At 45.7% G+C, this 61,025-nt stretch overlaps 9 protein-coding genes across 9 annotated transcripts; 5 read left to right on the top strand and 4 right to left on the bottom strand.

Annotated features, from left to right (window-relative positions):
* Window positions 1-5,713: 5,713 nt before the first annotated feature.
* CCR75_006143 (uncharacterized protein) lies at window positions 5,714-6,412 on the bottom strand (the record flags this gene model as incomplete). Its single annotated transcript, XM_067964214.1, has 1 exon — window positions 5,714-6,412. The coding sequence occupies one exon, from the start codon at window positions 6,410-6,412 to the stop codon at window positions 5,714-5,716; it is 699 nt and encodes a 232-aa protein (XP_067815253.1).
* Window positions 6,413-29,956: 23,544 nt separating this feature from the next.
* Window positions 29,957-34,270, top strand: CCR75_006141 (uncharacterized protein; the record flags this gene model as incomplete). The annotated part of the gene is made up of 1 exon (XM_067964213.1): window positions 29,957-34,270. One exon carries the CDS (start codon window positions 29,957-29,959, stop codon window positions 34,268-34,270), a length of 4,314 nt encoding a protein of 1,437 aa, XP_067815252.1.
* A 163-nt stretch (window positions 34,271-34,433) lies between these two features.
* Window positions 34,434-36,980, bottom strand: CCR75_006140 (uncharacterized protein; the record flags this gene model as incomplete). Its single annotated transcript, XM_067964212.1, has 4 exons — window positions 36,321-36,980; window positions 36,147-36,263; window positions 35,896-36,079; window positions 34,434-35,714 (listed from the first exon to the last, which is right to left on the bottom strand). The coding sequence occupies exons 1-4, from the start codon at window positions 36,656-36,658 to the stop codon at window positions 34,434-34,436; spliced, it is 1,920 nt and encodes a 639-aa protein (XP_067815251.1). The 5' UTR covers window positions 36,659-36,980.
* Window positions 36,981-43,178: 6,198 nt separating this feature from the next.
* Window positions 43,179-43,607, top strand: CCR75_006139 (uncharacterized protein; the record flags this gene model as incomplete). The annotated part of the gene is made up of 2 exons (XM_067964211.1): window positions 43,179-43,396; window positions 43,505-43,607. 2 exons carry the CDS (start codon window positions 43,179-43,181, stop codon window positions 43,605-43,607), a joined length of 321 nt encoding a protein of 106 aa, XP_067814967.1.
* A 110-nt stretch (window positions 43,608-43,717) lies between these two features.
* CCR75_006138 (uncharacterized protein) lies at window positions 43,718-44,194 on the top strand (the record flags this gene model as incomplete). Its single annotated transcript, XM_067964210.1, has 1 exon — window positions 43,718-44,194. The coding sequence occupies one exon, from the start codon at window positions 43,718-43,720 to the stop codon at window positions 44,192-44,194; it is 477 nt and encodes a 158-aa protein (XP_067814968.1).
* Window positions 44,195-53,074: 8,880 nt separating this feature from the next.
* On the top strand, window positions 53,075-53,931 carry CCR75_006137 (uncharacterized protein; the record flags this gene model as incomplete). Its single annotated transcript, XM_067964209.1, has 2 exons — window positions 53,075-53,888; window positions 53,921-53,931. 2 exons carry the CDS (start codon window positions 53,075-53,077, stop codon window positions 53,929-53,931), a joined length of 825 nt encoding a protein of 274 aa, XP_067814971.1.
* Window positions 53,932-54,913: 982 nt separating this feature from the next.
* On the top strand, window positions 54,914-55,108 carry CCR75_006136 (uncharacterized protein; the record flags this gene model as incomplete). The annotated part of the gene is made up of 1 exon (XM_067964208.1): window positions 54,914-55,108. One exon carries the CDS (start codon window positions 54,914-54,916, stop codon window positions 55,106-55,108), a length of 195 nt encoding a protein of 64 aa, XP_067814972.1.
* A 510-nt stretch (window positions 55,109-55,618) lies between these two features.
* On the bottom strand, window positions 55,619-55,924 carry CCR75_006135 (uncharacterized protein; the record flags this gene model as incomplete). The annotated part of the gene is made up of 1 exon (XM_067964207.1): window positions 55,619-55,924. The coding sequence occupies one exon, from the start codon at window positions 55,922-55,924 to the stop codon at window positions 55,619-55,621; it is 306 nt and encodes a 101-aa protein (XP_067814969.1).
* A 450-nt stretch (window positions 55,925-56,374) lies between these two features.
* CCR75_006134 (uncharacterized protein) lies at window positions 56,375-56,614 on the bottom strand (the record flags this gene model as incomplete). Its single annotated transcript, XM_067964206.1, has 1 exon — window positions 56,375-56,614. One exon carries the CDS (start codon window positions 56,612-56,614, stop codon window positions 56,375-56,377), a length of 240 nt encoding a protein of 79 aa, XP_067814970.1.
* Between the last annotated feature and the right edge of the window lie 4,411 nt (window positions 56,615-61,025).

The following is a 61,025-nucleotide window of genomic DNA, read 5'->3' as shown; positions in this document are numbered from 1 at the left end:
TAGCGACCTGTGTTTCCATACACGGCGCCAAAAATGCCACCTAAAAGGGGCCACGTTGGTGGGTCGTATGCGAAGACGCCCACCTAACCTCAAACTTAGCGCACGCGCCGCGTTAACACACCGATAGCGTCTAATACCTTAGTCGAAACGCCGATAGCTACTGCTGCTGTCGCGTGAAAGTGCTAATGGATCCCTCCCGCTTTTACAGTGAGGATGCGGATCCGTCGCTCATTGTCGGCTACAATGAGTCAACACCGTTGCTGTCACCTCATAGTAGTGATGCGGACAACGAGCTCATGAGAAAGGATGATGGCGCATTATTGCCCATCAAAACTTCTCTCATGGCTCACAACATGCCAACAGCAACATTTACGAATGCTGTCTCGTCGTCTGCGCTCGATAGCACAGCGACAGGTAATAAGAGCGCTGCCCATAAAGTGCATCCGCTTCTCCGTTGGGTATTACCACAACGCCTTATGCTCAGACCATAATCCATAATGGTTTTTACATAGAGGATACGGAGCCTTAAGCTCCGCCGACGACACGTGAACGTGCTTAGCTGGTGTCACAAGCCAGTCGTTTTGAACGTGGCTATCTGACGGGTGGCATATCACTGATGCCCTCTCCATCGAATTGCCCTCGTATAATAAGGGGCTAAGAGCGTCGCTCCTAGAGAGTGCTCCTCTAGACGCACATTATTATTATGGCTTTGTAAAGTCATGGAAGGCTCAGTAAAAATCGCTTGAGCGTATTTACCCGATCCCGGTCGTGTTGCGTCCAATGAAACGCCCGACCAATACGAGGCGGAATTTCTGAGCCGTATTCATCCGCATTCCGATGCGATGAAACCGCGGTCGCAGCGAATTAATTTCGCCCGTTTTTTTGCGTGTGAAAGAAATCATGGGTGGTGCTGTACCCCCTGTTTCTTCTCACAATGCTGCTTCTGCTAGTACATTTGAGACTAGCGAAGAGGCCTCAGCTGGTGCTTCTTTTCATAGGCAGCCACCAAGCCGGGCACATCACTATCGATCGGTTCCCAAGAGTTGAAACTCTTCGGGTAACCTTTCCGTTGGACGATGATCTGATACCTTTGCCTCACGGAGCGGTGGGCAAGCAACCTTCCGACAAGGAAGCGTTCATTCCCACCCGCATCTATCAGTGCTTTGACAAATTTGAAATGTAAATTCGTTCTATAAGGGGGGATGGTGTAATGTGCTAAAGTTGCCCTAATGTTACATAATCTCCGTTAAGTACTTTTGGTGTACTTAAAGGGATGGTCAATTACTTAAAAAAGTAATTAGGCCCAGCACTCGGGAACGTAAATAAAGACAGATATGACATAAAGGGGGGGTGTGGTTCACATTTGTGACCAACCCTTGTTTATGTGTTGCACATAGGTGCATTCGCATTAGGAGGGATGACGGCTAGCGTCATCCGTCACGCGAGGTACCTAGAAAGATACGCTCGCAATACATATTAAGTGTTATCTACAGAGATGACATTTTGGTCAAAATATGTATCTATATTTAATACGAATAAATATAAATCAGTCTGAAAACTACTTTCTACTTAGTAAGTGCGCACAAGGAGCCGGATTACCACTCCCGTGACGATACTTAACTACAGTACTTAGTGCGTTGAGTGAGGTCGCTAAGGCGCCCACCACAACTACCTCACTGCACGCACGAGAAGCTCGTTTAATCGCTTCCTCGCTGTGCTACGGTGTGTGTCTCAGTAGATCGTGGCCGCATTTTGATGGCCCGCCTACACGGACGTATTGAAAACCAGGTGAATTTTCCAGAGCTGTGAAAGTAACAAAGCTTTCATTCGAGAATGTTTAATTGTGAGCGATATAGTTCTTGTAACGTTAGGCGTCGTTGATATTCTTACTGTGGTGCTATTTATAGCTATAATAACATTGACAAATAAGAGAGAGTTGGTTCGGAATGACATGATCGAAGTGTAAATATGTAACGGGGCACTGCCGACTTGTACTGCTTCAGTGCGAGTGGGGCCTCACGTCACTTCACGTACAATAGTACGTGCAGAGAAAAACTCTCTTTAAAACACTTGCTTTAATGAGACTTACAAGTCAACTGTATTTAATATAATTAAGTTTTCTCTTTCTATCTATTTCATACTAACTTAATTATAAACTAATACAAAACATGTAATAAAGTCTTATCTGTCTCTCTCTTTGCGCGCGTCCAGCGCTGACTGGACCGCGGAGCAAGTTGATTTAATGGCATGTGTCTATCAATGGGTAAGCTTTCCGAATATTGCTACGTAAAGTAATATTCCCCAAATATTATCTACCTTTTAGATAATATATTTATTAACAACCTTTACGTGTTAATTACATGTAACGATACACCCCGTTACATCACCCCTGCCTTAAACGACAGTCACTCCGACTATCATTAAATAGAGTGGTCACTTTAAGACCACTTAATTAAAAACGATGTTGTTTGGTTTGAACCATCATTTTTAATTATTTTGCATGGTTAACAAGTCCATGTGGTATGCGAATAGAGCGGCGCCTTCGGCTGCGGTTCATGCAACCGCGGCCGACGCATTATTGTCTCTTGCGGTGGACATTTCGTCTGCTGTAGTATTCTCTTCTCCCGCAACACTAGATATTGCGGGTGCACGTGGTGAGTCACCACGTGAATGCGACCCCTCTTTGGCGGTCGATTATGAAAGCGAGTCGGACGAAATGGCCGACTCGGAGAGAACAGAACAGTCGCCTGATCATCATCAGGCGGCCGATCTATGAGCCTTCGAATGAGGGGCTTAATCGGATAAACGTGCTAATTGCATTCGCTATAGTATGTTTGGTTCCGACGATGAGGATGATTTTTCATCGCCAGCACCGTCTCCCGTGCCGTCATTGGCACATTTTCTGTTTGTGATGATGACGATGGCGTAAGCCATCGTAATTAAAGTTCTTGTGGTACCCCTGCTTCAGTGAGTACCACTCAGGGGAGCGTAGACAATAAATTGTCTCGTCTTCCCCTGAAAAGTAGCCGTGGCTATTGCCCGAATAGCTAGTCAGTAGCTTGTCTGGAGAGACTACTCCTTGCAATAAATATCCCTTTTTTATTGCGACAAAGCTACATGGCCTCGATCCCTGCGCGAAGAACTTTCGCGCTGAGGAAGATTTTTTTCTCGATGCTTTTCTTAAGCATCGATGGCTTAGTGGCAACAACAAGCGAGATAAAATCTCGCTGATGCAAGCCCGGAGCGCGTTTATTCGCAATGTCGAAGACATTGGACGCAAAGCCTCGCTTCAAAGACTTAACGCGATTCGCGTTAGGCTTAAGAAACGAACTTTAACCGGTGTGAGGTTTAAATTGCGTCGGTTTTCTCGTGGGGCAGGACTTCCATGGCTCACGTTGGGCGATTTCTGTCCGTGTTGTGTCGACAACATGAAACGAGTGAAAGGAGATGTTTGCTCCCTTTCTTCACTCTGGGGAAGGGTTCGCATCTCTATAGAGATGCGCGATACGATTGAAGTTTTGCAATCAATTTACATGCACCAGGGGCGCGTTTTTTTCGATGATCCTTCTGATCCATACGATGGGTCTCGCATACTGACGGACGAGGCCCTCAACGTCAACAACCTACTGGGAACGAGGTTCCCAGCTGTCATGCGAAGATGGATAACCGCGCCAGCGTACCAGATAATTCGTTCGCTGTCCCTTCACATCACGGTGGCTTAGAATACGTTTCACAAGGATACGTTGACCACCGTGGGAATTAGGGGAGGGAGAAAAATTACATCCGAATCGTGTGTCGAATCTAGAGTCGAAGATCGACAAACTCGACCGCTACTCCGTGTGTTAGAGGCGGTTCTTGAACACGAGCGCGGTAAGCGTCACTCGTTGGAGCAGACGGTGCAAAGATTGCGTACTCAATAATGGAGTACGAACGGAAATATTACGCATTTCGTGATGAGCTGTCGTCAGCTCATCGCGTTTTGAGGATCTTCGGACCCGACATGAGAATCTCCAGATTCCGCATGAGAATCTGAATCGTGACCACGAGAATCTTGTACGAATTCATGAAATGGGTGGTCAGATCCGTCCTCGGAAGAAACCGCGTACTGATGGTACGGCCGGAGCCGACCAACGTAAAAAGAAGGATGCGAAACCATCCTACGTAGCAATTCTATTGTGAACGCATTGCCTTTGCGATGCAGTACACGGAATGGCCCAATGAACTTGGGTAGTTAATTACTACTACCCACGTTAGTAACTCGACGCTAAGGTAAGTTTACCGTAAAGTAGTAATAGGTCACTAATTTCAAATGAAAGAACATTTGCTCTTCCATGTTTGTCTGCGTTTGTTTCCGACGGTCCACTGCGTTAGCAATGGAATCCTGTATGCAACGGACTACTGATTCTCAAGCCAGCAGAAATTCCTCAGCTGACTCATTTGTTTTGTCTTTTCCAGTGCGCTTTGTGCGCACTGCCATGAGAACTTTTTCATCTTCGATGTCGCTTGCTTCGACATCGACATCACTCGCGTCGTTGATAGCTTCGGCGCGAAATGAGGATGAGCCAGAGTTAATTTTGCTCGTGCGAGTCCCCCCCCCTTAAACTAGAGGATTCCTTTAATTGGGTGGGTATGCGTGGATGGAAAAATCCATTCACGAAGAACGGTATATGCGTTGTAGACGCATGCACCGAATTGTTAATGGCGAATTCGACCATAGGTAAAAACTCAATCCAATTCGGACACGATTGGACGTAGCCTCGAGTATCTCTTCGAGGACGCGATTAACGCGTTCCGTCTGACCATCTGTCTCTGGGTGATCAAAAGCTGACATAGTCAGCCGTGTTACGAGAGATCGGAACACGGATTGCCAAAACTCCGCCTTGAATTATGGATCTCTATCCGAGACCAGTTGACGGGGTATACCGTGGAGTTTGGATACGTGTCGATAAAGACACAGGCATAGCCCGGAGCCGTGATCGACTCTGGTACTGCAACAAGATGTACCATGTTGCTGAATCTGTCTACAAGAGATAAGGATCCCAATGTTTTTGGGATCGTCGTCGGGAAATACGGAGACGAAGTCCATAGATACGGACTGTTAACATTCTGCCAGAAGTGGCAGAAGTTGGAGAGGTGCACCCAGCCTACACCCGTTGACATACCTCGCAAGCGCGAATGTACTTGCGCACGAACTGATACTGGCGGGGCCAGTAAAAGTCGCAACTTATTGTGAGATAAGTTTTCTCACGTCCACGATGCCCAAATTCTGGTGTATCGTGATACTCATGCAGGATGCGCAAGCGCAAATCATTGTGAGTTGGGACGACAACACGTGGAGTGTCGCCGGTAACGGCTGTGTAATACAATAAGCCGTTGCGTGTCGTGTATCGATCGGATGACGATCGATATAGAGCCGGTAAATCTTTGAAAGATTTATTGGATATATTCATCAGATGGTCCATTAAACGCAGAAGATTTTTATCTTCTGTGTAGGCTTTATTAATGTCATCCGACAAAGTCGATGACGAAACACTCGTAATGAAGTTGGATTATTTTCGCTATTGGAGTGCGCAGCCGCAGCCGGCTCGAAATCGGGTCGACGTGATAACGCATCAGCGACGACATTAAGTCGTCCTCGTTTATATTCCACGAATGAATTATGCTCCGCGAAGAAGGATAGCCACCTCGCCATTACTTGCGAGAGGTGGGCTATTTAAGGCCGTGTGTAATGACGCATGATCCATATATTCGATGAACGGTCAATCTTCGAGGTGATAGACCCTAAATTTAGCCTGTGCATATGGGGTTCCTTGCCGTGCGCTAGGTAATTGCGTTCAGCTGGTTGTAGTTGACGCGATTGACAACAGACGCATCGCTCTGCGCCGTCTGAATCGTATTGCATTAACGCGCAGCCGATTGCAAAATTGCTGGCGTCAAAGACCAAATTAAATGGTCTGTCTTGATCAGCAATTGCCAAGATGGGCGATTGCATCAAGCTTTGCTTGATACCTTCAAATGAACGCTGACAATCAGCGTTCCATAACCATTTTTCGTCTGTTTTGAAGAGACGAGAGAGATGAACTGTCATGCCGGCATTATTGCGTGAGTACTTGGGCAAGTACGCCGCAAGCCCAAGGAACTTTCTAAGTCCCCTGACATCGACTGGAACTGGCCAGTCGGTAATTGCCTTGATCTTTTCGGAATCAAGGCGCACGCCGTGTTTACCGACGATGCACCCAAGAAGTGGTATTTTGCTTGCAGCGAATATACACTTCTTGAGATTTGCGTACAGCTTATGCTTTCGCATATGTGTAAGACATATGCGAAAGCATAAGCTGTACCTGACGAACGTGAGCTTTATGAACTTCCACGCTCGTCTTTCCGTCCATGGCCCGGCTATGGACGAATACATCGTCAAAATAACTCGGCGCGAATTCTCGCACCGGTCTCAACAGATCCGCTACGCATCTGCTGAATGTTGCAGGAGCGTTCCTAAGCCCTTGTGTCATTACTGGCCATCCCAGAGCATCCCGCTGGGAGTGCTCACTGCTGTGTACGGGATGTCCCTTTCACGCATAAGGAACTGATAAATCCCATCCATCAGATCCATAGACGAAAAATGGGACTCTTAGACATACCATCTATAATTACGTCTTTTCTAGGTATCGGCGTTTGAGCCGGTACCGTTGCAGCATTCTGTTTATTGAATGCGTGCACATCCGCCACCCTCATATAGCCTTTTAGACACATAAGGTCGGAGAGCTATGTGGGAAGGTTGACTCCCTTACATGACCCGCTTTTAATCGATCGGCAAAGAATTTATCGATCGCAAGTACTTGTTCACGAGGCAGTGGCCACTGCTTCATTACACAGTACTTCGAGCCCGGTTTGAGCTCAATCTCATGTCGAGTGCCTTAACCTTAGGCAACTCGCATGGAACTGTTTCAGAAAATGCATCCCTAAATATAATCAAATCCTTGTATGTAGGATTTGTCTTAAGTAACTCCCAGGATTGAGTAGTATATCTCTTAATCCGAGTCTTCACATCGAGGACACTTTCTGCCAGATGGAAAGCGTCGTTGTTGATATGGTTGGCGCTGATCCAATTGCAAGAATTTTCCTATGATAAAATCAAAGTTTCGTCCATCGATGAGCTGCTAAGAACCCGTTCGTTCTCTGCAAAAAATACTACTGACGGAATATCGGTTACGTATTCGTCCTCGGTTGTGAGTACGCAGATCTGCTCGATTCTACCTCTACGCAGATCTCTCAAGAACCGCGTGTGTTCTAGGGTTGGTAATTCAGTTATCTCTGAAAATAAATTCGGAGGCGCATACAGATTACGAGTATAAGCGCTCCGTCATTAACCAAAACATTCAATGTATCGGTTTCTTCATAATATTTATCCACAGACTGCTGAGGGATTAATCCCTCGGGACGCTGAAGCCAAGTCACTTCAGCATTAACTATTTGAGGAGTTTCCTCAAGTACGTGGGGACTTTTTCCTTCAACATCTTCTGAATGTGGTTGCGCTACCACAATCGGGTCCTCTACGATCGACTCTCTATCCAACATAGGATCATCGCGTTGTCCCTTTTGGGCAACCGCTTCCTTCCTTAAATGTCGCCCGCTAGCCGTAAATTCATGTCTCAATCCACTCGACTTATTCGAGTGGTGGACCTTCGGCGCTGCCTGTGTATTTTTGCACAGCCGCGGGCAGCTGACTCCACATTGTGATTGGTAATCACACTGTGATCTTGTGCAGTTGTACTAACGACCGTACCACAAGTGAGGCCATCGCACTCACTCGCAGTACATCCACACGCTTGTGGACGCTCCAAGACGTTCATCAGATGGCCATCTGATGAACAAGTGGCAGGCATCTTTACGGATCGATGCTGCCAGCTGATCCTTGGCTCGTATTTTCTGAGCCAAGGTAAACCAAGGATGACATCAAATTTGTCATCCAAATCCAGTACGATGAAATCATCATCATACTGTAAATCTCTTAACGTGTAGTGAAATTTCACTACGCGTTTCATCACTGTTATCGATGCGCCTGTCGCTAGACGCACCGTCATCCTCGTTGGAGGGATGTCGCGCTCAATATATTTGAGCCTACTACCCTCTAGTGACTGGCGACGAATAAAGTTATTCGACGCTCCGCAGTCCACTAGGGCTTTAAGTGACAAATCATTTGTCACTTTCAACTTCAAGGTGATGAGGGATACCTCATCACCAGGTGCAGAGACACATAATGATTGTGTGTCTGGAGCAACTTTTGTCAAGAGATTTGCAAATTCTCTTGAGGTTGCTGGATCAGTAGGGCGTTGCGCCCCTACTGACCCCGTCCATTTTTTGGCGGTCCGCCTCGCTGTTGCGATTTCGCAACAACGTCGGATCCGCGACCGTTGCCCTTTTTGGCATACGATCCAAAATTACGTTCAGTACCTTTTGGTGCTGGACGTGGGGCACTACACTCATGAGCGTAATGTCCCAATTTTTGGCAGCGATGGCATTTCTGCGATCGCTTATTATTCGAAAAGCGAGGTTTCTCGCTTTCGACATAGGAAAGGTCCATGGGTTCTGGACCTCCTAGTTCGTGTCGTCTAGGTGGACGATATGATGACGAACTTGCTTGAGCCTGTCTCAAGCTAAAGTCCTCCTGTTCCGCTACGGATATTGCTTCTTCAAGCGTATCCAGTTCCAAGCGGAACAGGTGGGTCTTTACGGGACCATCCGTAAGACCTTGCATGAACACCGTAATCAACGTGTGTTCTTGGACTATGTTATTTGTTATACAACTCGCTAAGAGTCGTATGTGCTGAAAATATGCGTGAACATCACGCTTGCCTTGCTTAAGTTTCAGAAGCTCTGAACGAGCTCTGAACTCAGCCCTTGGCGGTTCAAACGTCTGTTTGAGCCGGGCTTTAAAAGCCTATAGCGACCCAAAGACGTATGGGTCGCGCAACGTAAGGCTCAATGCCCAAGTTTTGGAGCGACCTGCCTAATCTGATTGAGCGAATGCGACTTGCATTTGCTCGTCGACGATGTGACGTGCCCTTAATGCATCGTCCAACTCGACAAACCATCTCAAGAGAGAGTCTTCTTCGACTCCCCTATACTTAGAGATGTCAATCTTTCAGGTTTCCGGACGACGCGTGTGCGTCATCCCAGGTACAGGGTTCTGTACTTGTTGTAACCTCAACAATTCTGCCTGTTGAGAGCCTTGCGGATTAAGCAAGGCTACCTTCTCCTTCGCCTCGTCATGTTCATGTGTATGAACTTGGCGATGATAAATAGAGGGCATCTTTGTCAAAATCGGACAGCATGGCCAAGATGGCATCGTTCCCTACGGTCGAACTCATTCGTTTGACCGCACTCCTTTCTATGTCACTTAGAAAGGAGTAGCTATCACGCGAAACGGACGAACTACAAAGTGCTACCAGGTGTAACGGAGCACTACTGACTTGTACTGTTTCAATAAAAGTCCACTTCGCACTGCCTCGGTGCGAGTGGTGCCTCACGTCAGTTCACGCACCTAGTACGTGCAAAGGAAGACTCTCTTTATAGCACTTGCTTAAAAGAGGTTGATAAAACCGTATTTAATATAATTAAGTTCTTCTGCTTCTGTCTATTAAGTACTAAATTAATTTTAAACTAATACAAAACATGTAATGAAGTCTTATCTGTCTTTTTCTTTTGCGTGCGTCCAGCGCTGACTGGACCGCGGAGAAAGTAGATATAATGGTGTATATCTACCAATAGATAAGCTTTTAGGAAATTACCACGTAAAGATATATTCTCCAAATATTCTCTACCTTTTAGATAATATACAATTAACAACCTTAAAGTGTTAATTTTCTTGTAACGATACACCCCGTTACACGTGTAGATCGGTTGATTCAAACTAAAATCAACCAATTAAAAGAATCACTGTCTTATCGCGTCAATATTACCAAAATTGGTAATATTGGAACTGTTAAGTCGAATTTGATAAAAGACCAAAAAATCTATTGATTTTCTCTTAAAGGAAATCGTATTTATTATTCCTCTTACCGAAAATAATATTTATGAAACGGAAACACCATTACAATGTACTTACAGGGCTTTTTAAATATGACCTGAATGCCTTTAAGAAATTACCCCGTATTCACCTAACATATGCTCCAGCGCAATTAACAAATTGACGAAATTGACAACCAGAAATAATTCGGAGTGTACTACTTCAATAGCTTTTAAATGTCAAGTAAAATTTGACGCTTACAGATTTAATTAATACATCAACATTAAATTACGTAGCATCATTGTTGTTTGTATTATCCTTTTAGTTGTCATCTGTATTGAGCTTTTCCATGCCATTTTCAAGATCTATTCTCTTTCTTGCATCGGCTCTTTTTCTTCTTTTTGCTGCCATTGTTTTTTCAACTGGGTCTATCTCTCTTTTTACAGTCTCTGATTTGCTTGTAGCTCCTTTTGCGGTTGAAGCTGTATCAGTAATCTCTTTCGCGGCTTCTTGGAACAACTTCTCGTCTTCTTTGGAGAATTTGAATAGTTTGGAGCTGGAAAACATTCTCTCCTCAGATTTCGCAGATTTGCGCAGTTCTCCAGCTTTCAGGTATCTAGCAACTGGCGCGACTGGGATTGTGTCACGCATTTCCTGCTCTATATTAGCGGCTACGAGGAAAGCACTCGAATCTCCGAGGGAAATCGCAGACACAAAAATACTGCTAATCAGGAGCATACGCACCATGTCGCTCGTTGAAATAAGAAAGAAAGAGATCTTACTGAGACGGAAGCAAAATGATAATGACTCGCTCCAATTAAAACTGTAGCGGTCTCTTGAAAACAAAAATTAAAATTAGACGAGTCATGCAATCGATTGCCACCAATGAAGTGGTGGTAGCCTTGTCGCAGTAGACCTAATGCGAAAAAGATTAGATTTTTTATGCAAGTTGTAAGGGATAGTGACGCTAACAATAGCAAGTATGAGCTAATATAACGAGACTTTCGAAAAACTCCGATCAGGTGGAAGATCCAATACCATTTATCTTGCTTGAAATAGAATGGGGGACCTGACTGTGCGGTGACCATAGGCTTTGTTAGTTTGCAGTGGCTATCGGGCAATAAATATCTTATGATAGATAAAGAGTAGACATGACAGTCCTGTTTATCATACAAGAATGTCACTGTTTAGCAATTTGTGCCTCCCCCAACCGAAGTTTCTTAAAAAAAGAACGAGCGGATAACGTGATGCGCTGGCATGCGCGAATCCACTTTTATGGACAAGACGTGAGCGGGACGACATCCTCCCGTTCCTGGACGGAGATAAAGCCTTTTAGCGTAGGACACGTGGAAATCTTGACTTTTTCGTTGCGACAAATAGAGCCGGCATCTGATTCATATAAATATGATGGCTTCTTTTTGCACGAAAATTAACGACACGTTTGCTTAACAAATAAGACAAAGCACAACATATTGAATATTTTGCAGCCAATATCACGTGCTTAGGTATTTAATAGACTCATTGCGCCATTAAGATATAAAGTAATGTCATATCGAACCATTGTACAAGCTCAACAATTGCTGTGGTCACAATATCGGAAGCAAGCCGACAACTAATCGAGATGCCGTAAAAAAAACTTCCAGCAACTTTCTTGGACTGTTCGGAAATGGATGCGACATTCATGCGTTATTTCGCATCGCAAGCATTGAGCTGGAAAAAAGTTCAGATTAATTAAGACCATGTTTTTACCACCAGCTGCAGAAACGAAATTTCAAATATATACATCACGCTCATCGATAATTGAAATCATCTGGAAGAGAAAATTGGGTATTCATGCGACGATTGAGCGACCAGATGACTTAACACCATGCGACAACACCAAAATATAGTTAGCCCCGGGAGTGATGACACAGCCATTTTAAAAAGTTGCGTTTTAACCAATATTGTGTCGACACACGCTTCACCACGAGAAATCAAAGCTCCATATATCCTTTTGCAAGGCAAACGATATTTTTACTTGCGCGTAAAGCATGAGATGCAGTTTTGAGGACAAGAAGTATCCTATAATAGCGTCATTGATATTGGAGATCCGCAAGGGAATTTTAGATTTATATGCCCGATAAACAATTTAGGCAACAATAAAAGTATTATTTTGTCCCCAATGATGCAGCAAATGAAGTGCAAGCCACTAAGTAGGAGTGAAGTATGAAAGTAGAATACCTTCACTCGTCTTTTTGGATCCTTTTGACAAATGATGTGGCTAGATTAAAACTAGACACTGTTTTATTCACGTTCGACTAGGGAAATATATTTAAACCAAATGTAATTAAATATAAACTTTATCCAATGATTGGATGCCATCTGTAGATGTGTATTCCTGCATGGCGAGCTTACTTTTTTAAATCGCAGATGATGTCTTGATCCCCTTAAATGCGAAAGCACATTAAGACACAAGGGTGGGTGTAGACAGGTGCTACTATAGCAGCCACGCTCTACTTACGCACACACCTTTAGGCACAGTGAGAAGGCGGTTTGACCGTCTTCTCACACGTGCAGTGAGATTGTTGGTGGGCCCCTAAGCGACCTCACCCAACGAGCTAAGTACTTTAGTACAAGTGTCGTCACGGAAGCGGTAATCCGTCTTCACGTGCGCACTTCTTAAGTTGAAAGTTGTAGGTGGGCAAGTCTTTATGGGGGCACGCTCTACTTAAGCACACACCCTAGCGCAGCGGAGAAGCTGTTTGACCGTCTAATTTCGTGTGCCGTGAGGTAATTGTGGTGGGCGCCTTAGCGACCTCATCCAACGCACTAGGTACTCTGGTAAACGTGTCGTCACGGGAGCGGTGATTCGACTCCTCGTGCGCACTTGATAAGTAGAAAGTAGTTTGAGACCGATTTAAATATAATCGCATTAAATATAAATTCCAATTTTTACCAAATTGAACTGTCATCTCTATTGATTACACTAATATGTTTTGCGAGCGTATCTCTATATATCTCGCGTAACGGATGACGCTAGGCGACATCCCTCCTAATGTGAATGCACCTATGTGCATCACATACACAAGGGTTGGTCACAAATGTGAACCACACTCAAGTGGTGGGTCTAATTACTTTATTTAAGAAATTGACCATCCCCTTGAGTACACCAAGTGTATTTAACGGGGACTGTGTAACATTAGGGCAACTTTAGCCAGTTACACTATCCACTCCCTTAAAGAACGAAGTTACATTTTAAACTTCGATAAAGTGGAAGGAAGAACTATGCTGCTTGACGCGCCGCTAAGTCTCTGATTCACTCTAGCGACCTCTGTTTTCATACACGGCGCCAAAGGTGCCACCTACATGGGCAACGTTGGAGGGTCGTCTGCGAAGACGCCCACTAACTCTTGCATTTAGCGCGCGCGCCGCGTTAACACGCCCTGCAGCGTCCAATGCCTTAGCTGAAACGCCGACCGCTACTGCTGCTGTCGCGTTAACGGGGCTTAAGGATTCATCCCACTTAATCAGTGAGGATGTTGATCCGTCGCTCATTGTCGACTACAATGAGTCGAGACCGTTGCCGTCACCTCAAAGTAATGATGCGGACAAGGATCTCACGAGGAAGGATGATGGCACATTATTGCCCATCCAAACTTCTATCATTGCTCATAACATGGAGACAGCAACACTTACGAATGCTGTCTCGTCGTCTGCGCTGGATAGCGCAGCGACGGTTATTGCGAGCGCTGCCCATAAAGGCGCAGCCGCTTCTCCGTTGGGTAAAACCACACCGTCTTTTGCTCAGACCATTATCCATAATGGTTCTGACATAGAGGATTCTGAGCGTAACGCTCCGCCGACGACGCGTGAATGTGCTTAGTCGCTGTCACAAGCCAGCCGTATTAAACGTGGCTGTGTGACGGGTGGCATATCACTTATGCTCCCTCTCTCTGAATGGCCTCGTGTAAACGGGACAATAGCGTCGCTCAAAAAACGCGCTTTTCTAAATGCTCAAAACTATTATGGTGTCATTAAATTATGGAAGACCCGGTCGTGTTGCGTTTAAATGAAACGCCCGACCAATACGAGGCGAAATTCTTGCGCCGCATTCATCCGCATTCCGATGCGATGATACAGCGGTCGCAGCGAATTAATATCGCCCGCTTGCGTGTGAAAGAAATCATGGGCGGTACTGTACCCCCTGTTTCTTCTCACTACGCTACTTCTGCTAGTCCATTTGAGACTAGCGAAGAGGCCTCAGCTGGTGCTCCTTTTCATAGGCAGTCACCAAGTAAATTCACCGTCTCCCTCATCTGATCGCCGCTAGACTCACAGTCGGCGTCACCATCGTCTTCTTCGACGAATGGGGGTATGAGGCTCATTTGAGTCTACATACCGTTTCAGACGACCCACTTAAAATACGGCGCGTCTTTATATACGAGGGAAGGGTGAGCCTATAATTTGAGTCACCAACCTCTATTACCACCTTAAAGGGCCCAATGAAACGGTGCAACAACTTCGTAGTACCTCCAGGTAGTACAAAAATTGCATTTTTAGGTAGGGTAGCAATACTTAATAGTACTTTTTCACCCACTTTAAAGCGTTCGTTAATTTTGAGACCATTTCGGTCAGCATATTCTTTTTGCTTGTCCTGTGCGCTTGCCATCTCGTCACGGACTTTTCGTGTGATGGCTAATCGCTTAATCAAAAAGCGTTGAGCCTCGCTCACGCTTTTAGCATCAAACTCGCCTATGATACCGCCGAGAGGTCGGTCATAGGACGTAGTTTTATTGACCACTGCTAAACTGGCAGGGTCACTAGGGAAAGTTCATGTCTTTAAGCTGATAGTGTAATGGGGCACACATCGGTTGGAGAACCGTTGTTGTGGTACATTTACTAAATGGGTAAAATACCCTTTATCTAATTTTAAAATAGTTAGTTGCTTAAATCCCATTAAATATGGGCAATAATTATGTGGTCGCCGCCAGATATAAATCTGGGGCCGAAATCTATTTTAAATTAGCTAGGGTAAGGTTTTTAGATTTAAATAATTAAATAAAGTGCAGTTCCTCATTGATCTTAAAGCGTTAAGTGCCTTCCTAAGGCTTGCGCATTGATTTGTAAGAGATAGAAGCCTTTCTAAGGTATATCCTCTTGGGCACTAGTTGCCACTTGGCTTTACGAACCCCTGAATCCCTTGAACTAGGATTCCTTAAGCTTTAATAGCATGTACGACTCCCAGAGTTGTTAAACCCATAAGCTCAATAGAACTAAGTGACTCTCTGAGTCTGAGAGTCTTTCTCTGACTTTAGGAGCGTGATAGCTCCGCTACACCTGGTAGCACTCGTAGTCAACCTACGCCTGAGTCTTTACAAGACTTATTTTTTACGACAGTGAAAGAGGTTCCAGAATTGTCAGAAGCGCAACGCGCCGCTTATGACAAGCTCAAAATCTTATTCGGGCTTGAGCACGTGGAATTTATTATTTCCCAGGGACCAGAGGTCCTGCATGCAAGGCTTGAAGCTTTCATGCGGTACAAAGCCTCCCTGATCGGTCAGGTACAGGACCCTTTAGCGGCATCTATGCCTACCCGGTACATCTCCGTACCTGACTCAGAGCCGAGGGCTCGCCCTCTAACTGTAAATGTAAAAAAAAATGAGGGAAAAGAGGGAGAAAATCTCCCTTTTTGAATTGAGCAAATGGAAATGTCCATTGATTACGTCTTGTTCTTACCAGAAAGGCAAATGTGGCTATGGCCATGTCCAAACTTGGAGGTAGAGCCATAGAGTGGGCATTAATGTGCAGCACATCCATAAACGACGCTTTCCCCTCATGGGATTCGCTGAAACAGCAAGTGACCAGCATGTTTGCACCGCCTGATCAGGCTTTTTGCATGCGAGCACGACTCCTAGCGACTCGGCAGGGTAAAAGAACCCTGGGGGTCTTTGTCCAGGAGTTGAGAACTCTCATTGCATCTATGCATCAAGACCCGGTGCAAGAGGCAATTGTAGTGACCTTTTTTATGGGGGGTCTCAATGAAGGCATTGCCCGGACGGAATTGTTCCGATCTCATCCGGCTACGTTCGAAGAGGCAGTTGCCATAGCGCTACGCGCCGACTTTGACTTTAAGTCTGCCCGCGTTAGCACGCCTGTTTACCGAACAAGCTCTTCGAGCACATGGGTTCCGTCTAATAGAGCGGAACCTATGTTTATAAGCCTCGTTGAGGAAGGAGAAGAGGCTCTTCAAGCTGTGGAACAGCATAAGACCATCCGTAGATGTTATGTGCGCGAATGCACGAAACATTTACGCCCTGCCTGCCCACTTCGAAATTTGCGTAAAGCCCGAAAGAGCTCCAACTCCGACCTATACCAGAGATCTGGTACGGTGCGGGGAAACGTCGATACCCAGTAGATGCGGGGCGCCCTTCTGGGGAAGACCTAGGCTCGGTTAAACCTCAAGGAGGTGAGAATAAATAGAACCTTGCCCCAATTAGCTTGGTGCTCATTTCGATTGTAAAGGGCTTTGGTAAGCCGTGGTCAATTTTAATTGACTCAGGAGTGTCTTGCAATTATGCTCGACGCCTTTCTATTGAGGGAAATCAACAATACGTGGAGGTACTTAGAGCGCATGGAGATAATACAATAACACTGTTTGCTTAGGGACAGGGACTCGGGTCACTGTTCCCAAAGTTCCATTGAACTTAGGTATAAAGTTTCTGGACTTTGACAGTATGGAACGCTGTCTCGTCCTTGATTTGGATTCGAGATATGATCTCATTTGTTGCCTAGCAAAGGTGGGTCCATGACTCTCCAAAACTTTGCTAGGAATATTGCGCGTGGCGCCTAAGGTCTTAGACTTCCAATTGATCCACGGTCAGGGGAGTGAAGACAGTAAAATGTCTCATCTCGCCCCTGAAAAGAAGCCGTGGCTTTTGCCAGAAAGGCTTATCAATAGCTTGTCTGGAGAAGCTACTCCTCACAATAAATATTACTAATTCGGTTCATGATGTTCTAGCCAGGCCATACCAAGAATGAGTCTGTCACTGTTTTAGACATTGGCATGTCTGAGTTAATAAACTCTAATGTTAAAAACATTAATTTTGAGCCCGACTGAGCAGAAATAAGTAAAACGGCACGTACTTCGTCGAGTAACACTCGCTATACTAACGATTCACTAAATGCTGAAAGCAGCGTGCAATATCCCTGAGATACGTGGAGTGGCACGTCTAAGTCCACCGAGTATGGTCGGCCGAGGTGGCACCATCCTAAGTGTCAATAGTGACACTATTGGCGGTTCGCCAGGGCATTTTGGGTCAAATCCTCCTAATGCACGTGAGGCGACACGTAAACGTTCGCTGGATAAGGAAGTTGAGTTTTTTAACTCTTTATCGGATGTCAAATTAGACACCATGTCTTGTATAGAACCAATACAGGCTGAAAACCCTGGGGACGTGAATGTCCCGGCCTCTAAAAGGCGTATTGTCTTCATCTTCACTCCAAGACAGGATGGACACGAAGCGTGTATACCCTCACAAAGTGATACGAGTGAGCAAGTACATACGCTTGTAAATGGCGTAACCGGTAACATTGAGGGGGAAGTAAGCCTTGCGGCAATCCTCTCGTTACATGCTCTTTTAGAGCTAGACGAAATGTCTATTGATGAGTGCGGTCGAGTCTTAAAAACTGGTGACTTATCTGAAATGATGGTCATTCGACCTATGGTTGAGTTAAACTCATCGTCACTTCTAGACGAAGCTGTCCTGGATGACACAAAAGGTGCACTTTGTGCGCGAAATGGGTCACCGATCCTGGAAGATCCTACGGATCCTTTTTATTCCTTAATTAAGGAATTCCAAGATAAGGTATGTAATAACCCACCATCTGTTTTAGCTCCGGATAGAAGTGTTCATCATGAAATTGACTTAGTAATGGGAACCAAATACTGTGTCACAAGAACAATGGCTTTTACCAAAGGAGCAGTGTGACGTCATTGACGATTTCTTCCATGCAAAGCACGAGGCTGAAATGTTACGAGAGAACAAATCTCCTCATTCGACACCGACATTTTTGTGTCAAAAAGCCAAATGGTAAATGGCGCATTGTACATGCTTATAATAAGCTTAAGGCTGCCACTATACCAGCCCAAACCCCCATTCCTAGAAAAGATGTTCTTTAGAACAATATGGTGGGATGTACAATGTACAGTGCATTGGACTTAGTCAATGGTTACTACCAAGTGCTTATGCGAGCTAGTGATATCCCGCTTACAGCGGTTAGCACCCAAAGCGGCATGTAATGGGAGTGGCTGGTTTTCCACAATGGCTTTCCAACGCCCCGGCAACATTTAATCGTCTAGTGACGCAACTGTTTCGCCCTCATCGAGGTTATGCACAGACTTATTTCGATGACATTTTTGTCCATAGTCGTGCGGAGCAGGGTCGGTCGGATATGGAAAACCATTTAGACCATTTGCGAGCAGTGCTCGAATGCATGCGCACAAAAAAATTGTATGCCAATGCATCTAAATGCATTTTTGGCGCAGACGAAATTCCTTCTTTAGAAAACTTCATTGGAAAGCGATGCCTTAGAGCGATTCCGCTAAGGTAAAAGCCATAGTAGATTGGCCGGTTCCTAAAAACCAAAAGGATTTGCTTAAGTGGTTGGGTCTCGCCAATTATTTACACAAATATAGCAAAAATTACGCTGATATGGCTAGGCCATTATCTAAACTCCTAAAGAAAGATATAGAATGGTGCTGGACTAGCACCGAAAATAATGCTTTTCGAGCAGTTAAGGGTAGTCTTATCCATGCCCCGATTCTGGTACTGCCAAACCCAAATTGGCCTTTCAGTATCGTCTTTGACGCATCAGATTTTGCCATTGGCAGTGCTCTGTTACAAACAGATGTTGATGGGCATCAACGTGTTATTGCGTTCGAGTCTAAAAAGCTTAAAGCTGCGGAAAAGAACTACCCAGTTCATGACAAAGAGTTCCTTGTTATGAAGTATGCTCTCGTCAAATTCAGAGGTCATCCACTCGGCTCTAAGCCGTTTGTGATTTTTACAGATCACACATCATTGCGCACGGCGACTAAGTCGCCCCATCTCTCACAGAAAATGGCCCGATAACTATCTTTTTTTGCGGAATCCAACTTCGTGGTGAAGTATAAGCCCGGCAAGCAAAATGCTTTGGCCGACGCGTTATCACGCAGGCCGGATTATGAGATTCTCATTCAACGACTATCTCGTCACCTATTCCTGAATTAATCAGTTCGGCTTACGCCAAGGATAAACAGTGTGCAGCTCTGCTACGAGCGTTATAGGACTCAAATTGGGTATTAAATTGGCGGCACGTTTGCGTGCAAGGTTACATCGATTTCTATCGATAACAACCTGTTGCACAAACATCGCGGACCCTCCGCGTGTCATTGTTCCTCATGATGAGGAGGTGAAGTACCGGATCCAATATGAGGCACACGATACTGTCCTTGGTGGTCATCTCGCTTGAGAAAAGACCTACGGCTTCATAGGCCAGAGTCGGTGGCCCAAACTTTAAAAATGGGTCAGCACATATATTCGCACATGCGAAACGTGCCAACGGATTAAACCCTCGACACATGCTGCTGCGCCACTGGCGAGTCTTCCCGTCCCCATAGGATTGTGGGAGTCCATTAGTATGGATTTCGTCTTTGGGCTACCGAAAGATTCAGCCGGTAACTCCGGTATAGTGGTCTTTGTTGACCGTTTGAGCAAAATGGCTTACTAAGCAGCCGTGCCAGATTCCATTGATGGAGACGGTACAGCTAAGCTGTTCATCGATCGCGTGTTTCGAAAACATGGTTTGCCAGTGGCAATTATCTCTGATCGGGATCCCCGATTTTACGGGTAAATCTGGAAATCAATTTTCCGAGTGCTTATAACCAGATTGGAGATGTCCACTGCGGACCATCCACAGACCGATGGTCGAACTGAACTTGTCAATCGCGTCATTGAAGACGTTTAACGCAGCGTGTGTGCTCAGACACCAAAGCGCTGGAGCTCAATGCTCCCAGTAGTGGAGTTTGCGTTCAATGACGCTGTTCATGCCTCTACAGGCTATACTGTGTTCTATGTAAACGGTCTTACCAACCGCGCGTTCCATTAACGATACCACTGCAGGGTTAAGGGCTTGGTGGGGGAGAATCGGCCGATAGGCTTGCTGATATCAGCCCTGTTACCGTTCGGAAACAAGTAAGCGAGTTTCTCGCGACGCGATTTAGTATCTTAAGACATGTAAGAGATACGATGGCTGATAGCCAAGACAAACAAAAACAAGAAGCAGATGCCAAAAGCAGAAACTGTATTAATTCGTATATGGTCGGAGACCGAGTTTTACTAAACGCTAAGAACCTACCTACCAACTTGGTATCCGCGGTCTTCAAGACCAAATTTCGCCCGCGCTTTATTGGACCATTTACGTTCGTGGCCAAGAAGGGCCTAGCTTATACGCTAAACCTTCCCAACAAGCTGCGTACACATCCAGTGTTTTACGTTGGCTTGCTTTAGCCATATCGGGACCCTTCCCACTTGGACTTGAAGGCGCTTGCGCCGAGACAGGCGGTCGTGCCGCAGATTGTTGCATCCTCACCAGGATATCCAACTGGCCCTCTTTACGTGGTAAAAGCGATTTCGGCGAAAGACGCCCGAACCGCCTCAAAAGAGCTCCCAACCCGAGCAAGGACCTCACGAAGAAGTTGCACCTCGTGTCGTTGAGCATCAAATGCTTCCGCCGAAATTTCGGCCCCCTCCCGCACCGCTTGATGCGCGGGGAAACCTTCAGTTTCATGTGGAGAAACTTTTAAAGCGACGTCGTCGTGAGGGTCAATACTAGTATCTGGTGAAGTGGCTAGGGTAACCCTCTTCCAAAAACTCTTGGGAGTTCGAGGTACCTCTTCGGCAAGATTGCCCGTACAACGTTGACATTTTTGAGCTCCAAGCTGAGGGTCAACTCGCGTCAAACGTCGCTTCCCACTACTAAACGTGGGATTAGGTGGATCTAAAGCCTCAGTGCGGCTTCGATCCTTGGTTGTACGGTCAACCGTAGCACTGAAATATCGGCTAGCCTTACTTCGTTTTGTGGCATAAATGCTGAACGTAACTGGCCTTTGGCCTAAAGCTTAGCGAAGTCGAAGCGAAGCTTCACCTTAATCCGCAGACTCTCTGATATTCCAGATATTACGGAGTTTGCGGGCCCGGTGAACCCAGTTCTCAAATGAGACTTCGTTTTCACTCCTTGTTTCGTTTGGAAACAAAACGATCAGAATCTTTCTCATGCAGGTCACCGAAGCCCCACAAGCTTGATCACGTAAACGCGTCAGATACTGGCTTCGCGTCATTACCTTCGGCGTAAGGTAATGCTCATGAAGAGCGTCGCGGGCAGCGATCTCCTCCGGCGTCCTCGCCGGGTCACCAGTGATCCAGGGGAAGGGCTCGCATCTCTATCGAGATGCGCGATGAGATTGACGTTTTGCCATCGATTTACAGGCGCCAGAGGCGCGTGTTTTCTGATAGACCTTATGATCCATTGGATGGGTCTCGTCATACTGACGGACGAGGCTCTCAACGTCAACAACCAGCTGGGAACGAGGCTCCCTGCTGTCATGTGAAGGTTGTAAACCGCACCAGCGAACAAGATAACTTGTTCGCTACCCCTTCACATCACGGAGTATACGTTCCACAAGGAAACGTTGACAGCCTTGGAAATTCACCAATGGTTGTGGCGGAGGAGTGAAAATTAAATCCGACCCATGTGTCGGATCTAGTGTCGATGGTCGACAAACTCGATCGCTTCCTCCATGATTTGGAGGAGGGACTTGACCACGAGCGCGGTAAGCGTCGCTCGTTGGAGCAGACGGTGCAGGCTCACCATATCGAGCGGTTGGAAGACCGTTCGAAGAGTGCGTACTCCTTGTTGGAGTACGAGCGGAAGTATCATGCTGTCCGCGATGAGCTGTCGTCAGCTCATCGTAGCTTCGAGGATCTTCGAAACCGGCCTGAGAAACTTCAGGTTCAACATGAAAATCTGGTTCGCGATCACAATAATCTTTTGGGTATTCTTGTAAAGAGTGGTCAAATCCGTCCTCGGAAGAAGCCGCGTACTGATGGTACGGCCGGAGCCGACCAACGTAAAACGTAGGATGCGTTCGCATCCTACGTCGCAATTCTATTGTGTACGCATTGCCTCTTCGATGCAGTACACGGAAAGGCCCAATGAACTTGGGTAGTAGTTTAATGCTACCCACATTAGTGACTAATCGTTTAGGTAAGTTTACCGTAGAGAGTAGCACTAGATCATTAATTTGAATGAATTAACATTTGCTCTTCCATGTTTGTCTGCATTCCATTTCTGTCGGTCCACTGCGTTAGCAATAGAATCCTGAACGAAACGGATAATTGATTCTCGAGTTAGCAGAAACTCTTCCGCTAACTCATTTGTTTTGTCTTTTTCAGTACGCTTAGTGCGTACTGCCATGAGATCAATCTCATTTTCGATGTCGTTTTCTTCGACATTGACATCACTCGCGTCGTTGTTATTTTCGACGCGTGTTGAGCATGAGCCAGAATTGGTTTTGCTCCTGCGAGTCCCCCCCCCTTAGACTAGAGGATCCCTCTAATTGGGTCGGTATGCGAGGATGGCGTAAGCCATTCACAAAGAACGGTGTATGCGTTGTAGACGCATGCACCGAATTATTGATGGCGAATTCGACCATCGGTAAAAACTCGCTCCAATTCGGATACGATTGGACGTAACCTCGAAGTATCTCTTCGAGGACGCTGTTTGATTATCCGTTTCTGGGTGATCGGATGTTGACATAGTCAGCCGTGTTCCGAGAGATCAGAATACGGATTGCCAAACTCCGCCGATAACGGTGGATCTCTATCCGAGACCAGTTCACGGAGTAAACCGTGGAATTTGAATACCGTGTCGATAAAGACACGGGCACAACCCGGAGCCGTAATCGACTCTGGTACCGCAGCAAGGTGCACCATCTTGCTGAATCTGTCTACAAAAACAAGGATTCCATTATTTTTGTGGTCGTTTTCGGGAAATCCGAAGACGAAGTCCACAGATACGGACTGCCAACACTCTGCTGGAAGTTGTAGAGGTTGGAGAGGTGCACGGGATGAAGGGCTGGGCTTCACCCGTTGACATACTTCGCAAGCACGAACGTACTTGCGCATAAACTGATACTGGCGGGGCCAATAAAAGTCGCGACTTACTGTGAGTTAAGTTTTCTCACGTCCACGATGCCCAGTTATTGGTGCATCGTGACGCTCATACATGATGCGCAAGCGCAAATCATTGGGATTTGGGATGGAGTGTCGCCTGCAAGGGCTGTGAAATACAATATGCCGTTGCGTGTTGTGTATCGATCGGATGACGATCGATATAAAGCCGGTAAATATTAAAAAAGTATTATCGGATGCATTTATCTGATAATCCAATAAACGCAACGGACCCTTATCTTCTTCGTAGGCTTTTTTTTAAGTCATCAAACAAGGTTGATGACAGAACACTTGAAATGAGTGTTGCAACAGTGGGATTATTTTCACTGTTGGAACGCGCAGCCGGCTCGAAATCGGGTCGGCATGGAATGGTCTGTCTTGATCTGCAATCGCGAAGATGGGCGATTGCATCAAGCTTTGCTTGATACCTTCGAAGGAATGCCGACAATCGGCGATCCATAGCGTTTTATCGTCTTTTTTTCAAAGACAAGAGAGATGAACTGTCATCTCGGCATAATTGCGGAAGTACTTATGCAAATACGCAGGAACTTTCCAAGTCCCTTGACATCGACTGGAACTGACCATCGGTAAATGCCTTGATCTTTTCGGGATCAGGGCGCACGCCGTGTTTACCGACGTTGCACCCAAGAAGTGGTATTTCGCTTGCAGCGAATATGAACTTCTTGAGATTTGCGTACAACTTATGCTTTAGAATAAACGTGACTTTAAGGAACTCCCACGTCCGTCTTTCCGTCATAAGTCCGGCTATAGACGAATACACCGTTAATAACTCAGAGCGAATTCTCGCACCGGTCTCAACAGATTCGTTACGCATCTATCGAATGTTGCACTAAGCCCCATATGGCATTACTAGCCATTCCCAGAGCATCCCACTGGGAGTGCTCACTGCTGTGTACGGGATGTCTTGTTCTCGCATAAGGATCTGATAAAATCCATCCATCAGATCCATAAACGATAAGATGGTACTCTTAGACATGCCATCTATGATTCCGTATTTTCTAGGTATCGGTGTTTAAGCCGGTACCGTTGCAGCATTCAGTTTATTGAATGCGTGGACTATCCGCCACCCTCCTGTGGCCTTTCGCACACAGAAGGTCAGAGAGCTATGTGGGGAGGTTAACTTCCTCACATATCCCGCTTTCAATCGATCGATAAATTCTTTATCGATCGCAAGTACTTGTTCACGAGGCAGTGACCACTGCTTCATGACACAGTACTTCGAGTCCATATTGAGCTTGATCTCATGTCGAGTGCCTTTATCCTTAGGGAACTCGCATGGAACTGTTTCAGGGAATACATCCTTAAATTCAATCAAATCCGTGTATAAAGGATTTGTCTTACGATACTCCCAGTATTGACTAATATATATCTCGATCCGAGTCTTCACATCGGGGACACTTTCGTCCATCGATGAGCTGCTGAGAACCCGTTCGTTCTCTGCAATAATAATCGCTGACCAAATATCGTTCACGTATTCGTCCTCTGTGACGAGAACGCAGATTTGCTTGATTTTACCACTATGCAGATCTCTCAAGAACCGCTTAACTTCTAGGGTTGGTACTTGAGTTATCTCCGAAGTTAACTTCGGAGGCGCATACAGATCAAAAGTATAAGCGCCTACTCTTGAACCGTTATTATCCAAGACATTTAATGTCTCGGTTTCTTCATGGGATTTATCCACAGGCTGCCGGGGGATTAATCCCTCGGGATTTAGAAGTCTAGTAACTTCTACCGCTTGAGGGGATTTCTCCTCAAATACGTGGGGACCTCTTCCCTCAACGTCTTCCGGGTGTGATTGCGCTATCACAGTTGGGTCCTCTACGGTCGACTCTCTACTCGACCTTGGATCATCGTGTTGTCCTTTCTGGGCAACCGGTATACTCCTTGAATGTCGCCCACTAAGCGTACATTCATGTCCCAATCCACTCGACCTTTTCGAGTGGTGGACCTTCGGCGCTGCCTGTGCATTAACACAGCCGCCGGCAGCTGACTCCACATTGTGATTGGTAATCACACTGTGATCTTGTGCGGTTGTACTAACGACCGTACCACAAGTGAGGCCATCGCACTCACTCGTAGTACATCCACACGCTTGTGGACGCTCCAAGACGTTCATCAGATGGCCATCTGATGAACAAGTGGCAGGCATCTTTACGGATCGATGCTGCCAGCTGATCCTTGGCTCGTATTTTCTGAGCTAAGGTAAACCAAGGATGACATCAAATTTGTCATCCAAATCCAGTACGATGAAATCATCATCATACTGTAAATCTCTTAGCGTGTAGTGAAATGTCACTGCGCGTTTCATTACTGTTATCGATGCGCCTGTCACTAGACGCACCGTCATCCTCGTTGGAGGGTGTCGCGCTCAACATATTTGAGCCTACGACCCTCTAGTGACTGGCGACGAATAAGATTATATGACGCCCCACAGTCCACTAGGGCTCTAAGTGACGAATCATTTGTCGCTTTTAACTTTAACGTGATAAGGGATTCCTCATCACCAGGTGCAGAGACACATAATGATTGTGTGTCTGGAGCAACTTTGGTCAAGAGATTTGCAAATTCTCTTGAGGTTGCTGGATCAGTAGGGCGTTGCGCCCCTACTGACCCCGACCGTTTTTTTGGCGGTCCGCTTTGCTGTTGTGATTTCGCAACAACATCGGACACACGACCGTTGCCCTTTAGGCATTCGGTCCATAATTACGTTCAGTACCTCTCGGCACTGGGCGTGGGGCACTACACTCATGAGCGTAGTGTCCCAACTTTTTTTAGCGATTGCATTTCTTCAATCGCTTATTGTAAGAAAAGCGAGGTTTCTCGCTCTCGAAATAAGAGAGGTAGTTCCATAGGTTCTGAACCTCCAAGCTCGTGTCGTCTTGGAGGACGATACGATGACGAGCTAGCTTGAGCCTGTCTCAAGCTAAAGTCCTCCTGTTCCGCAACGGATATTGCTTCTTCAAGCGTATCCAGTTCCAAGCGGAACAGTTGGGTCTTTACGGGACCATCCGTAAGACCTTGCATGAACACCGTAATCAAAGTGTGTTCATTTACTGGATTGTTTGTGATACATCTCGCTAAGAGTCGTATATGCTGGGCATAAGCGTTAACATCACGCTTGCCTTGCTTGTGTTTCAGAAGCTCTGATCAAGCTCTGAACTCAGCCCTAGGCAGTTCAAACGTCTGTTTCGAGTCGGGCTTTTAAAGCCTTTAGCGAACCAAAGACATATAGGTCGCGCAACTTAAGTGCCGAAGTTTTGGCACGACCTGCCAGATTTGACTGAGCAAATGCGACTTGCATTTGCTCGTCGACGATGTGACGAGACCTTATGGCATCGTCCAACTCGAGGAACCATCTCAAAAAGGAGTCTTCTTCGACTCCCCTATACTTAGAGATGTCAATCTGTAAGGTTTCGGGACGACGCGTGTGCGTCATCCCAAGTACCAGGGTCTGTAGCTGTTCTAACCTCAACAGTTCTGCCTGTTGAGAGCCTTGCTGGTTAAGCAAGGCTACTTTCTCATTCGCCTCGTCAAGTTCATGTTGTATGAACTTGGCGATGGCTGAATTGAGAGCATCTCTGTCCAAATCGGACCGCATGGCCAGGATGGCATCTTTCCCTACGGTCGAACTCATTTGTTCGACCACGAACCTTTCTATGTCACTTAGAAAGGAGTAGCTATCACGCGAAACGTGATGTGTATTTCTATTATCATCTAACATGGACATGTTAGATGATAGAACTGTGGTCCTTGGACGGACTACAAAGTGCTGCCAGGTGTAACAAGGCACTACGACTTGTACTGCTTCAGTACAAGTCCACTTCGCACTGCTTCGGTACAAGACCACTTCGCACTACTCCGGTGCGAGTAGTGCCTCACGTCACTTCACGTACATTAGTACGTGGAGAGGAAGACTCTCTTTAAAACAATTGCCTTAAAGAGGGTTAATTAAATATTGTAATAATATAATTGAGTTTTTCTCTGTTTATCTTTTAATACTAACTTAATTATAACTAATACAAATTATGTAATAAAGTCTCATCTGTCTCTATCTTTGCCCGCGTCCAGCGCTGACTGGACCGCGGAGCAAGTAGATATAATGGCCTATAACTGCCAATGGGTACGCTTTCCGAATATTACTACGTAAGGTAATATTCCCCAAATATTATCTACCTTTAGATGGTGTACTAAGGGATCCGGCATAGGCACACACCCCTTTTGGTATAGCCACACACCTTCCCTCCCCGTCAGTTTGTTTTAATTAAACAAAAACTACAGATTAAAAATGACGACATAAAACATTTTTATTATTCCGCTATATCGCAAAATTAACAATTACTCCTTTAGAGTCGTAGTTAGATCCCTTTTTGGACTTTAATACACCATTGCACCCCCTAAATTACATTAGGGAATCGCTATAGCAACACACCTTAATTATCTGCATGAGATAGTGCAATGGGCGTGACTGCCCCTGAGCACATCAGAAGCCGAGTTTTTGTTTGGCGATGTAATATGTACTGTTTTTAACAGGTGGGGAACAGCCATGAGCGTCCGCAATTGATTGGCAAGTCATAAAAAAGCGAAAAGAAAGAGCAGCAAATCGAGCACAAGGGAGAAGTTGAGTGGCAATACGCGACAAGGGTCGGAGGAGCACTCTTGCGCAAGCATATTAGTTAGTTTTTGGTGGTCAAGCTAAGGATTACTTTATTTTACTTTACTTCTTTGAACTTTTGTTTATGGCATACTTAACACTTCACTGGGCGATCTCAGTGGTCTTTTTTGTTGGGAGCATTATCGCAAGCCTGCCAAATTTTTTTGTGTTGCTGGCTTTGTCTGTCGCTCGTACTTTCTTTGTTGACCATTTTTCTTGCTATCACGATTCAATTACCATTGAGTAATCTTTTTCGCGGTCTTTTTCGCTGCTGAATCTTTGTTTGCCTGCATTAAGGTTTCGCTAATGAAATTTAGTTGTGAGAAGTTGCTACGATTGCGCTACTTGATTGATGCATAAATATGTGTTAAGTGTGTGGCTAATTGGTCCCAAGTTGAATTTGGAATAGGGACAAGGGTCTGAGGACTCTTGTAAGCATGTTCGTTTGTTTTTGGTGCAGTGGATATGACCATACAGTGGAAATATTTTGTGTGACTTTTTTTTTCAAACAGACGGGGAGGCGGTGTGTCTATACCAAAAGGGGTATGTGCCTGTACCTTCCCTATATTAATTAACCACTTTAAGTGTTCATTTCATGTAATGATACACCCCGTAACAAAATATGCTTAATGAAGTATGAGGATCTACATTATGACGGTAAAACATGACTGTGAGGAAGTAAAATTATAAGATTTGACTCACGTAAGGCTCGAGTTTGGCCGGAATGAGGAGACGTGGCGTTCCACAATTTTTTCTACTCGAAGCAGTTGGAAACGCCAAGCTCATGGACATGTACCGCAGAATTTATCAGTCTTGAACTGGACGCTTTTTTTAGATATCGATAAGATTATTGAATAGTAGGATGTATATTGCTATTTGTGGCCTGCTATTTCGCGAAAAGCTGCTGCTAAACGGAAATTATCTTAAGGTACCTTATAAGATAATATTACAATTCACCTGAGACCAAATCCTGTAACCTGAGTGGCAAGGTAGAGGAGATTTGCCGGAATGAAGGCCTTTGCCGGCGTCGAATTAATAATTATTTTTGGTTTGACGACAAGTGCTCTTGTTAGGACCTTCTTTATCGCAGGCCCCGCATCTTCGTTTTCGTGGCCCTTGCCCCGTGTTTTCAATGTATTCATATGCTGACGGATCGCGTTGATATTCTTTGATCTCTTTGGCCGTCCACGTATAGCCATTGAGGCGACTTATTTATTGATGTGCTTGAAACAGATGCGAGGTTATTGAGATCTCGCTCCAGGAGGCGTTGCCTGTGCGGAGTCAAGCCTGAATGATGCTCTTGCAACTTGGCTATTATGTCCGAAAAACTTATTTTCTGGTTTAACGCCCTGGCATCCGGAAACGCTGCAAGATTATCGGTTGCCTCATGGTTGTGGGTTGCAACGACCACACTTACTCTCCATTCTTGCATTTTAATTCCATTGGCGCTGAATAGTGACCGCCCATGAGCACATAAGAGGCTTTGTTGAAGTTTTGCAAATATTTGTGCCCTTGCTTCTGTGCCCACCACGCTGAGCGCAAGCAAGCCACACCTTCCTCGTTTTTCGGTATTTGTCGGCCTTCGTGCGTAATTTCTTCGTTGAATAACCTTCTTGTGACACAAACGTTTTAATTGCCTTTTCCGCTTCCTCACGAGTATCAAATGTGTTCTGGGGGTGGAGCTAGCGGCATGATGAAGACCGAGTATTAATGTTGGCGGACTTGAAGCGATGCACACCCTGGAAGAAACGCAAACATATTTGACACTGTAAACGGGGGGCAATACCTTTCCTATTATAATTATTATTATTATTTTTTGGGGTGTGGCTATACCGAAAAGGGTGTGTGGCTATACCACTTCATAAAACCAAAAAAAAGTTATTTAATCGAGATCGGACTTAACGGCGAAGCTACCCTATCGTCACTATTAGGAAAAGTGACATCCGCGTCGGAATAACGACTGGCACTGCCGAGTTTCTCGAGTTCCCCGGGAAGTCCGTTCGTATCTTGCTCCTTCTATCACTTTTAAGTATGGGAAAAGCCTACACGCCTCCGCAATGGACTGGCAAATCCATTTACAAGCTTTCGCTCCACAGGCGTCGTGTGAACCTCTGGAATTGGGGCTACGGCCTCGAACATCTTCCGTTTCTATGTCTGTACGCATTCGCGCTGTACCATTGTTTCTTGACGATTGGGGAGCCATACGCTCAAGCTATGCGGGAACGAGAGGAGATAGGACTTGATACGAACGCAATTTTTTCCTCTGGGGAAGAAGATGGCGGCCTGGCGGCGTCCATGTTGGCTCGAGGGAGTGTCCGTGAAGTCCCATCCACGATGCCAGTACTTCAGCCTGCCATGGTGAACCAAGATACAAGCGCCGACGGCCCGCCACTGCCTAATCCGTTTCTTCCAGGCATTGTGCCTTTGCTCTACCTTCTAGCGACACTCATGGCCCACGGTCTCATGGTTTTGTTTCAAATCTGGTCGGTGCAATTTCGAGCCTTTATCAAGTACACGCCCGTATCAACACTCGATGCCGCAACGTGTATCATGGTCGTGCCTCGTTCGTTTAAAGGCTCAAGCTGTATCGTCGAGATCGTTCGTCCCCCGCATGGAAAGCCCTATTTCGTCTTTCAAAAGCACAAGTACGTGGCTGAAGACGATGATAATAACAAAAGCAGTATCGTTTTCCGAAAATTAAAAGCTCCTGTCACGGAAAAAGTCAGCTACTATTTAAAATCGGATGGACTTGGTTCCGAACGAACGATTCAAGACTATTTGGAATTGTATGGGAAGAATGCATTTAGTATTCCACAGCCGAATTTCATTGACATGTTTAAACAGCAATTACTCGAGCCCTTGACTGTGTTTCAGATCTTTAGTGTCTGTCTCTATATGCTCGATGAGTATTGGCAATACTCGCTCTTTACGTTGGCGATGATTCTCATGTTTGAAGGCGTGACCGTCATGAGTCGACTCAAGAATCTACAGACATTACGGGGCATGGGGAATCAAGCGCGAGAGATTTATGCGTATCGTAACAAAACATGGAAACAAGTGCCGTCAGACGTGCTGGTTCCTGGGGATATGATCTCGATCAAGCGAGAAACTGAGGGCGATCACGATAATATGGTTCCCTGCGATTGCTTGCTATTAGATGGGACGGCGGTCGTGAATGAAGCAACGTTAACGGGGGAGAGTGTTCCTCAGATGAAGGAAGCTATAGGCACTAAAATGAGTGCCGAAGATCTCGCCGAGCAGCTCGATATGAAGTCGAGTCATAAAGTCCACGTTTTCTTTGGAGGGACGACGATCATGCAGGCCGATATATCAAACGACGATCGTCTTCGACCACTTCGGATCCCGCATGCTCCTGACAATGGCTGTACAGCCTACGTACTCCGTACGGGCTTTAGCTCATCGCAAGGGAAGCTCGTGCGCATGATTGAATTTTCAAGTGGCAAGGTCACTGGAAGCTCGTGGGATGCGTATGGCCTCGCGTTCTTGTTGCTGATTTTTGCGCTTTTGTCGTCGGGGTACGTGCTGCGTCATGGGATTGCCCAAAAAGGAAAGATTACGTTTGAGCTGCTGTTACGATGCGTGCTCATTATCACAAGCGTCATTCCAGCAGAGCTCCCGATGCAGACAGCAATGGCTGTCAATTCGGCTTTGTTGAATCTTGTAAAGCTATCTATTTTTTGTACCGAGCCGTTTCGTATCTCGCTTGCTGGAAAGGTGGACATTTGCCTGTTTGACAAGACTGGTACATTAACAACGGATCAGCTCACTGCTGTTGGGGTCGTGTGCGAAGACACGACGGCACCAACTGCAGCGATTTCAAAGGATAAGGTCCTTGATCACGTCCCAATGATTGCTGCGAATCTCGATGCGACGCTTGTGCTTGCTGGCTGTCAGTCGCTAGTTCAAATTGATGGAAAAATGGTTGGTGATCCAGTCGAAGAGGCCTCGCTTCGTGCCATTGACTTTTCATACGATGCAGCGACTCGTCATTGCCAAGCGAAAAAGGATTTAGAGCGTGCAAGCGAGCGTCGTTGGGGACAGGATATCAATCAAAAGGATGTTTTTGTACAGATCATGCACCGGAATCACTTTGCATCGAAGCTTCAGCGAATGAGTGTTGTTGCGAAAGTGCACCTCGGTACGAAGGGCGTACGTGTTCGGTCGCTTGTCAAGGGAAGCCCCGAAGCCATTGCACTATTGATTTCCTCGAAGAATATTCCACCTTGGTTCTGGCCAACTTACCAGAGCCTTGCTCGTCGTGGAATGCGTGTTCTTGCACTCGCGTACAAGGACATGGATGGTCGGCCGTCGGAAGCCGAAGTGGCTCAGCAACCTCGTGCGTGGGCGGAAAATGATTTGACTTTTGCGGGGTTTGCTGTGTTTCAGTGTCTTGTGCGCAAAGATAGTGGTGATATTTTAAAAATGCTTAAAGACAGCTCGCACTTGGTATCGATGATCACGGGGGATGCGACCTTGACTGCGGTTCACGTGTCCAAAGAAGTTGGGATTGTGACCCGGTCGGCTTTAATTTTAAGTGAGAGCTCGTCTTTAAACGATCCTCTCAAGTGGACAAGTGCAGTAGATGATTCCGTCTTGGCACCCTACAAGAGCGGAGACATTAAAGTTCTGGTCAAGAAGTACGATCTCTGTGTCAATGGCAAAACACTTGTTGCGGCAGGCGAAGTTGACGAAGAAATTTGGAAGAATTTACATCACATTCGCGTGTATGCTCGAATGACACCCGAGCTAAAGGAGAAGGTTTTGACGTTGCTTAAGACGCATGGTCATCACACGCTCATGTGCGGCGATGGTGGAAACGATGTGGGTGCTTTAAAACAGGCCCACATTGGAGTAGCTTTGCTCGGCGGGTTTGGATCGGCAAATGCCGATAAGAGTGTCACGGGTCTTGCAAAATACCAGAAAGGAAACGTTGCGACGGTGAGTACACGCGATGAATTGATGAAACTACACGTCTCGGCGCTTAAGAAGCGCTTGATGCAGCACAATATCAAGCCGACACATTGCAAAGAGAAACAGGATTACGTCGAGCTCATTCTAAACGAGCAGAAGAAAAAATCGATGGAATTGATTAAAAAGAAACAGCAAGCGTTAGCGAAAAAGAACCCAAAACTCAAGATTCTGACAAAAGAGGAACAACGCGTTGACATGAAACGTAAACAAGAAAAACTTGAAGCGGATGTCCAAGCACGTCAAGCTCGTGGTGAATCGTTTGCGCGAATGAAAGCGATTGCGGCGTTTGCCAAGCGGGAAGCAGAAGAAAAACGGAAACAACAGGGAGAACGCACGGGCGCAAAAGGCTTTGCAAACTTTGCGAATAACGCAGCAATGGCACAGTATATGGACGACTTTGAGGATGGAGAACTGCCCATGGTTAAACTTGGCGACGCGTCGATTGCGTCTCCATTTACATCGCGTGCTCCTTCGATCAAAGGCTGCGTTGATATCATTCGACAAGGCCGATGTGCGCTGGTGACGACGATGCAAATGTATCAGATCCTTGCAGTAAATTGCCTCATTAGCTCGTATTCGCTCTCCGTGCTCTACCTCGACAAAGTCAAGTGGGCCAATTCACAAATGATGGCGCTGGGCATGATCTCAACGGTGGCAAGTATCACGCTTAGCCGTGCGACTCCTCTCGATAAATTGTCGCCTGTACGTCCATTGACGTCGATCTTCCAACCCGCTTTGTTTCTAAGTCTTGCTGGTCAATTTGCGCTGCATCTTGGGTGCATGATATATTTGACCAATCTTGCCAAGGAGTATACACTTCAAGAAGAGACGATTGTCTCGAAACCGGGAGAGTATCAGCCTACCGTCATGAGCACGGTCATTTTTCTTATCAATGGCGTCCAGACAGTCAGTGTATGTGCGGTTAATTACAAGGGTCGACCATTCATGAAGCCCATGACGGAGAATCCGGGGCTTTTATATTCGCTAGGCATCAGTATCGTTGGCGTCTTCTTGCTCTGTACGGAACGAATGCCGCTGTTTAACAAGGTGCTGCAGATTGTACCCATGCCCGACGCCGGCTTCACGCGGCTTCTAACGGGTCTATTAACGCTGGAAGTATTGGGTGCGTTTGCATGGGATCAATTGTGCTTGCTCGTGTTTGCACCCACGATCTTTGTCGCGTCCATGCGTGCGATCACATTCAAGGACGTGCGCCAGCTCTTGAAAATGACAGTCGTGTCGCTCGTTATTATTTACGTTCTTGCCAACATTGATTACGATGAAATCGAACGTCAACAGCAGCTTTTAGAAGCGTCTCGCGTGGATGCAGACATCGAGGATAGCAGTAGCTAGCGCAGAACGTACAACGGCTCTTTCTTTCAAGCCTGTACCTTGCATGTCGTTTAAAAAAAAAGAGAGCAAATGAGAAGGGCATTTCGACTATCAACAGACTGTGTGCAATCTATTTGGTCTCCCCACACAAAGACAATTGTTCAAAAATCGAGACGCAATCAGCTTACCGAGTCCCTTCTTGCTTGGCTGACAGGAATGCAAAACTCGCATCGCGTGTTTCGTGGCCAGACCAATGCAGCAATTGGCACAACGGCGTGGGGGTAAATTGAGTCGGTCGATGGTACCACAAGGCAAAGAATCCGTTTTCAAATGCCGCAACGACACGAGCAAGGGCGAACGCACCAGCTGCGGCATTGTGTTGTCCATTCTTGTACACGGGGTCGTCAATCACGAGCTGTGGCATTAATGGCAACACAGGCCACTGGGCTGCTAACGGGTACGCCCCAAACGCTTCGGGTTTCAGCGACAATCCCGTCGTCATGTAGTCGAACGATGTGCCGTAGTACTCTAAGAAATCCAATAGCAATTGTCCTAATGCCCGTGCCTCTCGTGCTTCCTTCGATTCGTCTTGATCGTTGCTCACATTCTCTTCTTCGTCTTGGTGTCGCTGCATTTCCAGTAAAAAGACCGCCAAGAGCGTCACAGCGTACGTGCTTAATCCACCCGTAAATGCACTGTTTAAACCCTTTTCCCGCAAAAACTGCCGCAACACCATCAGCAACGGCTTGAGTCGATTCACGTGCGTCACGTAGTCGCGCACTAATTGACTAGCATCGAGTCCGTAGCTCGTTTGGACGTTTTCAATCGAAATGTCTACGCGCAGCAATGCCGACGCACTTTTGTGTGGCATTTCATGACGTAGAATCACTTTTGCCACGGGCACTTTTGCTCCTCGAACCACGTCGACTTGCTGGACCCACGTCGTTTGGGGACGTAATTGCTGCGCGAGTTGCTCGAGCTCAGGGACACCGTCGGGTAGAAACGTGGTTGGCACGTCTCGATCTGTTGCGTTTGAAAGACCCATTACGACAACGTCAACGTCACTCGATGGGAGCCACAGACCAGTCGAGTATGAGCCAAAACACGTGACTGACGCGTGAGGCCAGATCTTGCGAACGCTCTCGACGATGTGAGCGATCGCGGCGTCAATGTATTGACGCGCGGCGTCGACGACACGCTGCGTGTAGATACAATAGCGGTTCATTTCGTACCCCAAACGGAGTGCCACGGACCTCGTGGCGTCGTTAAGATCGCGCAAGACGGCCGCGTCGTCAACATTGGTGGACGGGAGCGTCGGAAGCCATGGCGGTAAGCGACGCAATCGACAGCGATTGATCGCTGCAATTCGCTGTGCTTCTCGTTCTCGAGCCAAAGCATCGCGTTCCGCAGCTGCAGCAATTTTGCGGCGATTCAGTCGATCATTCTTCCGCTCCTGCTTGCTGCGCTTCGTGGCCGTCGATCCCACCGGACCCAATTGTGGCATTAGAATTTTGTGTCGTGTGAGCCACGGATTAAAGCATGATCAAACAAAATGAAGTTTTTACATCAATAATAAAGGTACGGTTATTGATTAGAAATATAGAAAATAGTACAAAACGGGCTTTTTTGATTGCTTAGACAATAACTTGGGGTGCAGGTGCATATCCTCCTGCGTGTGGAGGCTGGTGAATGTCATACACGGGTAGAACGGATGAAAATGCGGGATGCTTGGAAATGACAAAGTAGTTAAAAAAGGCGTTGAGAAACAGTAATACGGCGTCCAAGATTGTCAGCCAAAAGTTGCCCATGGAAAGCGGCCAGATTGCAATACTACCACAATAAAAATGGTCATGTCAATTATTGTTTACAAGCAGAGAGGTTAAAGCAGGTTACGCACAAAACCAGGAAAATAGTCCGCGTTTTGTTGCCATACATAAAGCCAAAGTTTTTGCGTAAAATTTCATCCATCTTCTCAGTGCGGAGCTCAAACAGAAGCAGCAGCGCGCCAAACATACTGTAAAATAATGTTAGACCTCGATTTTGCCATCTAGTCGCACAATATGTCACTTACATAATGTATATACCCGCAATTACTTTCTGAAAATTGTTGACCTGGCCCAATAACCAAGCAAGCACACCGACGACGATAGTGGCGGAAGCCAACACCAAATTAAGCGTGCGCATAACTTTAATAATTGTCTGGCTATTGGTGGACTTGATCTGCGCACCGATCTCGTCCATCAAGTTCTGGTGTGGAAGACCAGGCGTCGCGTCGTACACAGAAGGAATGGTTCCACCCACGGGCATGACTGGTGCGGGGGGTGCCATAGTTGGAAAGTTCATAATAGGCGTTGCTGGCGACTGCATTTGCACCACGGAGGGGTCGTAGAACGGATTATTGAGGTTCATTGCGAGGACGAAAGTGGGTGCCCAAGAGAATACGTGCACGCAGTTTTTTTAAGTAAAAGGAAGATGATTCGTACTTACGAAAATTACACAAATTTAGCTGAAGAAAAGGACTGAAAAAAGCATTTTTATCGCTAGCGCCTCGAACAAATAAATCTATGATGCTACACCATCTTTACTAATAGAGCAAAATAGTTTTTTTCGATTTGGTTGCTGGAGACCTTGATAAAAGTTATTAGCATTTAATATGTGAGCATTATATCGCCCTACCCGCGGTTAAACACTGCCCATCTTACTTCGTTGAGAACTGCGACTGAACAATTAACCTCCCGGCTGTGCTCAGAATACTCGGGTCACTATGGAGTCCCCCACTCAAAGAGGAAGCGATTAATGTTTGAGCAGCGACAACCCTTTCGAGGGAAATGGATAAGGGATTCAGATTCCTACAAGGAATTTGAATTTCTTATCAATTGTCTCGAAGGGAGAAATTGCTGTCATAGTCGTCAATCACTTCTTGAGTCATCATTTTCGGGGGAATTCAGATTCTTCATCCATTTCCTAGAAAGGAGTGCTCCCTTGTCTGAGCCTCAAATCAAGCACCGAATCCGTTCCCACATCGTGATGTTGCCAATGCGCTAACAGCATTACGCATGCCACTTAGCCTAGGGCTCCGACCCATCACAAACCTCAAGTTGTGCAAGAAGAACAAAAAGTCTTCAAAACTGACGCAAGCTCTTGGTCGAGCAATAACCATTGCAACCGCGAGACCTCGGATAGAGATCCACGATTTACGGCGAAGTTTTGGCAATCCGTGTTCCGATCTCTCGGAACCCGGCTGACTATGTCAACTTCTGATCATCCAGAGACAGATGGCCAGACGGAACGCGTAAATCGCGTCCATGAAGAGATACTTCGAGGTTACGTCCAATTGTATCCGAATTGGAGCGAGTTTTTACCGATGGTCCAATTCGCCATCAAAAATTCGGTACAAGCGTCTACAACGCATACACCGTTCTTCGTGAATGGCTTACGCCATCCTCGCATACCCTCCCAATTAGAGGGATCCTCTAGTTTAAGGGGGGGTGGACTCGCACGAGTAAATCCAATTCTGGCTCATGCTCATCACGCGTCGAAATTAACAACGACGCGAGTGATGTCGATGTCGAAGCAATCGACATCGAAGAAAAGAAAACTCTCATGGCAGTGCGCTTAAAGCGCACTGAAAAAGACAAAACAAATGAGTCAGCAGAGATGTTTCTGTTGACTCGGGAATCAGTAATCCGTTTCGTACAGGATTCCATTACTAACGCAGTGGTTCGTCAGAAACGGAACGCACAAACATGGAAGAGCAAACTTTCGTTCATTTAAAGATAATGGACTAGTACTACTCTCTACGGTAAACTTACCTAAGCGTGTAGTCACTAATGTGGGTAGCAGTAAGCTACTACCCAAGTTCATTGTGCCTTTTCGTGTACTGCATCGCAAAGGCAATGCGTACATAATAATATTGCCACGTAGGATGCGAACCCATCCTACGTGGCTCTTACTAGCCAGTACACTTGTGCATATGCTGCACGTGCAACCACAGCCACTGGCTAGGATCCGTTCACCCTCGCACTGATTGGTAGAAAGCTTCCTTCGACTCAAGATGCTCCGGTTAGAAAATCGGCGTTTCAAAGCGTCAACGGCGTAAGGGCAAACTTGCCGATGGGATATCTCGAGCTCCAATAATTTTTAAGATACGGGGTATACAAGTCACTTCAACAGGTGCTGGTCATTAAGATGGCACCGATTTAAAAGTTTTTCCACGAAGTGAAGGTTGTCTCGCTCATCGCAACGTCTTGGTAAGACGCTTGCATTAACTCATGGAACTTTTGACGGTCTCCAAGCTCGTTTTTGGCATTAAAGCGTCAAGCATAAAGGGAAGGCTAGACATTCTGATGCAGCAGTTCACGACACAGCCTTCTTTCTCGATGCAAGCGCTTTTCTATACACCCGAGTAGGATCCCATTACGGCTGAAGCAAGCCAACGTGGAACACCGGATTTGTACGCAGCTTGCGCTTAGCCCATTGGCTAGGTCCTTTTTGGCCTCGAAAATGGTCCAGTAAATCGTGGGCGCAATTGGTCTTCTGTGGATTCCTGAATATATTTCTTCAAAACCTTTTCAAGCTATCCAAGGCGAAACTAGCTCGCTTCATGGGACAGTTTTAGTTTGGTATTGTAAGAAGTCCGCAGACGCTACAGTTTTAGGTAGGCTTTTAGCCTTTAGTAATACTCGATCAGCGACCGCATAAGAATAAATACAGATTTTTTCTTTCGCATCCGCTTGATCTTTTGTCTGTCTTGGTTATCAGCCATCGCAACATGCTCAAGTCGTACAACTTTCAAACCTGTCGCAAGAAACTCGCTAATTTATTTTGAATAGTGACAGGGCTGATTCGATAAGCAATCGGCAAAAACTTCCCAACCAAGCCTTGATCAAGCAGTGATAGCATTAAAGGAACGCGCGGGTGTGTGAGGCCGCTCAAGTGGAGCGGATTTTAGTCTGTATAGACGTGAGTAGCGTTATTTTTGCACACTCAACACCAGGGAGCATTGAGTTTTAACGCTTCGGCGTTTCGGCGCACACAATGCGCAAAAAGGTCCAGGATGCGATTAACGCGTTCAGTTTTGACCATTTGAGGCGGATAAACCGCTAGGGCATGTTCAATCTAGTGCCCAGCACCCGTAAGATCGACTTCCAAAACGTGCCCGTGAAACGGGGGGGGGGTAGTTTAGGCAATAAATACTGGCAAACCGAAATAAAGAAACACGCAATCGATACACAGCTTAGCTGTACCTCCATCATCAATGGTATCGGCACACACGCCAAATGAGCCATCTTGATCAAGTGGTGAACAAAGACCACAATGCTTGCGTTGCCATCCGAAAAATTAGTATGCCCCATACAAGATCCATCGAGATGGATTCCGAAGTCGCAAGATCCGAGGGTTTAAATTCGCTGGTAAGTCTCGCAGTTCGCACAAGCGCTAACCCAATTATCAAGTTTGGTCACTATTAATAATTCCGGCTTACTGAAGCGTAGGTCATAGCTTGATCGAGATAACGCTTGGGAGCAGTATCATGTGTCGCAATAGCACATAGCTGTTATCGGTAGAGTATTGATGTGTGCTCATGCGCAAACGTACCGACAATTATTTCCCGAGTCTTTGAACTCATTTCTCTCAAGAGCCCGTAGCAAAGATACACCGAGGTATAAGCCGCACGAATTTGTGCAGTGACTGGCGTCGACAGAGTCGTGACATAAAACAAAGCATCCACCAAAGCGTTTTGCTTTTTCGGTTACATTTCGCTTCGAAGAAATATCGAAGGCCACCGTGCAATCCACCATGCTATCATCTGCGAGATGTGAGGCAACTGAGTCGATGTTTTTAGACGTATTATCTGTATAGATTGAAAAAGGCTCAGACCAAGCAGATGGACTCTATATTTGTCAAGATCATGCTTTTACATTAGCGAGATCCGCTCAAAGCCTCGCTTTTCCGATGAAGGGAACCTCTTCCGCCCCAAAATATGTTTATAAGCATTGACATACCATTATTCGTGCGCATGCGCTTGAGCGCACAGCTTGTAAAGGTCTATGCGATTATCCACATCTGATAGACCCTGTTCTGCACGACTATGGAATCAAGTATCAATAGACATGCAGGTGCATCTGAGGGCGAAATAGTTGTGTAACCTGGAGACGATTGACAATCAAATGTAGCTGGGACATTGGAAAGCCGCTGCGCATAACCGGACACACTTAAAGCATACGGATCGATGAAGGAAATAACACTAGCTCGTATGAGAGCAATTGGTAATCGACATTGGCTTATTCGAGCACGCCGTATATCATACCCACCATACTGCTGAAAAGATCTCCTCTCTAATCATTAGTACCTATGCCACTATAGTGGCAACATTAAGCTTATTATAAGCATGTACAATGCGTCACATAGCGTCCGGCTTCTTGCAACGGAACGTCAGTGTGAGATTAAGATACTTGCTCTCGTACGCACTAAGACAGTAGAGACGTCAGTCGGATACTGCAAGAAGCAAAGCGTCTATGTTGTCACATCGTGATACCAGCGAGCAGCTATTAACAGTGGTCAATCGAAAGACTAGTTACGTTGATGTTGATGTTAGCCTTTGGGGCTATCCAATCGCTACAATATTTATTGGAGCTGAACAGAATACATATTGATGAATTCGGCCAGGCCTAGTAGGCCGGCGACATATCTGATATGGTGGTCACATAACCTAATTGTGAGTTAATTTATCATCGCTTCTGGATGAAGCCATCCGTGAAGACACAACAGCGACGATTTTTGTGTTTACTGGGTCATCGATACTGAAAGATAGTTCGATTTTTACTTCTTCTGACTCCGGAAATTCAAGACGTGCTGTGTCATACTACACGGAACGTTTTACCTCTGATAGAGCTATACGTCATGAAAATGATCTGGTACCTGGAGCCAAGGTATCGTAAACGACAATGACATTCACCAAAGGAACAGTGTGACGTCATGATTTCATCAATACTAAGTATGCTGCTGGAATGTTGCGTACCTGATAAAGGTCGGAATATCCGTGTCCCCAAGGCTAATAGGAGCTTTAGCCTTACTTTGTTCTCTAAGAGGGCCGATGTCTGGTTCTCTTATTTGATGAAGATTTCCGTTACACAAGCATATCATCCAGTGAGCGCAAATGAGTTAAACATACGCTACTCATGATAGACCTTATATAATCTGAAAATGTGCTTCCTGCCTCCAGTCGTCATGTAAACGTTGATTAAGCCAATGTCGCTGCATTAACGGTAGTGCAGGAGCTTGACGAATGACGCTGCTAATAAAACATTTCCATCGAAAGACTTGACTTCCTGTAAGCTATCCAATGACAAATCAGTTCTTAAACACGCGCAAGCCTTAGAAAAGTCTTAGAAGATGTGACCCGATGTATATTTGCGCCCATAACACTCTGTAAACGCTCGACAACTGCTCTCATCATAGCGACCTTCCTGGTATAGGTTTAGTTGATTGGTAGCAATTCTCTAACAAGTGTAGACCTAAAATTCTAAAGGCCATTTGCATGATTTATCACTTGCGACGAAGTTGAATGTGCCGCAGCACGCAACCACACATATCTGCTGATGACTCAATCCAATCATTACATCAACCTTTTGGGAGGTGCAGCGAGCTGCCATTTGTGAGTTCTGAAGGCTAGACCAGATATTTTCGCCCGGATAGACTTACTCAAATGCAATCTTTTATGGAAGGAGAATGCGTAGTACAGATTCTCTTGTTTTACAGAGCCGTCCACTGCTGTATGAATGCACGGCTAAGAATCGATTCTTCAAACTACGACGGAGCAATCAAACTTACTTTGTGGTCGTTTCAGTACGCACTATTCCACTTTAAGGCATCAGTAGCTAACGAATAGGGGACCGAATGGACATGATCATATCCTCATCCTTTTCCAGGTGCGTTAGCATTTCACGACACCCAAGGGCTAACGTTCGGATGGTGTCATAATTCGTGGATCCTAGATGACTAAGGTTGACAGCTCGTAAATTCCAAATACGACCGACTAGCTGCTTGCTCTATCTCAAACTTGCACATTATCAGGACACGGCAGAAAGAATTCATCTTTAGTATTTAGACGGGCCCTGCTTGCAGCCGCAAAAAAAACAAGCTTAAAGTGGGTATTGGCAGGTACAAGATGCAGAGCTTGATGAGGTCACTTCGCAATCGGCTTATGTAACTAGTGCGACCCTTAATTCACCGAAAAACAGCCCTAGGTAATTAAACATTGTACCGCGTCCTTCAAGTAGTGGGACCTAGCAAGCGACAGCCATTGCAAAAATGATGTCATTTTCTGCAAATTCAACACTATAACCAATCAACACCGGCACTGCAGACAGCTCTCAACAGGGACTAGACACGCGGAGCCCATGAAAAAAGACCTTAAGTCGAACCCCTGCATGTGACAGAGCTGGTACTGTTGGAAGTCGCTTGACATTCTTTGTTGAAGTTGTGGGGTGCATCTCATTGAAAGAGTCTCCCGCATCCGTCTGTTGAGGGAAAGGAGGGACCCTTGGGAAAGGATGAAAGTTTCATCAAAACCTTTCGGCCATAATGGACAGATAGGAAAGAGCATAGGAATTTCACAGACTAACAACACTAATATATTCACTTTTTCATTTCCTCTCTCCGTTGCAGGTCTTTTCCTACAGGTTACGAGCTCAAGTTCCGCAAACTTCACGCCAGTGTAACAACAATACACCGCTAAGCTTTATCCTGTTCTCACGAAAGGAGAGCGATGGAAACGAATCAGTCAAACCCCGAGCCCAAGAAGGACGAAGACGTCACTGCTCTTGTGTTGCTTCAGAAGATGAGCGCAAGGCTCGACGAATTAGAGCGCTGGGTTTTGTCAAGTTCAGTCATGAGCTCAAAGGATGGTCAAGCTCCCGTTTAAATGGTTATGGATCCACCGCATCATACAAGTGCCAGCGGAATTCGAGAAGTTGCCCAGCAGGGTGGATTGCTCGTAGCATCCCGCTTGACGCTACGAGATCTGCATCAAGAGCAACGTGCAAAAGTTGGTGTGAATAATTTCGCTCAAGTCCGCATACACGCACAGGTAGCCAGACATCACGTACCGCAGCCGCCTCAGCCGCATCCAGGGTTCGATGACGAACGGTATCAACGTGGTATCGCACTATTTGGTGCTGCCTAGATTGCTGTTCCGGTTCCCAAGACGTCTAAGCTGATGATCCAAAGATTTACAGGTAAGTAGATATACGTTAGACTGGGCAGCGGCTTTCGCGAATGGGCACTCTCGTTTCCGGAAGCGCTGGAGATGGCGGAGATGGCCACTAGATATATCGCTGAGCGGAGCTCGCCATGGTGAACAAGTTGTGAGAGTACTTTAATAAAGCCTCGACTGCTTCAGACTATTTCCGCCAAAATGTGGCAACTTGGTGGTCTATTGCACAACATTTGGAGTTTATCGTCGAAGAAATGTACAAGATATTTAAAGTTACGGTGACTCATGAGCAAGCATCAGCTCTTTTCATGGAGCAGAAAGACCCGTCTCGGACGTGGCCTCAATACGTTTTGTACGTAGCACATCTTGCTCGGGTGAGTGAGTCAAGCGAGCACAGAATAATTGACAACATTATCAAGCATGCAGCTCCAAAAAACAAGCACATGATGCTGATTAGGCTGGACCCAAATCGCTTCGACTATGTAGCACACGCACAAGAATTAATTGCGTGGGGTCAAGAGCTTGAGGATGACCGGAAGAAGGCGAAGTATCTGGGTCGCGATGTCATTGCAGCAGTTGGTGAGTTACGTAAGATTGAACCGCGTGGCGCGACCGGACACACCAAGCGAGACCACCCGAATCAGCTCACACACGAAGGAGGTCGGGTAAGTTCGACAACGAAAAACACAGTTTGCCCTGGCCGTCGTAACCAGTATGGACTCTGGGGCTAGTTGACACCTCCTTGGAGATGAAATGTTGCTTCAAAATGCTGTTGTATGCGATAAAGATGGACTTACACTCCCAAATGGTAAAATACGTAAGGTGACTTAATTTTGCAAAGCCACATTTGAGGCATTAGTCGATGATGAAGTTTACGTAATCTTTCTCTCAGACGTCTACTGCGCGCCATCTCTTTCTAAGGATCTACGTCTCATATCATATGGTCGCCTGAATCGACCGTGCTACTAACGGCGGCAGAATCAAGAAGGACGGTCAAGTTGTGTTTGAATTTCGGATGATTAATGACATTGCATGTTCAGTACTTTACGGCGCGACAGGCAGTCTAGAACTAAAGAACTACTCCAGGAGATGGTATTTTCTGCCACCATCAAAACTGGAGGGGCTTCTCAAACACACACGGGCACGCTGATGCAATTCCACACGCGTCTAGGCTATCTTGCTTTCGACTCTATCGAGCGCATGGCTAATGAACCAAATTCGGGCATCAAGATCACCTACCACAAGCGCTCCAAATGCGTCATCTGTTCTCAAGGTAAAGAAAGGCCCACGTACCGCTCAGCCAAAGAAAACTGGACAACACACCCCGATTGAGAGAATCGAAGGAGTTATTTGCAGTGATCCAAAGGACCCCATCACGCCACAAGACAAGTATGAAATTAAATACTTGGTAACATTTAGTTACTACAAATCCAACTACGTTCGAGTTTTTGTGGCGACACACAAGAATCGAGCTGCGGCTAAGTTTCAAAATTATGTTACATAGTTTGAAGCCGAATTTGACTACCGCGTGCGTGTTCTGCGCACGAATGGCGGCGGTGAGTACGATACTGTATCGGTGGATCTCTTCTGGAAGCAATCTGGCATCAAACGGGAGACAATTGAAGCTGGTACGCCTCAATCCAATGGTAAGGCGGAAAGAATGAATCGTACTATTTCTAATATGGTCCGGTGCATGCACTTTGGATCTAGTGTACCATTAAACATTGGAGCGATGCTGCCGAGTATGTTGCCTTCATTTTAAATCAAAGTCCCACGCGTGCCAACGTCGAGCGAGCTCCCCCGCTGGAGTTCTCACCGGCAAAGTTCCCAGGCTTCAAGACATCGTTGTGTTTGGATCACCTTGCCAGGTTTGGCGCTACCCTCACAACAAGAGTCTAAAAGCCCACACGGTTAGCAGATATATCCTGGGCAAGGATAAAGGGAACAAGGGCTACAAGGTTTTACTCTGTGGTGATTGCTCGATTATCACGACGCGTCATGTCACAATCATCGAGACGCTTGATGATTTGACCAATAAGCTCATCGCCGATGCACTACTATGCGAGGACTACTCTGACTTGGAAGCTATCGCGACGTCTTGTTCACATATTGCTTAACAGCAACATGACGCGACGCGGGGGGAGGTCAAACAAGCAAACAATGTGGGCCACAACACAACAAGAGCAAGTCAAAGACCCCGCATCAACCACTCATAGGTGTGTGCAGCGAAAAGAAGTCTCAAAGGCACGCAGAAGCTGACGGTGAAGACGGTTCTGACGCACAGAAAATTACTCAGTCATCAAATGTAACATGCCGATAAAGTCCGCCCCATTACTTGGCCAAGAAGAACTGTAACTAGTGGCATTCGCGGTATTGCCTGCATCAACCAAGTACAAGCGTCCGCCTTATGATCCTGGCCCGCTATATTATAGCCAAGCACGACGCAGCGCGAACAGTGACTTGTGTGGGGCCGCCGAGCAGAAAGAGCTGTATTCGCTGGCAACGAACAAGACTTGGAACGTTGTTGTCCATCCCCAAAGCGCCAGACCACTACCAATCAAGTGGGTTTACAAGACGAAACGACTTGGAAATGGTGACATCGACAAAATGAAGGCACGACTTGTCGGTCGCGGTGATTTACAGATCAAGGGCGGAAGTAACATGTTAAAGTAATCGGCTGTCATTTCTATGTCAGTATTCTCATTTTTGATTTTGAAATTTTAGAATTATTTTCGCTGTAACGTCGATTCATCTGAAACGCGATAAATATCCATTGTTGACAAATTGTATTCTCGCACAAATGTTGCGTATTTTTCTTCGTGAAATATTTTTACTACAATGCTCTCGTCACTACCAAATGCACTTTGGAATCAGCGGGTACACGCGACAGTATCTCTTACATTGTATTGAGAAGCAGAGGCTGTCCAAGGTCCTTGCATTCTCTAGATATCCCCCCGGAATGAATACGAAGTGCACGTACCAGCAAGACATTGCGACGTTCCTAGTGCTTATGTCAGGCATCACTCGAAAAATAGTACAAGATTCTGCTCCAAATTCCGCCCGGTATGGACATTTTCAATGCAACGCTCAAGAAATTTGGTGTTAAAAGTGTCAAGGATCTTGCGTTAGAACTCAAACGCGGCATTTATGGGCTCAAGCCATCTTGACGCCTTTAAAACGAATTACTAGTGTCGACACTGGTAAACATTGGATTTGAACAATGCATCATAGACTCTTGCGTCTTCTACAAAGTGGATGGGAGTGAGACGGTGCTATTAGGCGTATACGTGGATGATATAATTGTTACGGGAACAACGACCGATGTGGTGAATCGATTTCTTACGGATATGCACGTACTTGATTTGGAAGACCTTGGCGCATTGTCTAAATTACTGGGCATGCATTTCCTTCAGTGTGATGATGAAACCGTCAAAATTGATCAAGACAAACAATTGTTGAGATGCTCGACAAGAACGGTCTGTCGAAGTTCAACGGTCTTCGTGTTCCTATTGGGATTAGCGATCCTTCCAACCGAGAGGACCAGATGTTGCTGCCTACGAAATGCACCACACTTCCGAAGAAAACTACCATCAAAGAATTTCAATCAGTGGCTGGCATTCTATCATGGCTCACGCGTTGCACGCGTCCGGACATTGTGTTCGCAGTCTGCTAGATTACTCGGCGTTACCACGCACCGACTTTGGGCGATTGGAAGCTGACGAAGCGCGTTACCCGGTACGTCAGTGGCACGCGCACGACATATGAAGCACGACAACGGTCCGACATTACCTATTCGGCTTGTGTCATATACTGACGCAGACTTTGCGAAATGTGGACGATCGAAAGTCGATAAGCGCTGGCATTCAATTTGTTTATGTTTAATTGCTGGGTGGTACTGTCGCAAACAGACAACAGTGGCTTTATCGACTGTAGAAGCCGAGTTTGTGTCCATAAGCAACTCGGGGGGGGGGAAACGGGAGTATCACCCTCGATGCTGTCCTCTTCCAAGGAACTTGCGACAAGGAATTTATAAGCGAGTTGCTAAGGAAGCAAAAATGAATTCAACATATATTCAGCCGGCCGTGTCCGCTTTACCTGTATAAAGGCTTAAGGAAAAACTCTTTTTTTGTACTACTGCGGCTGGGGAGTGGATATATTGGGGTCATGGAGCTAATGCTCGAAATTGGCACGCAAGTCAAGAGACCTGTCATCCTGCGCATCGACAACAAAGCAGCAGTTCGATAAATTGACAACGTGGCAGCGTCTGCAAACGGGAAAAATGGTGACATCATGCTTAAATTTTACGCTACTACGCTGCAAAACGCAAGATGAAGACGAAGTTTGCAGACACGAAAGCTATGGTTGCTGATCTATTGACGAAGCCGCTCCCAGCACCTTAAGTTCAAGAATTGTGCAATGTCATCGGCTTAGTGCTGATGACTGAGACGGGAGGAGTGTTGGAAGCCGCTTCACATCCTTTGTTGAAGTTGTGAGGTGCGTCTCATTCGAAGAGTCACGCGCAACCGACTGTTGAGGGACAGGAAGGACCCTTGTGAAAGGACGGGACTTCCTACAAGACTTTTCGACCATCATGGACAGATAGGAAACAGCATAGGAGTTTCACAGACTAGCAACGGTACTATATATACACTCTATCATTTCCTCTCTCCGTTGCAGGTCTTTTTCCCACAGGTTTAAATGTTGGGGCTCCGCGAAGTCACCACTCCGGCGACAGGCAATAGTTTGGCGATGGCCATAGCTCAAGCTCGCGCAGATCTGCTTAAGGCAACTCTATAATGGAATTCAAGCTTCTTACGGCTAGTATCAAACGGGGAATTTCTAACGCTGGAGGGCTCACGACGTACGCGTTAATGCTCTCAAGAACGTTGGCAGGGTACTGGTCTCTTCTTAAAAAACGTGAACATGTTAGTACGTCAAGTCTTATCGCAAGTAACGGGGGTGGAGGCTTAATTAGACTCGAGAATACAAAACAAAAAAAGGCAGACTCAATAAAAAGAATTATACCAAAGGCAGTACAAATTCGTCTCATGTTTGCTATTACCCGTCGTCATCATTTGGCATCAAATGCGTTAACGAACGAATATTTTCACCAATCAATATTCTCGGCGGGTGCGAAAATATTTACTATTTAAAAAATATTTCTTCTTTTACTTTTTAATGAGCATGGCGATTATAAATCAATAAGTTGAACACAAGTAATACTGGATTGCACGCTTCATCAGTACCAGAGAGCTGCGTTCTCGATCTTCTAGCTATTTACGGCTTGCGAAATAAAATTAGGTGGTAATCACTCAACCGCGAGACATTGTACGACTCAAAAATAAAGTTAAAATTATTATCATGCATTTCTTACCTTTTATTGTATACATGCACGGTGTATCAAGCTTCGCTACTTTAATTATTCATCATATTTCTAATTAGAGGAAAAGTAAAGGAGAATATTAGATTATCTTTTAATACTTGACATTTTCCATTATAACCGTGCATGACAATATTGTAGCAGCAATGCGACATTTCTGTTCATTAGTTGATGAAGCTTGAATTTATACCGCCAATCGCAGCTAGACGCGCGAATGGGAGGTGAAGAATGAGTCATAATACATAGCTGATATATTTGTATTAATTTAGTAAAGAAGATTGCAACACGTAGGGACTAAATTATTTAAATACAAATTTAAGTTTTCTCTATCCAGTTGCAAAAGCCAAGCTTATCAACTTAAAACCCTTTCTCTCTACGTCGTGAACGTGAAGTATTTGGAGGCACCTTACCTTTTTGGTTATTAGTGCAAGTCGGCTAGTACTGAATTTGTACAAGCAAAGGTACCCCGTCACATGATGGCCCACACATCACTCTGGCAAAGAGGATGCTTTGGACTAACAATCACGATTGGTTTTAATGGCTATAGATTAAGAGCAGGTGAATAAACATTAGAGATGAAGTATTACAGGCACGTTTTGCTAGTAATAAGTCTTTATACACTGATTACATTGCCTCGACTACTTCACGTACATTAACTGCAGAGGAAGATTCTAAGTAACTAAGAAGTCTTACTTTCTAAAGGTAAATCCTAAGGTTATAGAACAGGGAAAAGTAAAACTGTACTAATATGTTAAATTCATACGTAAAAATCTTTTATCTACTACTGACTTTATTACATTAATATTAAACTATGTATGTCGCCTACTTGCGCACCGCACGATCGTGTCTTAAGACGATTCGCGGGGCTACACAATCTTGGATCAAACAACCAGCAGAATTATTTTCGTGTTGCTAAATATTGTAAGTGTTAAGCATGTGATTAAAAAAATCATACTTCTTGCTCATTTCATATCATAGGAGATAATATTTATTATTCATTTTGCGGAATTTGTGTTCCTCAACAGAGCAGTCATGTGACTATATAAAACTCCTTTTCGTTAAGTCGGTTTCTATACCATAAAATTTATACTTTATTGTATGGAAATGTTAACGATAGGTAATGAATTTTATGTAACGGGACCCCCCTTCACATCCTCCTCCTTAGCCAACAGTCACAATAGTGACTCATGGGGAGTGACAGACGTTTACTATTAGGTTTCCCTGTAACTTCTGAATTTATTGATTTATTTTGAAATTCCAATCTTATTGTGTTTTTGGTTTTTATTCAAAACTTATTTTGTTTGCGCATGGTATCAATCATCATCATAATATTCTAGCTTGGCAAAGTACCAATTGTATCATCGCTATGATAGTGAAAGCCCGTGCGCGTAGCCTGCGAGGTCGCAAAGCTGGCAGCTGCACGGACCAGTGCAGCTACTAATAATGAAAAAGTTTCAGTAGACGCATTAGCGTCTACTGAGGGAAACGCGTCACCTCCTTCTCCAATTGGATGTGATTGGTGTAAGTCACCACCTACTCCCATAACAGGTGACGGTGACAAGTCGCCTGCTACTCTCATTTGAGGTGAGTGGCACAAGTCGCCGTCATTGCTCGACTCAGTTGCTACTGTGAAGGCCTCCGGCTCACTTAGGTCCACGTACATTTACCATACGGGTCCTAACGTGACAACCAAAGATGTGATGACGAGGATTGTTTGACTCTTCGGATCTCTTTCGTGTAGAGTCATCTTGTGATGACTTCATGAACGATTACAACTCTGTTGAGTCAGAATGCATCACCGGGGACGAATTGATCGTCAAGGCCCGATAAGCATACTACTGGTGGTGCTACTTTTCGTCACCAGGACGGAGTGATTCTAAGGATCACTCCGAGGGTAATGTTAGCGTTAACTTCAACATGAATTAACAGAATTTAATTTAAAGAGCGAGGTTTCTCGCTCTCTACGTACGAAAGATCCAAGTTCTGGACCTCCATTTCTTGTCGTCTAGGATAGGGACCGCAATGCTTTGCGGTTTGCTTCCAAAAAGAAACCCTGGTTGCCCTCTAAGGGCAGCGTAACTCGTTGGTCTGGTATGACCAACGATCGATATCAAATTCTGTTATTTGACTCATCCAGGCTTCACAAGCCTGGTGAGGACGAAACGGAATTCTTCATCGATGCCTTTTCTAGCATCTGTATCAGACTCAATACGACGTTACCTGGCTTACACGTCCACGTGAAGAAGCGTTTAGTAATACCGTAACATATGTAAAATTTAACTCCGAATAACCCTAAGTAAGAAAAGATTTCCTGACCTGATGGAAGTCTTCCATCTACGTGCCGACATCTTACTGGCTAATGTTTGGCCTGGCTTCCCATTAATAACACATAAACATGGGACGTGCTACACCCGCTAATTCGGGTATAGCACCCTACTTAAGTAATATGCATGTAAAACTTAGTATCATGTAACGGGAAGGGCCCATTACAGCATCGGTGGTACACATGTAAGCGGGCAAAAGATGTCACTCCTTTATTCCAAGCTTAGTAAGCATTTGTACAGAACATTCAAAGCATAGGCCGCAAGGCCTGTCTTGACAAACGGGATGCTTTTTTTCGGGACCTGTTCGAAAAACGGACCGTTGTCGGTGCATGCTACAAGCTGCATTGTTTTCTAAAGAGGCAGGAATACCTTGTTTCTCGTGGGCGGTCATGTCCAAGCTGTTTTAAGAGTACATGTCATCCTCCTAAGGAGGCATGCTCCCTTAACGATTCTAGTCCGAGGACGCTTATCTTTTGTGAGATGGCGAAAGAAACAATCTACGGCATTATTTGCCTGAAGGCCCCACGCTTTCTTGAATTCACTGAATCCAGTGCATGCAGAGGAAGGTTCTAAGTAGCTAAGAAGTCTTAGCTACTGAAGAAATTTCTTAAGGCTTTAAGATAGGGAAGGACTGAAAACTGAACTGATTTATTCAGTTTCTACGTAACCATCTTCTTTCTACTACTGATTTTATAATATAGACTGTGAACTATGCATGGCGCCTACTTGTGCACCATCGTATGACGATTGGCGGGGTTGATATATACTTTAATCAATCAATCAACCTAATTATTATCGAGTTGCTTTAGTATTGCCGAATTTGGTAAATATTGGGATCGTTAAGCATGAGATTAATAAACGAAAACAGATTTATACTTCTTACTCATTTCCTCTCATAGAAGATGATATTATTATCCTTTTTATAGGTAATAATATTATATAACGGGACATCCCGTTACATGAAGTTATCTAAGTGCTTAGACGATTTATCAATCGATACGACAAACTGAAATTTTCGTTAAGTAGTAATACAAACATATCAAAGCAATAAAAAACTGCATTTGTGCATGTTTTAAATTAAAGACGCGCCAATATATATAGAAAAAAATTGTGTAATGGTCAATTTATTATCACTTATAGCTCAAGTGTTGCGTGTGATTTTCTACAATTTTGCGAACTTTTATGACTTATATTTATTGTGAGTTGAAGAGCGAGCTCTTACATACGAATATAATTTAATAATAGGAGACGTACGTCCCTATGCTTTTTTTGTGAAGAACGACCATCATGCGTTTTTTTATATCTGTTCAAGCTGAGGATCCCGTCAATGCAATTGACTGTGTCCTCGATTATTTCTATTATTTAATATTATTTCCATTAAAAAAGAAATCCAGTTCGTGGCAAAATAAGACAAAGGTTTAAATAAAAATTTATCGTTATTAAACTCGTAACTTACCTTCTTCATGGCTCAACCCAATCTGTATATCGACTTATTTAATTTGGTTAACAAATCGGTTTTCGTCGCAAATAGGGGATGACAACTAAAATACCAATTTGTGTCCTTGCGACACGTCAACAGGTGGCTGCCAATATCTCAGGTTTTGAGCACACAACGCTGTGATTGGCTATCTGTAGATCGCTTCGAGAACTTTCGGACCGACATATCAGAACGCAGTCATGTCCAATCCAGCTAACGATTGGTCGAAACCGCACTTCATCGCTTCATTTCAACCAATTCCCATCTACTAAAACGAGCGTCGGAATAGTCTCGAACGTAACCCCACGTAGTGGGTGGCAGCGCCCCTCGTATCTTTCAATCGCCACTCGAGTCTCAAGTTTGCTCACTTTGAAATTTTCCATCTGGACTACACATCAAATCTAACTCAACTTTTATCAATTGAAACACAATGGCTCAATCTGTTTCCGGTTACTCGGTCGGTATCGATCTTGGCACGACCTACTCATGTGTCGGTGTGTGGCAAAACGACCGCGTGGAGATTATTGCGAACGACCAAGGCAACCGTACGACGCCTTCGTATGTGGCCTTCACGGACACGGAACGTCTAATTGGTGATGCCGCGAAGAATCAAGTCGCAATGAACGCCCACAACACGGTCTTTGACGCAAAGCGTCTGATCGGTCGCAAGTTCTCGGACCCGATTGTTCAGGCCGACATTAAGCACTGGCCGTTCAAGCTCACGTCGGGCGCTGGCGACAAGCCTCAAATTGTGGTGCAATTCAAGGGCGAATCCAAAACATTCCAGCCCGAGGAAATTTCATCGATGGTGCTGATTAAAATGCGCGAAGTTGCCGAGGCTTTTATTGGCAAAGAGGTGAAGAACGCTGTTATTACGGTGCCTGCGTACTTTAACGACTCGCAGCGTCAGGCTACCAAGGATGCTGGTGCCATTGCGGGTCTCAACGTCTTGCGTATAATTAACGAGCCCACGGCCGCTGCTATTGCGTATGGTCTGGACAAGAAGGGGGGAGAGCGCAACGTATTGATCTTTGACCTTGGCGGTGGTACCTTTGACGTGTCGCTGTTGAGTATTGAGGAAGGCATCTTTGAGGTCAAGGCCACGGCGGGTGACACGCACCTTGGTGGTGAAGACTTTGACAACCGTCTCGTCGACCACTTTACCCAAGAGTTCAAGCGCAAACACCGCAAGGACATTACGGAGAATCAGCGTGCGCTCCGTCGTTTGCGGACTGCTTGTGAACGTGCGAAGCGTACACTGTCTTCGTCGGCGCAGGCATACATTGAAATTGATTCCCTCTTTGACGGCATCGACTTTAACTCGACAATCACCCGTGCTCGTTTTGAAGACATGTGCGGCGACTACTTCCGTAAGACGATGGAGCCAGTGGAGAAGGTGCTCCGTGATGCCAAGCTCTCGAAGAGCCAAGTTCATGAAGTCGTGTTGGTTGGTGGATCGACTCGTATCCCCAAGGTGCAGCAATTGTTGTCGGACTTCTTTAACGGCAAGGAGCCCAACAAATCGATTAACCCCGATGAGGCTGTTGCCTACGGTGCGACTGTCCAAGCTGCGATTTTGAGTGGTAACGACTCGTCCGAGAAGCTACAAGACTTACTTCTACTCGATGTAACTCCTTTGTCGCTTGGTCTGGAGACGGCTGGTGGTGTCATGACGACACTAATTGCTCGCAACACGACCGTGCCGACTAAGAAGTCGCAGACGTTCTCGACGTACGCTGACAACCAGCCAGGTGTGTTGATCCAAGTGTTTGAAGGGGAACGTTCCATGACTCGCGACAATAACTTGTTGGGCAAGTTTAACTTGGATGGGATCCCTCCCATGCCTCGTGGCGTCCCTCAGATTGATGTGACGTTTGACATTGATGCTAATGGTATCTTGAACGTGTCGGCCGTGGAGAAATCGACGGGCAAGGAGAACAAGATTACCATTACGAATGACAAGGGTCGTTTGTCGCAGGCAGACATCGATCGTATGGTGTCGGAGGCAGAGAAGTACAAGTCGGAGGATGAAGCCAACAAGATTCGCATTGAAGCCAAGAATGGACTCGAGAATTACTCGTACAACCTTCGTAACACATTGAATGACGAGAAGCTCAAGGATCAGATTCCTGAAGACGACAAGAAGGCTATTGAAGACAAGGTTACGGAAACGATCAACTGGCTTGATGCGAACCAATCTGCCGAGAAGGAGGAGTACGAGGGCAAGCAGAAAGAGCTTGAAGGCATTGCCAACCCGATTTTACAGAAAATGTACGCCGCTGCTGGAGCTGCAGGAGGGATGCCAGGTGGTATGCCTGGTATGCCTGGTGGCATGCCCGGTATGCCTGGCGGTATGCCCGGTATGCCTGGAGGTATGCCAGGTGGTATGCCAGGGGGTATGCCTGGCGGTGGCCCCCCTGCTGGAGCTCCGGACCAGGGTCCCAAGATTGAGGAAGTTGACTAAGCTTGCACCCTAAGGCTTAGTTGTATCTGTCGACTAGAATACTTAGCAATTGGTTAGTTTGAAAATTGTCAAAGCAGAGTTTTTTCGACAATAAAATTTATTTTCTAAATATTTGATTTAGCGTTGACTTAATTTGTTGATTCGGTTGTGATCTTTTGTGAAGATGCCCGAGAGTCTAGTAAATCTCAAGCGAAACATAGTGAGAAGGTCACTAGGGCTGGTTTGCATGAGTCTGGGCCTATTGTGCTTACGCCGCCTTAGTAACAAACACGCCAAAAGAAGGAAAGCTTTCACCAGCTTTCAAGTTTAATCAATCTTTGAGAGTCACAAATGCAAGAATAAATGAATTTTTACAACACAGTTCGATGCACTGTGTTTCGTCTTGATGAAAATTGGACGGCAAATCGAGTATCTTAAACAAATCTCGGCATAGGCTGTCCATTTTGTGGTCGCCTCTTTGTTGGTAGTTTGCAGTAGTTTCATTAGTAGAAGATCTGCATCCTCAATCTGCTAAACGTCTTGAGCAGCTATGAGACGATCGTAGGATTCTTCTACGGCAATGCCCCTGGCGAACTGAATATCTTCCCTGGGATGAGATGTTGAGTATCGCCCGAGTCGTTTGATGGTGTACAATCTGCTGCATAGTTCTACGTCCTGTAGACAGCGTGTATGAACGCCTCCTCCACGCATAAAATCTTCTGTTCGATACGACTTGTCTAGCGTAGGTAATCCTTGACGAGCATTAACCACGTCAAGACAGTCTTGGCTCGTCGCTCTTTGAATGATGACCTCTTTGTCACCACGTGAGTCGTCCATCAGTCCAACCCATCCTTAACCGGTAGTACCTAATACAGGTATCGTTGCACGTGAGCTTTATTTGATGCATTGTGCATCTAACACAAATATCGGTCCTCATAGATATGGAGCCATGGCTCGTAAGTTCATGAGGTCCTGCTCAGTACTCAGTCGACTGCCATGTATCTACTGTCCGATTCCGAGCTTGGGCGTAACGAGTGAAAAGACCCGCTAAAGCAGCTTCAATAGAATGGTGTTTATCCTGGCGAAGGGATATGCAACAGCATTCCGCAATAGGATCCGCTCACTCCAGCTCCACATCCGCCCGCAAGTTAACCATCATGCACGCATAAACGTCCGCTTTCATCTTCGTTGCGTGTTGGACTGTCTCAACTAAATGTGCCAATACGCCAAGTGGGTGGTATTTAACTGAAACGTAAAGCGCCAACAAGCCGCAATATCCAATCGCTTTTACGTCATGTCCACGTTTGTGAAGTACTGGCTGCTACGCTTTGGTTCTACTGCTTTGCGAGGAAAATTGATCAACATCGTCGTCTCACTCCATTCCAGTTCGTCTGCTAATGAATTGCCTGCATCGCTCAACGCACAACTGAGTTGATCCTCTTTCAGCTCCTTAAAGCCCCCATGAGATGACTCCGAGTAGCTTTCCAGTCCGTCGTCAACTTTATCTTCTTCTGAATCTTCTTCCATCGCCAGGGCTCCTCTGCTTCGTTAAAGTCGTTGCCAATCGAGCCCTGTTGATTTAATCAACTTGTGTTATCCATATTATCCACTCGTGGTAGCCGTAAAGAGCTCCTCTACCGCCATTGACGTAGCAGCCCCATCCGCCCCTTTGCCGTAGTGTGGTATTCTCGTTCTAATTCTGTGTCGACGCCAAAGAGGAGAGGTTGGATTCTACTCCTAACAGTGGTTAATCCGTGGTCTTAGCTGGCGTTCCAATTTTGTTTCTGTGATTTGGCGTTTTTTGGTTTATACACTTTATAGCCGACGGCATCAGCATCTGCTTCCTGTTGCGTCCGGTCCATATCCTTGCTGGTATCCTTGTGCTGATCTTTGGCCCTGACCTGGGCGGTGGCTGTGGCCTCCAGAATAACTGGACGATCGAGTGGCTTTTAAATTACCCAGGAACATCGTGGTGAAGCAGTTTCTCCCCCTCTATCATGACATCGACCGCTTGCACGTCAGTAAACAGTGCTATAAGGTATTCTGTGCTGGTTACCAGGTAGTTTGGGCATCCGACGTGTTCTATAGCCGCAATCGTGCCCGAGAAGGTTCGAGCAAATTGTATTCGAGTCGTCGCCAGTTTCGCTGGGGGTTGACAGTGCACTTCTTTCCTTCGTGGTGAGGGCTCTAACATTTTCCACAAGGTCTCCGTAATGTGTTTGGAAGTGATGCATTGTCAAATCCTTGCTGTCGACGGCTACTCGTGTAACTTCTTGTAACTCGTCGGCGGCAAATTGATAGTGAGAGTGGCGTTTAAGTACGAGTCGTGAAATTTTTTCCTGTGTTCAGATTCCATTATCTTACAAAATTTGGTGGGTGGGTAAGTCAAGCCTACCTACCACCTGGGTGTATCGTTTTATGAAATTAACACTTAAGGCTGTTAATTAATATATTATCTAAAAGGCAGATGATATTTGGAGAATATTACTTTATATCGTAATGCTCGGAAATATTATTCATAAGTTGTCATGGTGGCCACTTTGCGGCACTTTAGCTGTCATAAGCGATGTGTAATAGCTTGTTTGGCTGATATTATTAGGGCAAGAGATGTCTGGTTAGCGCTTTGCAGGCGTAAGAGAGATAAATCACTGTTTTTGACAAAAGCGATATTAATGTTTATTCGATATTTTGCCCCCGAATTCTTAAGGGGTATCGAAACGAGCCATATGGGGGAGGTAAATACATGGACAAATAATTGGGTGTAGCTACTGTCACGAATGGAAAACCTACATACCGAGTCCGACAGTAGGAATACCGTCCAGATTATAACTTGCCGAACAAGTTTTTGTCGCGGGTAGTGGAACTTCACCTCAATAAAGCTGGATCAATACACCGGGTTAGTTGTCGGAGTACGTCAAGAACATCTGCAAATTCTTGCTAGTCGTGTTACGAGCAATCAGCGTCGTCATGACACCGCCGGCAGTCTCCAAACCAGGCGACAGAGGGATCACGTCCAGCAAGAGCAGGTCATAAAGCTTCTTGAGCGAGTCGTTTTCACTCAGAATCGGAATCTGAATGGTGCACTGCATGCAACAGCCTCTTCGGAATTTATCAACTTGCTAGACTCGTTGCCACTAAAGAAGTCGGAAACCAACTGCTGCACCTTGAGGATACGAATCTGTTCAACGAAAACTTCGTGCACCTTACTTTTCGCGAGCTTGGCATCGCGGAGCACCTTCTCCACGTACGCCATTGTCAAACGGAAGTAGTCTCTCCACATGGGTGCACGAGTGATCGTCGAGTTGAGGTCAATGTCGTCAAAGAGTGAATTAATCTCGATGTAGGCCTGCACCGACGGAGATGTGTTTGCTCGCAAGTTCTTCACAAGCAGTCCGTAAAAAAAGCAGCACCTGCTGGTCCTCGGTGATTTATTTGCGGTGCAATTTTGAGTGAAGTGGTCTAGAAACGGCTGTCAAAGTCTCGGGGTTTTGCAATCCATGCACCACCCATTTTCTTCTCGTAATCACCATTTCTTCAAATTCTGTCTCATCAACGAATTCTTCGACTCTTGGAATAGTAACTAAGCTGTTCTGTGCGATCGTAAATGCCGCAAAGGCCGCAAAGTCCACGTTTTCTGTGCGAGTGGATGTAAGCGACACGGTTGATGATCTGAAACAGAAGTAAGAAGGAGAATACGAACAAAATCACGTGTGACGCGAACCAGCTGCAGCTCTTCCTCGGGAAAAAAGACGAGGGCCGCGGTCCGTGGATTACGGAATTTGAAGTGCACAGCGGTGTGGTGGATATCAGTGGCTGTAAAGCGCTGGACGTTGCGGGGGCGCCACTCCATATTGTTGGCTTGCCTGACGAAGAAGTGTGTTTTAAAGTTACGAAAGAGCTTGCCAAAGCCAAAAAGACACCTGTTCACGTCCTAGTCGTACTTCCGAACCCGCTCGGGGAGGATGTTGCCTGGAGCATTAGAAACTTGCCCCCTATGGATCCACAAATTCAAGAAGAAATGTGGAAATCAGTGGCTCGTATTTCATCTGAAGAGGGATGCCCGGGACAGCTATAATTGTCGATCAAAGGCAGCCTCACTTGTATCTGCTGACGAACTTGCATCTTTGGGTCGATGACACATTCACTGATTCCCTAAGTGCTGACTTCACTTGAAAAATAACCCTAAGCTTAAAACAAGGTTTAATCCGTTATGTAACGGGGTGTATCGTTACATGAAATTAACACTTAAAGGTTGTTAATTAATGTATTATCTAAAAAGGTAGATAATATTTGGAGGATATTACTTTTTATATAGTAATATTCAGAATTCTTATCCATAAATAGGGATAGGCCATTATATCTATTTATTCCGCAGACTAATCAGCTGCAGGAGTAATCAAAGAGAGTTACAGATAATATAGAGATAAAGTCGTTTACATGTTTAGTATTAGATTATAATTAAGTTAGCATTTACAAAGATAGAACAAGAGACACTTAATTATATTAAATACAGTTTTGATTTTACCCTCTTAAGTCTAGTTGTCTTAAGAGAAGTTTTCCTCTGCACGTACAGTGTACGTCAACTAACGTAAGGCACCACTCGCAACTGAAGCAGTGCGAAATGGACTTGTACTGAAACAGTACAAGTCGTAGTGCCCCGTTACACCTGGTAGCACTTTGTAGTCCGTCCAAGGACCACATTTCCCACATCTAACATGGACATGTTAGATGATAGTGGGAATACGCATCACGTTTCCCCTGAAAGCTACTCCTTTCTAAGTGATATAGAAAGGAGTGCGGTTGAACGAATGAGTTCGACCGTAGGAAACGATGCAATCCTGGCATTACTGTCCAACTTAGACAGAGATGCCCTCCATTCAACCGTCGCCAAGTTCATACAACATGAACTTGACGAGATGAAGGAAAAAGTAGCCTTGCTGAATCAGCAAGGCTCTCAACAGGCGGAACTGTTGAGATTACAACAGGTACAGACCCCTGTACCTGGGATGACGCAAACGCGTCGTCCCGAAACCTTAAAAATAGACATCTCTAAATATAGGGGAGTCGAATAAGACTTCCTTTTAAGGTGATTCGTCGAGTTGGACGATGCCATAAGGGCTCGTCACATCGTCGACGAGCAAATGCAAGTCCCATTTACTCAACCATATTTGGCATTTGTGCCAAAACTTGGGTTTAGACCACAAGTTGCGCAAGCCATATGTATTTGGCTTGCTAGAGGCTTATAAAGCCCGGCTTAAACATACGTTTGAACCGCCCACACTGCCAACATTCTGCCGGAAGTGGTAGAGGTTGGAGCGGGAGGGGGCCTAAATTTCGGCGGAAGCATTTGATGCTTTACGGCACGAGGTGTAACACCACGTCTGCATTGCCCAACTCCATAGGAGTGGCATCTGTCCTCTCGGCCGACGGCTGGAGAGGTGCACGGGATGAAAGGCTAGGCTCCCCCCGTTGACATACCTCGCAAGCACGAGTGTACTTGCGCACGAAGTGATACTGGCGAGGCTAGCAAAAGTCGTGACTTACTGTGATATTAGTCTTAAGTCCACGATGCCCACTTGTTGGTGCGTCGTGACACTAATGCATGATGCGCAAGCGCTAATCATTGTGAGTTGGGACGACGGCACGTGGAGTGTCGCGACAACGGCTGTGTAGTACAATAAGCCGTTGCGTGTTGCGCATCGATCGGACGACAAGCGATACAAAGCTAGTGAATCGTTAAAAGATTTATCGGATGGATTCATTAGATGATGCATTAAACGCAGAAGGTCCTTATCTTCTGCGCAGACTTTCTTGATGTCATCAAATAAGGTTGATGACGGAACACTTGAAATGAGTGTTGCAGCAGTGGGATTATTTCCACTGTTGGCATGAGCAGCCGGCTCGAAATCGGGTCGGCGTGATAACACATCAGCGACGA

Source organism: Bremia lactucae, linkage group LG1 (genome assembly GCF_004359215.1).
Source record: "Bremia lactucae strain SF5 linkage group LG1, whole genome shotgun sequence".
Classification (NCBI taxonomy): domain Eukaryota; phylum Oomycota; class Peronosporomycetes; order Peronosporales; family Peronosporaceae; genus Bremia; species Bremia lactucae.
Note: the sequence above shows the minus strand (reverse complement) of the source record. Positions and strands in the feature narration are given on the sequence as shown.